Source organism: Schistocerca americana, chromosome 4, assembly GCF_021461395.2.
Source record: "Schistocerca americana isolate TAMUIC-IGC-003095 chromosome 4, iqSchAmer2.1, whole genome shotgun sequence".
NCBI lineage: Eukaryota > Metazoa > Arthropoda > Insecta > Orthoptera > Acrididae > Schistocerca > Schistocerca americana.
The window spans coordinates 200,335,547-200,407,635 of record NC_060122.1 but is presented as its reverse complement, the minus strand read 5'-3'; the positions used below and the strand labels follow the sequence as shown (position 1 = coordinate 200,407,635).

Here is a 72,089-nt window from a genome sequence, read left to right as displayed (position 1 = left end):
CATTTTAATGAAAGATTTCTTTACATACCATGATTCAGTTTTTTTGCAACAATTTTTTACTCTTTCTCTCATTCTTTTTTATTTTTATCTCTCTCTCTCTCTCTCTCTCTCTCTCTCTCTCTCCTCTCTCTCTCTCTCTCTCTCTCTCTCTCTCTCTCTCTCACACACACACACACACACACACACACACACACACACACATTCTTTTTTAATTTTTATTTGTTTGTTGTGCTCGACTATCGGCGAGGCACGAAAACGTTTGTCAATGAGTTTCTGAGTTTGGAGTACACTTACGAAAGAAATACAAAATCAACTATGAGAGTTACTGATTTATGAAGCTTAGATTGCAGTCAGTTCTGAGTATTATTAGTGACTTCGCTCCACACCCTAAACACAGTTACAAAAATTTGAATCAGACGGATTACGTATTCCAGGCCGTAGCAGCCGCGTCTTTGAGACGTCAGCTATGGTCACTTCCCAGCCCACTGTAGGATCACATCGGTTCGTCTTCTTCCTGCTGGTAATGTAACTGAGATTTGGCAACAAGGTAAGGTACGTTTGGCAACTCTGTGATCGACGAATTACTTCCTGGTGTGCACGGAATTAAGCCTCAAAGTTCACTTGATTTTTCCTGTCATTTCCATAGATTAATCTGACTTATTATCGCTTGAGCTGTAACAAAAGATTGTAAATTTACGATTTTCAGCCCAGGAAAGTCGCTGCAAGTGAAAATCGCATTTAATCTCGTCCTTTAAATACCTGTTTACAAGTTCTAGCCACCATTGATCTCGTAAGAGGAAACCTAGACGCATACCTCTTCCATAGCTCAGTGGAAACGTGCCAACTTGTAAGAAAGCGTCTGCTGTGGTTTTGCGGTTCCAGACTTGCTGACTGTAACGTTTTTATCCCTTCTGTGAAAGAGCTACAAGCAGTCAGATCACACATCGATAAGAAAATCGCAATAAAATACTTTCGGCTCATATTGCAATGGTGAAAAGCTTACAATGCTGCACAACAGTAACGCCTCTTTCCGCTACTGGCAAGCAAATTTTGGGTTTCTAGGAATACATAACTTTATTTATGAAATGCCACATCTGCATACCACTTGAGTATGACACAGCACACTAATCAAACAAAGATCCAATCGAAATCTAAGTGATTAGTATTTTACTAATTCATGCCGATAGAGGCACGCTTGTGAACAGTTTTATTGAAACAGACTTTCGCCGTAAGGTTATCGTGGGTACTTTTATTTCATTTCTTATAATACAGTGCACAATCTTCGAAAGGTTTCTTTTAGTGTTGTTAAAACATTAGTTAACATGAGAGAGAAATTAGTCATCAACGATGTAAGTGAATTTTCTGATGTTATAACAGTCTGACAATGCACATGCAGTTTATTGATTACATGCGTATAGAAAACTTGTTTTGCGTTAAAGCTGTCAAACAAGGTTTGATGAAGAATAAAATGCCACTGACACACGACAGCTAATGTAGAAAATACTTTTCTGACGTATTTTGGCACGATGCGCTCTCCTCATACATAATACAGGAGTTACGAGATGCGTCTGCAGCCTGGCCGTCTATTAAACCTGAAAAGAACAAAATGTCGCAGACGTTAGCCCTTTTCCCGCATGCGAAAATTTTGGGTTGAGAAGTGAAGGGAATTATGTTCAAAGTTCCATTAGATCGCTAACTTCAGCAGAGAGCAATATTGCGTTTCAAAAATGTAGCAGTGAATGCACCGAAACTCGTGATGTCTTATCAACAGCGCGATACGCTTACCCTTATGCTACTAGCTGACATGTAGCTAGAGCAACTCCAGAAGTCAACAACAATTCCTCCAGAACTTCAGCATTGAACAGTGCTGCGAGATAATGCATATGGCCGGATCTAGACTTCTGAGAGACAGACAGTTAGAGCTTTGCTTTCGCACTGCACAACGTTTTCAACAAACAGCTAGCACAATAGAGTATCTGAAGTCGAAAGGAACACTTACTATTTAGATTTCTCCATTCTACCCTGTTGGCATTTCTGTGTAGGTGTCAGTTGCGTGATTTTATTTCGGTGATTACAAAATAGGGTCGAATGTATGCACTGGGTATCCCAGACAGCTAGTTCATGGCGATTTGGTCAACCAAGTAAATGAATGTACCGAACATGCTGCAAACCACGACAGGGAGCCTGTGTGTCTGAATTCTCATCCAGCGTGGGGCAATTGTTATGATAGAAAAACGAGGGCTAGTGCAGACCATTTGGTGGTATCTTGTATTGATGCTAGGTTCATATACTTATGGTCAGGGCTCGATTCCAACTTCTGCTGGTGATTTTTGACAAGGAGAGACATTTTCTGTTCTCTTCTGGCAACGCCAAGTGAAAAAGGTATAATAGCATTGTGGTCTGACATTCAAGTTAAACATGATATTCCTTCTCTACCAAGTAGACGTTAGGACACGACATGTAGACACTCTATCAACACTAACCTATCTCATACTAGTTATTTATTTCTAGTGACGAAACAAACGCTATGTAGGGTCACAGGACACTTATTCCATCTTTTATTTGAGCTTCTGTATGTCAATAAAATTGGTTCTGAAATTGGAATGCAATTCAGACCGCCATTAATGCGAAATTTGATCCCTTCGTAACAATACAGCTCGACTGCAGTTTGTTGTATGTTCAAAACTGCAAATTCCTCAATATCTCCACATATTGCACGTGAATGGGTTCGAATCCTGGCCCGGCACTAAAGCTTTCATTAAGTACAATCAAGGATAGAAATAGAACACCTATCCTCTGATGGATAATAATTTTGATGTTTAATGTATTTTCATTCGTTGTCAACACTAACGGTATCTGACGTTTTTGAGTCCTAGTGAGACAGATCTGTTTGCGAGATCACTGTAAGTTCAAGCACGTTATTCCGAGCTGCTGGTGGAGAAAAATTCGGTAGCTGACGTCTCTTTGTGTGCAGTCAATAACGATATGTGTGGGGTTCGATTACCAGTCAGCACTGAACTCTTCGTCATATTATTTATAGTTCAAATATGCTCACATGTCGCTGCTGGTGTAACAAACCCATTTTTAACGTTCGTTTTCTCTAGAATATAACAGCGGTAGGTGCCAGGTTGGAGTTCTGGAAAAGAAAATATTAATGTTTCGTCTCGTCATTTCAGTTAAAACATCTAGCTACTGCCGAGAAAATCCAATATGTCACAGCTGATTGTGCTTCGATGACAATCTAATTAGGTTCTGGGTTCCAATCCCTGTCCAACTCAAAGCTATACCTCACGGCATTTCAAATGAGTTACTTGTTAAGAAGCAATATGTAACATCTCTCGTAGTTCGTTAACAAGGACAATAGATGCTGGGTAGGAATTCGCGTCCGTTAAAAATGTTTACGTTATGTAATTTAAAGTTGATATTTGCTAACTGATACTGTCTAAAATCGAGTTATATCATTCTCTGTATGCCTAGTCAGGAATGACTGTTAGTTTCCGTCAGTCACGAGGTCTTTGCTTAGTCTGCTTGACCTGGGTTTGAATCCATATGCAGAACGAGACTGTTCGACGTGTAATTTGAAGTTCATACATATTCTCAACTAGCTGCTCGTGAATAACTTAAATTTTTAATGTCATTTTGTGATAAATAATAAGTACGGTATGTTACTTTGAAGAGAAAATCATGAATACGACGAACTTACTAAGTGAATTACTTATCTGGCGTAATAGTGAGAGTGGTAACATTTCAAGTATGTTATTTATTGTAATAAATGTGAGCTTACAAGCCTTAAGGACCGTCTTATCTGTGATAAGATGTCCCCTGATATTTGTAGTACCTTGGTATTACTTTACATCTTTAGTTATTGCGATAGAGAGCAGTGTTTTCTTGTGGTGACTTGTTCGAACCCTTTTCTATAGTCAAACGACTGTACCGAGGGGCGATTAGAGGACCTGCTAGACAGCTGCGCTATGTGGGCTATAGATAGGTAGAAACGAGAAATGTTATGTGTTTTGGAATAACATGAGTGAAGACATTACATGTTCATTTTTGTATCGACGATGTTCTATTTTATAACTTACTTAACTTACTTGTCCGCAGTTAGTCATTTAATAAACTTAATAAACCACTGTTTCAGAATTCTCTCGCAAGTGCATGCACAACATGTTAGTAAGGTGACTTTGTGTAAACACCACTGTGTTTTCACAAAAGAAGCAAATTTTAACACGGTAAGAGAAATGTAGGTTTTACTCAAAATTTGCCACTTTTGATACCTCTCTGAAATATACAACAGGTCAAGTGAAAATAAATCGCAGATTTTGTTGCATCTGCAACCGCATTCTTTATAGATACTAATCAAAGCAGAGATGAGGCATATCTTTTTGGATGGTCACCATGCCAGTCAGTGTGGGCATGGAGGCATGGGAATTTAATTTTATAGTGTATACCCTTTCCATTGTCCATAATGGCTTGGTGTTCCTAATCTTATGGAGTGCGGTGTACATACACGCAACTGTAGACTGACTTAAAGCTTAATTTGGAATACGATCCATAGTACACACATCAAAAAATGTTTTGCATCACCCTGGCTCCCAGAACTCCTGAAAATATACGTAGATTGTGGATATTGTATCACAGACACATCCCTTCGACTGTTCAGAGATGTCACTAAACCCACCCAAAGATGTGAAGAACCATGCATGAGCAGCCCCTATTAGACGGAGGGGTCCGACAGCCGATCACTTCCAGTTATTCCACCAGGAATGTCTGTAGTTCAACCATGCCTAGTCGGTCAATACCCCGGTTCGATCGTGTCCGCATTGTTCCTTTGTGCCAGGAAGGACTCTCAACAAGGGAAGTGTCCAGGCGTCTTGGAGTGAACCAAAGCGATGTTTTCCGGACATGGAGGATCTCAGGCCGCCCAAGGGCTACTACTGCAGTGGATTATGGCTCGGAGGAACACTGACAGCAACGTCACCATGATGAATAATGCTTTTGATGCACCCACAGGACGTCGTGTTATGACTCAAACTGTGCGCAATAGGTTACATGATGCCCAACTCACTCCCGACGTCCACAGCGAGGTCCGTCTTTGAAACCACGACACCCTGCAGCACAGTACAGATGGGCCCAACAACATGCGGAATGGAAAGCTCAGGATTGGCATCACGTTCTCTTCACTGATGTGTGTCGCATATGCCGTGAACCAGATAATCATTGGAGACGTGTTTGGAGGCATCCCGGCAGGCTGAACGCCTTAGACACACAATCCAGCGAGTGCAGCAAGGTGGATGTTTAGGGGTGGCATTATGTGGGGCTGACGTACGCCATTGCTGGTCTTGGAAGGCGCCGTAATGGCTGTACAGTACGTGAATGCCATCCTCCGACCGATAGGACAACCATATTAGCAGCATATTGGTGAGGCATTTGTCTTCATGGACGACAATTCGCGCCCCCATCGTAAATATCTTGTGAAAGAATTCCTTCAGGATACCTACATCGCTCAACTAGTCGCCAGCATGTTCTTCGGACATGAATCCTATCTAACACGATTGGGATAGATTGAAAAGGGCTGTTTATAGACGACGTGACTCATCAACCACTCTGAGGGATCTACACCGAATCGACCTTGAGTAGTGGGACAATCTGGACCAACAGTGCCTTGATGAACTTGTGGATAGTATGCCATGACGAATACAGGCATGCATGCATAAATACAAGAGGACATTCTACTGGGTATTAGAGGTACCGGTGTGTACATCAATCTGGACCACCATCTCTGAAGGTCTCGCTGTATGGTGGTACAACATACATTGTGTGGTTTCCATGAGCAATAAAAAGGGTGGTAAATATGTTTATGTTGATCTCTGTTTCAATTTTCTGTACAGGTTCCGGAACTCTCGGAATTGAGGTGATGCAAACCTTTTTTCGATGTGTGTACATCTTACCATATCGTTTCATTTCTTATATTTTCTGATGTAGAGTAACGCGCTGTTATTCTTATAAATTTCATCTCGGTTCTCTATAGTACAAAAGGAGCGGAAAGGCCATATTCCGTATCATGTCATCGATAAATGAATGCCACATACGCTCCAATTTGACTGGTTTGGTTCCAAGACCATTATTAATATCTTTCAAACTTGGGAATACAAATTACAGAATGATGATATTTGCTCTAATATTATGATAAAATGACTTTCCTTCAGGTTGTCTCTTTCCTGTAGATACTCCAATGTTTCTGATTTAGCTTTAGAAATTAAGACACCAAAACTCCATATGAACAATATTTAATGATAGAGTGTAAGCCATAAAACCTTTGCTGTTGAAACTTTAGGGCATGATCAGCATACAGTAAAAAGACAAGTGTTTTCAAAATGATTGACAGGACTTCACTCGAGTATAAGTTCTTTAAGGAAGGAGATAAAAAGAAAAAACAAAATTTATTGAAAGAATAATCTGACATTGGAAGGGCACCTTCCTTACCTACATGCACACAGAATCTTTGCATTCTTTTTAGATCTGTTTTTAAGCTCAAAGCTTTCATTTATATTTCGAGGATGTTCAAATTGCCACCCACTGAACGTGCAACTAAAGCTACTCTCAGACGTTCAACACTTATTGCGCAATACTGAGTAAGTGCAATAATACTGACCGTCTGTGAGTAGTGCTGGCGGTTTGGGCAACTTATTGAAACAGACTGAACAGCTTTAAAAATCTTGACATACGTTATATATATTGCGCAGTATACGGTACCCTGTTTTTTGAGGGTGATGTTCTGCAATACACAGCTATTCCCGCCGAGACTTCATGATTTCGAGGTTTAAACAAATTATGTTGAGACGCTATATGAAGACGAATACATCAGGAAAGACAGATGAATGGAATCACCGGTACAAGTGCATATTTAACACTTAATCAGTAATAATCTGTGGAAACATTCGACAGAAGTGTTTAAGTGCACGGAAATAACACTGCAAGTGGTTATTTGTTCGTTCCAGAGATTCTGAAATGTCTTAGTGTTTACTTATTTTTATACACTGCTGGCCACCGTAAATGCAACACCAAGAAAGACAAGAGGTAGCACAACAAAATTTATTTTGTAGATAACATGTTGACCAAGTATCAAATGATTACGTTTACAGACGTCTGTGACATGTGGTTCCTGCCAGAGTAGCCGCCATTGTTGGAGATCACCGCTGCCACACGTCTCGGCATTGAGTCAAAGAGACGTTGGATGTGTTCCTGGGGTACAGCAGCCCAAGCAGCTTCCACACGTTGCCAAAGATCATCTGGTGTGGCAGCTGGGGATGTAATCTGGGTCACTCGTTGAGCAACCATGGACCACATGTTTTCTGTCGGCGAAAGATCCGGAGAGCGAGCCGGCCAGGGAAGCGCTTCAATCTGGTTATTGACGAAGAACCTTTGGACAATGCGTGCCACGTGTGGTCGCGCATTATCCTGTTGAAATATGGCTGTGGCCGAGCCCTGAAGGTAAGGAAGGGCAACTGGCTCCAGCACCTCGGATATGTAGCGCCGGCTATTTAAAGTACCGGCAATGCGTACTAGAGGCGTGCGAGAGTAATATCCAATACCGCCCCATACCATAATACCCGGTGCAAGACCAGTGTGGCGGTGCATAATGCAGCTGTCCAGCATCCTCTCTCCACGGTGTCTCCACACTCGAATGCGACCATCGTGGTGCTGCAGACAGAAGCGTGCCTCGTCAGTAAAGACAACGTCATTCCATTCTGCCGTCCACATCCGTCTGTCATCACACCATTGGCGACGGAGACGTCTGTGGTTCTGCGTCAATAGTAGACGAAGCAATGGACGTCTTGCGGACAGACCACTCTGCTGTAAACGGCGTCGAATGGTACGCGCAGACACTGGATGATGCGTTACAGACGCAATGTGCTGTGCTATGGTTCGGGATGTCACTGAGCGATCCGTCACTGCCATGCGCACAATTTGCCTATCAGCACGTGCAGTGGTGCACCGAGGTGAATGCGATCGACCACGTCGGTCCGTCGTACCCTCCTGCATTCAACGGTCACATATCCGCATTACAGTTGTTTGGTTTCGTCCAACACGACTAACGATTTCTCTGTATGATAATCCACAATCTCGGTAAGCCACTATCCTTCCTCTGTCTAACTCGGATACTTGATCAAACGATGTTCGCTGTTGTCTACGAGGCATAACTGATCGTCTTGTGAAACAACCACAAGGTAAATACACGTGCCGAACGTACACTCGTCGAAATCGCCAAGCCTTAAATGGCGCTATGAGGTGGCGCCACAGGCGCGCGTGATGTGCGTCTGCGCTGAAATTCTAATCAGTTGCATATCTCATCGCTGCAAACCCATGGTGTAAATTTCACTTGATTCGGATGCTTCCTTCAGGGTGTTGCATTTACGGTGGCCAGCAGTGTAGTTTCAAACAGTGATCTACAGAATTTTCCCTGACAAAGGCAACTCATACTTAACCTATTCATTTATTACCCACAATATACAAGCCCAACGCAATCTGACTGCTATATAATGACAACATTGCTTCAAATAATTAACACAAAAGAATGTCCCTGAATTGGAAGAAATCCTGACAATAACCCATATACTTTTCATAAGTCACTTACCTCACAGAAAATCTTCATAACACGAACTATAGGAATTACAGCAAGCAGCAGCTACAGCCAGCTAAATAAAAGTATTCTAACTGCTATAGGCTCCAACTACTAGGAGGTATATGATTAGCAAAAGAAAGATTTTGCTGACGAGCGAACAATGTATTTAGCGGATTTTACCTTATTCAGGTGACATCCAGTTACAAAAATGATATCGTTGTCAATAATTCCACTACCCAAACATTACCAACTACATCTATCCTCATTTTACAATGCGTGTCCTGTCAATACAGAGTCTGCATGAAGGACACATGTCCAAGCCGTCCGCTCACTAACTGCTAACCGCTAGTCAGTCCGACCACAGAATCTCTTACCGAGGGCGCAGAGCGCTGTCAGAGATGTTAATGAAGTCTATAGTGCTGCCAACATACAAACATATAAAGAAGCTACTTGCAGCTATAACTATGTACTGCAGAAATAGATACAAACACTACCTACCGATCCTCTACAATAATGTATCTTACTCTCTTCAGGTTTACAGATAGATTCTAGTATTGAGAAAAGCGAAATCCGGCGAATATATGAACAATGTCCTTTCCGTGCACATGTGGTGTAACGAAGTTCACCAGTTCGTTGACAGATTCCTCGTTCATCCTTAAAGTATTCCGATAGTCATCTGACTCGGCAGCAAGTTCTCTCAACGTGTTAGCATGGTGGAGTGTAGAACGGCTTCCAATTTTTCGCCCATCGCCACTTCTTCTTGCTTTTCTTTGTGCAGACGTTGTGACTGCGATCGTAATACTGTACATACGAATTCCACATGCTCGAGCGCCGACATCTGCCCTACGAAGGCAGAGTTCTGATTGACGTGGCCTGGGCACATAAAAGAAATGGACAAATTTAGAGAGAGGTTCTTTACATCAGAACAAGAAAAATGTCCAGTAAACGAGGGCTCTAGAGCACATACCTTAAGAGATATGAGCACTTGTTCATCTTCAATGCTATCTACATTACGTATGCATGCGTTCTACACAAGCCATCGTGAGGTGTATGGCGGATGGTACCCTCTACAACTACTAGTAATTTCGTTTCCTGTTCCACTTGCAAATACAGCGAGGGACAAACGACTGTTTGAACCCTAATTTCTCGAAACTTAACTTCGTGGGCCTTGCGTGCAATGTATGCTGGCGGTGGTAGAATCGTCCGGCAGTCAGCTTTAAATGCCAGTTCTCTAAATTTTCTCAACAGTGTTTCTCGAAAAAAATGTAACCTTCCCTGCAGGGATTCCCATTTGACTTCCTAAAGCATCTCCGTAAAACTTACGTGTTGCTCGAACCTACCAGTAACATATACTGCAGCCCACCTCTCGATTGCTTCAGTGTATTACTTCATTCTGACCTGGTATGGATCCCAAACACTTGAGCAGTGTGTAGGTCGCGCCAGCTTCGTACATGCAGTCTCCTTTACAGATGAAACACTCTTTCCTAAAATTCTCCCAATAAACTGAAGTCGTCCATTCACTTTCCTTGCCACAGTTCTCATATGCTCGTTCCACTTCATATAGCTTTGCAACGCTACGCCCTGATATTTAAACTTGACTGTGTCAAGTGGGAAATAGTAGTACTGTAACCGAACATTACTGGTTTGTTCTTCCTACTCAATCACATTAACTTACATTTTTCCACGTTTAGAGCAAACTACCATTCATCACATCAACTGAAATTTTGTCTAAGCCATCTTGTATCTCCCAATAGTTACTCATTTTCTACACATTACCGCAAACCGCAGTATCACCAGCAAACAACCGCAGATTGCTGCTCACCATGTCTGCCAAATCATTTATGTATGTGTAGAACAACAGCAATCCTACGACACTTATCTGGGGCGCTCCTGATGATACCCTTGTCTCCGATGAAGTTTCACCATCGAGGACATACTGGGGTCTATTACTTAAGCAGTCTTCGAGTCATTCACATATCTGTTGCGAAAGAACAAGTCACCCTCTCACTTATTTTTATATTCAAGCCTATTCTTTAATGTTGTTATCACACCCTAGACATCATTTTTGTTAGACAACAGGAATTTATGAAGGTGCGCAGGCACTGATGGGAGCATGTACATTGTTTTGCATGTGAGATCTTTATCGTAGCTCTCCTCCAAATAGTATTTTCTGGAGCTGAGAACAAGCATTTGGTTTGGTGATTTAACAGTCTAAATCTTGCAATGGACATTTGGGGCATGTAGGTCACGTGCAGCTGTTAGGGAGAGGAGCATCTGGAATTAATTTCCGAGGACAGAACGTTAGTCCCAAGAATATTCGCACTGGTGTGCAGATAATACTTTCGGCTGAAGAGGCGACAAATTGCCTACCTGGATCTACCTGTTAGAAGATTCTGGGCACAGCAGGGACAGGAGAGAAGTAGGTTCCCTGACCAAGGTGTTTCGACAGTGTCGCAATTCCCCTTTTTGTAAAGAGCTGGCATCCATAAAAATCCATGTTCAACCTGGACCAGGCGCTGTTGATGGGCCATCAGGTTGTATCAGCCCTCTGCCTGCTGAGATTTTTGGGAAGCCTCAGGCCTTCGGAAGAATTTTATGACGGAACGCAACATTTATAGCGGCTATGAAATGGTCTATGTTGGGACACACAAGCACTTCTCTTAGTTTGTCTGAGACCCCTGGTCAGACATGCTGCAGCGTTTGGCCTGTCAACAAAATGATCTTTGTGATAAGTATGTTGATTACTTCATGCCTAAACAAAAACTGAAAACACGCTACCTAAAGTGGCCATGGGAATAATAATTCGGGAAGGTAACATCTCCTCCTCGCTGTGAGGAAATACACGAGTCAGGGATTGCCTGTACAGCAAGGAAATTAATATTATCAACATTGGTTAGGATTGACCACAAGGTAGAGCAGAAGAGCTAGAGGGGAGACATGGCGCTCGCGGAGTCATGTGATTAGCAAAAGACCCTTGTGGGAATAGTTGCATGGATGCACTTTTCGAGTTTACTGAGGTTTGATTGAAACGGACAAGTGGAGAAATGAATCTGATTCAGACTCTGCTCTGGAGAGGAGATTCTGGTCTTGACTCTGGTTTTGACTGGGTTGCACTTGGGACATTCGTCCTCAGCATCACTTCGCACTGACACCGGTCTTGACTGGGGAAGCCTGTGGTGAAGTCTTAGCTGTACTGACAGTTTAGATTTCACTCATCCCTGAGTATTCGCTGTGCTAAGGACAATGTTATTCGAAGTTTAGGACTTTATCATGTAAGTCATATTAATGAAAAACCACTTATAGGCATCAGTAAATAATATCAAAGAAGCTGTCAAGTATGTTTCAGAGAGGACATGAGCAAGAGACAGAGAAATGAGAAGTATCGTAAATTTCTGTGTGTAGCAACTAACATGATATGTAGAGTTTACAAAGGTGAAACGCATAAATCATGATCTAATAACATGACATACTAACATGCCACTCCACAACACCACACGTAATGAATATAAAGAGTTCATTAACTTACAGTATCAGGAACAAACTGGAACCTGATAGAGAAACTGGATCTGTAACGCACAGATAGGATGCCAAATCATCTCAAGACTTTCTTAAGAGGTGTAATTTAGGGATTAGGCATAAGGTAGATTATAAGAAAGGATTTTTGTACTCAAACCTCCTGCAAGAAACAATCTTCAACTGCCCACTTCGATGCAATAGACGACTGAAAATATATATGGGACTTGACTCGAGGAGATCGACTATTTTCTATGATGCGGAGGCGCTGCAAGTGCACGAGAAGGATGGCTACTTGTAACCACGGCAACCCTTGTGCTTAATTGCAATAGCAACCTTTCCGTGATAAAGAAAGTATAAGGAGGGTGAATGAGCAGCAGAAGATCGACGTTGGGTACAGGCCTTGCGAAAATTCATTTTAGAAAAAACTCAAGACAAAAAGACTGTAGGGAACGAAGGGCCACAAAAAACCAAACAGCAGCCAGTGAGCGGCCTAAAAGCAAAATGCCTCCCGGAACCCCGGCTTGGCTGAGGCACAATTTGGCAAAAAATTACGTGTAGAATCACACTGTCGCCCCCAGACTGCGTTATTATATTGAACTACAGAGCTGAAGAAACATCAGTCAATCAGTGCTGAATAACACATCCTAATCAACGATTCAGACACTAACGAGTGTAAAACTTCAAAGCAATTGGTAGTCAATAATCTTCTATATCCTGCCCAGAGAAGAGATATGGTTCAAGTCTGAAGAAAGCAAGATGCTTGGAAGTATAGAAGATGAAGAGTCCCAATACTGACGTTGAAGAGAGAAGATGGGTAAGAATGTTTCAATATATGCCTTTCCAAATACCCATCCTACTGTAAACCGATTGTCTGCGAAGTGCTATAAAAATAAATACCTTCAGCAGTTGCTTAAGAAGAAATATACACGTTTTAAAGCCAATAATCCACGAGGATCCGCACTAAAAGGTGCAAATTATTATGAGAGCCACATCAAACTATGGCACCACCCTGTTGCAAAATTCTATGAAGAACGACGGTGCCTACCCAAAGGTTCGCCAATAAACATCTCGCACAGGTCCTTCAGCTTCGTGCAAAGACATTCGTCGCCTACCTCAGGCAAGAACATTCGTAGACATTGCATGAAAATATTGGTCAAAATAAGGTAAAGATCAGTGTCAGACAAAACAATTAACATAGGAATTTCGATGCATTGATGCAATTTACATCTTTCTATACAATATGTGTAAGTGTCTGAATAAGAACTGTATAACAGTCTTTTCGTAGTCTCTGTTTCATGAGTAATGCAGGAGATTTCTGTAAAGAAATGTTTCATGTACTTGTAATGTTAATTATAATAATATGTTAAAAAGAAAACCTGCCCATGTGTATTGTGTCTTAAAGATAACATGTTGGTAAAGTTAATTTACTGTCTATGAGTGTGATATTCTGAAATTATATTCATGCATAATTATCAACACAGCATTTCTTAAAAACCACATTGTCTGATAGAATAATATTTTTATGACTAATATGTGCATATGAACATTGTTTGCGACAAAATACTTTTGAATTTTGCATAAATCATTAATATAAATTTTTAAAATTTCGACATGAGAAGGATTTGCTAAATAATTATTTTGATTGTTATCTTATTCTTACAATGCTAATTTCTGTAAAACAAACAAAAACACTGTATTTTTGCATTATGTATAAAGTCATTTAACTTTTTGAACTGATTTAAATTGTAAGTGTTGAGAAAACAGCATTGAAAGATCAATGTGGGGGGCTCCTCATCTTCGATATAAAATCTAAAATACACACAACATATTTAAATAAATAAGAAAAAGAATTTGATAGTATTAATAAAAGAATTATATAGTCTACACTTAAGGGATAAAATTAAATTATTAACACAGTTAACCATGTTAAAATTATAGTATCCAAACCAAAAGAATTAAATAGAATAAGGACTAGACCAAGTGGCTGACCAATATTCAATGCTTGAGAAAAAAATAAAACTTTTGTCTGACTTAGACAACACCTCAACCTTTGCCTAGCTTCAGTACAAAAATTATCGTGGAAGGATGGTGATCTGTAAGGTGCAATCAAATAACACACCTTACATTGAATTCCTGAAACAATTCCGGATACATCGATATGTCACACGACATAGTTACGAGAAAATGTATGAATTATTGATAGACAAAGCGAATAAACAAGTCAGCATATCATAAATATAAGCAATTAACAGTCACCGTAGTAATTACATGCAAGTAATTTCCCAGACCCGAGCTACGAGACGCAGTTATGAGGGAAGGAGAATTTTACGACTGCAACGCCCGTCCCAATGTTAGGCTGAAACCCACACAGTGGGACATCTAGCGGACACAATGACACGCCGGAGCCACTGTGCAGTCCCTCGGCAAAAGGTGCCGCTGTCTTTGTTTAGAACGATGACACTTTAGAAAGCCTTCCTACAGGAACAAGGCTGGAGATGGCAAATAAACGCCTGGGCAAATCCAACTCAAAACACTGCTGTAGCCACCTGTGTTAAAACTCGCATGAGAGAAAAAACCTGTTTATCTCAGTATTACGAAGCAGAAGTTAAAATCTGTACTACAGAAGAAACAATGCCTGTGATAGGCTACAAAAACTCTAGTGGGTGGAGTTATAACAAGTACGAACACTCTGATTGGCCAGAAAGAAAATGCGTGGCTACCAGCTTTAATATAGGCAAATTGTGAACAGAAAAACTCGCTCTTTCTCTTGCAGCAATTCGTCGAGTGTTTGAGTAAGGCGACTCGCGCCACACTGAGACGATTGCGAGAGTCATTGTGTGAACACTTGTTCACAGGCTCGTCTTGTCTCATAAGGACTTAAACTGCAAAGTCTCCTAGTACCGAGAATCACACCGAGCACTGACAGTTAACACATGGAAGCGATTTGAGGGCAACGACGTACGCGCTATTCCAGGCAAATAGTGTGTACCATGCCAATTAGCTTAGCTACGGAACAACTAGGAGTGTCGGCTTCACTGAAGACATAGGAAATGTATTCGACTGGCGTTTAACAGTCAAGAGATATTTCGAATATATTCTCAGGCTCACAGCATCAGCCACCACTGCTGCCGCTGACGAAAGGTAAACACGCATGCTTGCGTTTCGGCAGCAAGTGTTTTTAAATTGACACTCAGAACCGCGGTCGTCTCAGTCTCTTCTATTTTTTCGTAGATTCAATCATGACCTTTAGTTAAACGTATTCTGACTGTCGGACTTAATTGAAACAGTAACGCTAGATATCTGATCTGATGAAAACAACTTATCAGCCGCTGTAGAGTGCTTTATACCCTGAAGTTATGGAATTGTTTTAATCGTATGCTTCTTTCTGATTGCTCTTTACTGACCTCCATCCATTATTTGGTTATTTTAATTGTGCGTTTTAGCTTAACTGATTTAACTGATATGTGTGGACCCAATTGTATTTAATTTGTTTGTATATAACCGACCCCGAGACGTGATCATCAACCATCTTACTATTAAAGAACCTTAGAACAGTTAAGAACTTTGCTTCACAGCTGTGAACACCCAATATCAATATTTTACCATTCCTGTATGTATCGAAATTATGATATTATGAAGTCATACTTAGTGTAAAAAATATAACCTTAATAACGAAAATCTAAGATTTTTCATTGTTTGCCAATATGTAATTACACATGAACCCGTATACTAATTTCTGTTAGCGATAACATTTCGTTTACATGGAGTGTAGTGGAACCGAAATTGAGATTATAGTCTGATTACGTCATTGTTCGTACTGCTGCACTCTACTGAACTCTGCATGGGTGAGATGGTATCTTACTACCTTACAGGCTATAGGTTCTACACGAAATTCCTAAAACATTCGCAAAGCATTCTTGTGCAACTGTGGAAGGAATATAGATCAGAACCAATCTCACACATGTTAGAATTAGTGTGCACCAACTTGGACCTATGGTCTCCTCCTAATCGTAGTTGTCCTTCCATTGCAAGGACAGACTCAATCCATTTTTTCACACAGGGGAAGAGGTGATGCGACAGAACTGACTGCTCCAACTCATTACTTTACCTCAAGGTAGTCTTGGTTCTGAATTATTAATGACAAATTCGTCATCTTCACATTTCTTTTCGGGTATCGAGAGCCTCTGGCGAGGGGCTGGACTCGATTTCTTTATTTATTCTATGATGCACATCTTTTCCCCATCCACATTATGTGGCTATCAGTTATAAAATGAGTGCTTTGATTGTGTGTTCATGAGTGAAGGAGCTATAATGCACAGACACATGTTTTACTTGAACTTGGGTAATAAGCTAATACTTGGGGTGAACAGTCAGAGATGAACCTGTGGTGGTAGATTCATTGGAGTCCGTAGGAACATCCTTCCATGCCCCTCAGAGATGTGCAAAGTGCCCGTTATCCAGCGCTCCGACAGTTTTTACCATTAGAATCCTGCTGGCTGAGAGGTTGGATGAACAGTACGCATGTCTCCATCAGGTTTATAGTAAATTCAGAGGATAAAGGATAGTGCAATTAAATCACCGTCTTAGGCAGCACTTTAAATGTTCGTTGACTTAAGTATCTTCATTTTCAGTAGCTATTTTTCAGAGTATTAAATGCTTTTTCTTTGTCATATGGGCTTTATCCACTGAGTATCAGGCAAACATGTGATTCTAACCATTGTAACAAAGGATAAGCATTTTCATACATTTATTTCAGCTTAGGTTTACATTCGTATAGTGTGCGTTACTGGAGTGATCTTACCTGTGGCGTTATTTGATTTTGTTTAGTTTTACTTTGTTGGCCTTTATATCCGTGCTCCCATGAGGGTATGACTGCATGGAGAAACGACCATCTTCTTCCGACGTTAGTTAAGGATAGAGTGTGCAATTTCTTTTCATCCAAGAACGATCCAACTTGGGGAATATATGTATAACTGTGCCATTGCCTTCGTTCTTAAGGAACTTTGTGAAAGGTTTTGCACGTGCTGCGTGCAGAATATTGCTAATAAACCATAACGACCCAACATGGGAAGTACGCAATTCTGCCATTGGCTTCAATTCACCCAAATGGTGTTGGCTGCATAGTCGTTGATCACTGATCGTTCTTGAGGAGTTCATGCCAGGCTATGGGTGTGTTCCGTGTTCCTTTGAAGAATAAGGTAGAATGTACTATCGATTTATATGTGTTTTATGTTGTATATTTTTGGTTGCTCCATCACTACTTCTCATCAAATGATATTTTGAGATTAGGTACTCACTGTTCCCATACTCAGTACCCCGTATCCATTTTGTGTGCATAATTATGACAAATAGTAGCCATTAACCTGTGTGTGTGTGTGTGTGTGTGTGTTTGTTGTTGTGTATTTGTGTGTGTGTGTGTGTGTGTGTGTGTGTGTGTGTGTGTAGCGTGAGTATGAAAGACAGTTACGAAAGGCATCATGATCACAGATTCTAGGCGCGCAGTCCGGAACCGCGCGACTGCTACGGTCGCAGGTTCGAATCCTGCCTCGGGCATGGATGTGTGTGATGTCCTTAGGTTAGTTAGGTTTAAGTAGTTCTAAGTTCTAGGGGACTGATGACCACAGCAGTTAAGTCCCATAGTGCTCAGAGCCAGCCATGATCACAGAAGTCTCAGTAGCAACGTACCCTCCTTCTAATCCCGTGCACAGTAGATTATGAGATCGATTAGTTGTAGTTGGTAAGCACTCTTAGAGCATAAAGTATATTGTGTATGGCTTGTTCGACTTTGAGATTTGGGCAAACTCGGTAAATGAATTACGTCTTTGAATAAGAATTACCCTCAGATCATTCACGTTAGTAATTTCAGTGAGCTTATACCACCTGATAATGCAATCCTGATCAGATTCATCTCCTGAAATAACACTGTTTGAGTCAGTAAATAAATCATGAGCCCATATGAATAACTATCGTGTCAGACTGTGCTGCAAGTGGTCGCATTCATTTATCTCTTTTTTGATTGCTTGCTTCCTCCCTTTTGCGTTATCCGTTGCGCAACATTGTTTGCTTCAACTACAGTAACTAATTAATTAAATAAATATTTGGGCCACCCCCAACAAGTATCAGCAAGCACCGAATCAAAGTAGGTAACGAGATCGTGAGTGAATATAGAAGCTGCAAAGTACACCGTCGGAAAACAACCACTAAGAACACCCATTTCAGTATAACACAAGCAAACGAGAGGAAGGCTTCCAATAGGAATAAAAAAGATAGATCTTACACAATCATTAAAAGTGTTTATTTAAATATCTACATTATGTTATGCAATATCACATGAAAGATATATAAGTCGTAATGAAGTCCACTACTTCGTTACTTCTTACAACTGGGAAAACTTGGAACTAGTAACACGTTTCCCTCAGCTCTGCCAACCTTAGGGAAAAAGTGAGGATTATGCCGCAGCGTCATCGTCAATCACTTGCCTTAACGTCATCCACCATAAGTGTCAGTCATGTTCCGTCTTTGATATGCAATTTTAGATTTGATTAGATATTTATGATGGGCTAAGACACTCTTCCAAAGATGGCAAAGAAAAAGTGTGCTGGTAGTGATTCGTTTAGATGCAAACACTTGCTAAAGGTGCACTGCAAGTAAAAAGTGTCACACACAGGTGGTAATTTGACCAGAACACTTACGCATACTGCCATTCTTTTCAACCATAGTATGGAACTTGGATCTTCTCGGAAGCCACTATTGATGGTCGCTGCGGTTCTACACCATACGATAGCGTAAGCTGCTGAGAGCCTGGCCAATGCTGCCACTGATTTCACCGACCCTGGTCGTAGTATCTGGGGCAATATGGACATGATGACGCTGCTTAGTAAGAACCATTTCTCAGAATGTGGTTCTCCTCCCTGTATGTTTCGCCCATGCCATATGCATCATTTCCAGGGACAGTGTTAGGTCACTCCACATGTTCCTATCTCTCTTCTGTTAGACTTCGCAGCGTAGCTGAGCTGGAGACTGATGTATGTTGGAGAACGTTTCTCGCCCCTCTGGGCCACTGGCGCTGGTGTCAACTCTTCAGTACCCCATTTCGGCTTTGAAGTGCCTTGAATCGTTCGATTATTGGCCACTGATAGATAAGATAGTTTCCAAAGAAATACGGACGGCTGCAGTCGAGGTGGAGAAGAACATTTATAACACTGGAGGTGCTTATGACATGGGAGGCAAATACATGATCCCCTTCAGTATTCTTACATTGAGGGGTAAGCACTGCCAGTATCGACATAAGAGTCAGGTTACCTATTATTATGGTAACATTTCAGGTTTAAGGACTCCTAGGAGTTGAGGTTGAATGGATGGAAAGAGTTGAGACTCCATTTGAGCAGCAGCTGGTGCGATGGATGGCAGTGGCGCTTCGCTGGTGGGGATCTTATTGACAGTGTTGTTCTTCGGTGCTGATTGCGGGGTCATGGATGTGTGGAGTTGATGCTTCTTAGAGTTACTCCCAGAGTGGGACCAAAGCATAGACTCTGCAGTTGGTGGCATGGGAGTCGTCGTGCTGGGAGTTTCAGTCGTTATGTTTGGACTTCTGGACGTTGTGGTCTTGTCCTCCAGCAGTTCCACCACCCAAGGCCGTGCTCCAGACACTTGAAAAAAAAAACAACTCATAGTGTTTTGCATATACGGAAGAGAAAAGGAAATATAGTAAACATACTTTAATTAAACTATCTAAATTAACAACTAGCTGAATACTAGAAGTTGAGGAAGACTTATAAATACACAACCACTAACGAGAAGAAGCGGCAGAGGAAGATATTTTCTGAAGAAACATGTTATATTCCTTGGTAGAAGGAGAACAGGTTGAAGCGGTCCGAGAGAAACTCACTGTACATATGAAATGAAACTAAAAGAAAAAAGAGAATATAAGGAGGATCTGAAACTGAACCATGTACATGATCGACGAAAAGATATCGAAAAATAAGTGTCATCAGTAGCCAATGTCAACGTTAGGTAATTCATGACATGACCCCGAAATGTCTTACCGCGACCATTTCTAGCGGTACAAACCGAGATGCTGCGCTGTCCAGCATTAACTCATGTGAGATGATTCCTAACGTCATTCGTTACTGTGCTGAATTTTACTAAGGTAGATAACTAACCTCAAAACAAAACACAAACAGCAAAATACGCACGAATCTACAGCTACTAAATTCCATCGGTTAAAAAAATGTGGGCAACTACAAATTTTTTGAGGTTTTTCAGAGGGTATGCAAACAACAATTAGTCGTATAGGCAATAAATAAATTAACACATTTTGAAGGACATGAACACTCTGAATGAGTAGCACCTTTAGTCAACTTACTGCAGTTTTTCTCAGAGTTCCGAACATCTTGCACCATTTACATCGTGGAACACATTTTACAGCTCGAAAAGCCCTATGAAGGTGTCTTGATTTTTCTTCCGTCTTGCTTCCATTATCAACCGCAACGTCAGAATTGCCTCTCTTGTGCCTTTGCCTTTTCTAAAGCCAAACTCATCGTCGTCTAACACATCCTCAATTTTCTTTTCCTTTTTTCTGTGTATTATTCTTGCCAGCAACTTGGATGCATGAGCTTTTAAGCTGATTGTGCGATATTTCTCGGCCTTACCTGTATCTGCAATCTTCGGAAATAAATGGATTATACAGTATTTTCCCATGACTATGATGACGTGTCGCTAGGCTTCTAAACTATATACACCAACTTGAACAGTCTTTCGTTTTCCACTTCTCCCAATGATTTCATAAATTCCGATTCAATATCATCCATCCATACTGCTTTATGTAATCTCAAGTTTTCGAAAACTAATTTAAATTGTGACTCTAATACTCGATCTCCTATCGCTTCCATGTAGCCTCAGTTTTTTTCTATGATGTCATCAAAGAATTCAGGCTTCCAATGTACTCTTCTACCACCCGCTCTCTCCTCTGCATTTTAGAGTGGAATTCCCATTCCACTCTCTTGACGACCTTGCTTTTAATTTCATCGAAGGTTGTTTCGATTGATTGTATGCTGTGTCAGTCCTTCCGACTGTCATTTCTTTTCCCATTTTTTCACATTTTTCTTGCAGCCAGTCCAACTTGGTTCCCCTGCACCTCCTGTTTATTTCATTCCTAACTCATTTCTATTGCTGTAATCGTTTCTTTCGCCGTACGTTTTTGAAATTCCTTCTTTCGTCGATCAGTTGAAGTATTTCGCCTGTTCCGCGTCGTTTCTTCGAAGTTACCTTCCTAGTGTTTACCGCAGTCTTTCCAACCTCTGAGATTGCTCTGTTTAGAGATCTCCGCTCCTCTGCAACTGAACTATCTACGGTGATAATCCTTATGAAAGTATCCACATCATTAGCGAACTTCAAAAGCATCTCATAGTTCCTTAGAGCTCTAGAATATCCACCTTGTGTACGATTCTCTTAATCCTAACCGTACATCACTATTAAATTTTGATCTGAGTCTATATCTGCTCCTGTGTGTGCCTTACAATCCACTATTTGATTTTTCGGATCTCTGTCTGACCAAGTTGTGGTCCAACTGGAATCTACATCTACATCTACATCTACATTGATACTCCGCAAGCCACCCAACGGTGTGTGGCGGAGGGCACCTTACGTGCCACTGTCATTACCTCCCTTTCCTGTTCCAGTCGCGTATGGTTCGCGGGAAGACGACTGTCTGAAAGCCTCCGTGCGCGCTCTAATCTCTCTGATTTTACATTCGTGATCTCCTCGGGAAGTATAAGTAGGGGGAAGCAATATATTCGATACCTCATCCAGAAACGCATCCTCTCGAAACCTGGCGAGCAAGCTACACCGCGATGCAGAGCGCCTCTCTTGCAGAGTCTGCCACTTGAGTTTATTAAACATCTCCGTAACGCTATCACGGTTACCAAATAACCCAGTGACGAAACGCGCCGCTCTTCTTTGGATCTTCTCTATCTCCTCCGTCAACCCGACCTGGTACGGATCCCACACTGATGAGCAATACTCAAGTATAGGTCGAACGAGTGTTTTGTAAGCCACCTCCTTTGTTGATGGACTACATTTTCTAAGCACTATCCCAATGAATCTCAACCTGGTACCCGCCTTACCAACAATTAGTTTTATATGATCATTCCACTTCAAATCTTTCCGTACGCATACTCCCAGATATTTTACAGAAGTAACTGCTACCAGTGTTTGTTCCGCTATCATATAATCATACAATAAAGGATCCTTCTTTCTATGTATTCGCAATACATTACATTTGTCTATGTTAAGGGTCAGTTGCCACTCCCTGCACCAAGTGCCTATCCGTTGCAGATCTTCCTGTATTTCGCTACAATTTTCTAATGCAGCAACTTCTCTGTATACTACAGCATCATCCGCGAAAAGCCGCATGGAACTTCCGACACTATCTACTAAGTCATTTATATATATTGTGAAAAGCAATGGTCCCATAACACTCCCCTGTGGCACGCCAGAGGTTACTTTAACGTCTGTAGACGTCTCTCCATTGATAACAACATGCTGTGTTCTGTTTGCCAAAAACTCCTCAATCCAGCCACACAGCTGGTCTGATATTCCGTAGGCTCTTACTTTGCTTATCAGGCGACAGTGCGGAACTGTATCGAACGCCTTCCGGAAGTCAAGAAAAATAGCATCTACCTGGGAGCCTGTATCTAATATTTTCTGGGTCTCATGAACAAATAAGGCGAGTTGGGTCTCACACGATCGCTGTTTCCGGAATCCATGTTGATTCCTACATAGTAGATTCTGGGTTTCCAGAAATGACATGATACGCGAGCAAAAAACATGTTCTAAAATTCTACAAGAGATCGACGTAAGAGATATAGGTCTATAGTTTTGCGCATCTGCTCGACGACCCTTCTTGAAGACTGGGACTATCTGTGCTCTTTTCCAATCATTTGGAACCCTCCGTTCCTCTAGAGACTTGCGGTACACGGCTGTTAGAAGGGGGGCAAGTTCTTTCGCGTACTCTGTGTAGAATCGAATTGGTATCCCGTCAGGTCCAGTGGACTTTCCTCTATTGAGTGATTCCAGTTGCTTTTCTATTCCTTGGACACTTATTTCGATGTCAGCCATTTTTTCGTTTGTGCGAGGATTTAGAGAAGGAACTGCAGTGCGGTCTTCCTCTGTGAAACAGCTTTGGAAAAAGGTGTTTAGTTTTTCAGCTTTACGCGTGTCATCCTATGTTTCAATGCCATCATCATCCCGTAGTGTCTGGATATGCTGTTTCGAGCCACTTACTGATTTAACGTAAGACCAGAACTTCCTAGGATTTTCTGTCAAGTCGGTACATAGAATTTTACTTTCGAATTCAATGAACGCTTCACGCATAGCCCTCCTTACGCTAACTTTGACATCGTTTAGCTTCTGTTTGTCTGAGAGGTTTTGGCTGCGTTTAAACTTGGAGTGGAGCTCTCTTTGCTTTCGCAGTAGTTTCCTAACTTTGTTGTTGTACCACGGTGGGTTTTTCCCGTCCCTCACAGTTTTACTCGGCACGTACCTGTCTAAAACGCATTTTACGATTGCCTTGAACTTTTTCCATAAACACTCAACATTGTCAGTGTCGGAACAGAAATTTTCGTTTTGATCTGTTAGGTAGTCTGAAATCTGCCTTCTATTACTCTTGCTAAACAGATAAACCTTCCTCCCTTTTTTTTATATTCCTATTAACTTCCATATTCAGGGATGCTGCAACGGCCTTATGATCACTGATTCCCTGTTCTGTACATACAGATTCGAAAAGTTCGGGTCTGTTTGTTATCAGTAGGTCCAATATGTTATCTCCACGAGTCGGTTCTCTGTTTAATTGCTCGAGGTAATTTTCGGATAGTGCACCCAGTATAATGTCACTCGATGCTCTGTCCCTACCACCCGTCCTAAACATCTGAGTGTCCCAGTCTATATCTGGTAAATTGAAATCTCCACCTAAGACTATAACATGCTGAGAAAATTTATGTGAAATGTATTCCAAATTTTCTCTCAGTTGTTCTGCCACTAATGCTGCTGAGTCGGGAGGTCGGTAAAAGGAGCCAATTATTAACCTAGTTCGGTTGTTTAGTGTAACCTCCACCCATAATAATTCACAGGAACTATCCACTTCTACTTCACTACAGGATAAACTACTACTAACAGCGATGAACACTCCACCACCGGTTGCATGCAATCTATCCTTTCTAAACACCGTCTGTACCTTTGTAAAAATTTCGGCAGAATCTATCTCTGGCTTAAGCCAGCTTTCTGTACCTATAACGATTTCAGCTTCGGTGCCTTCTATCAGCGCTTGAAGTTCCGGTACTTTACCAACGCAGCTTCGACAGTTGACAATTACGATACCGATTGCTGCTCGGTCCCCGCATCTCCAGCCTTTTTCCAAATATATCTCCTCCTCCTGTAATTTTTCAACTTTATTTGCTATTAATAACTCAGTTAACCTTTCTCCTCTCTCATTCACACTGCCGATCACATATTCTCCCGTAACTGTTTCTTCTATTCCTTCCCCTACTATCGCAGTGCAAACCTCCATCATTATTAGATTTTCATTCCCATTACATATTGAATTACGAGGTCAATATCCTCATTTACTTTCTTTTGATTTTCTTCTTGTGGCACCGGCATGTTCACCTGAAGTATTGGCGTCGACGCTGGTATGCTTTCCAATCTGGTGAGAGCACCCCTATCACTGAAATGTTCACAGCAGCTTACCTTCTTATTTATAAGGAATCCTAATCCCATTACGCCATTTTCTGTTGCTTTTGATGTTACCCTATTTTCTCTTGACCAGAAATCCTTACCTTTTTCTCAATTCACTTCGCTAACTCCTGCTCTATCGACATATAGGCCTTGAAAATTCGATTTTCAGACTTCTGTCACACCACGTTGCGATTCTTTCACCCTATTACCCTTTTTCTGGTTAATCCATGTTTTTCTCATGGTCACCTCCCTCTTTTCAGGTAGAAAATTGCTGAAGCACTCGAAGGACTAACACGGGATATGTATAAGACGATCAATTCATAAGATACTTGCATGAGAAGCGAACGGAGTGAATAAGCACAGCTTTTGATCTGAAACTTCCGGGCAGATTAAAACAGTGTGCTGGACCGGCACTCCAACACTGGACCTTTGCCTTTTGCCGGCAAATGCTCTACCAATCTCTTTTCTTTGCTATTCCTCTTTTTATTTTTTTTATTATCTGAGAGGTTTCCTCAAATGACAAACTGATTACAATTTCACAATTCTCTGAAACAAATAAAGCACATTTTTTTGAGGTCACAGTCAGCTACAGGCTGGAGAAGACAAAATGGGCAGGGATCGAATGAAACTTCGTATCAGCGCGCACTCCGTAGCAGACTGAAAATTCTTTTTGGGAGCTTTGAATTCTTTTGTATTAAAAAGAGAAATTATAATAAATTTCCTTGAAAGGAAACAAGTTAGAATTTGTGACTATTACGATGATTATAATTAAAATATAATAAATGCTTGATCATTCTCCCTGCTTACGTTAATATTAGCGGTATTGAATGGTCAGAGTATCATTGTTATATATGAGATTTTTGATAATAAATAATAGTTGTTTACCTGCGATCAAGGTAACTTCCTGCTTTTCAACTAAATAGAAGTTTTTATCATGTAGCCTGTGTGATAGGTCGTATGTCTATTTCACACCTCATTACTCATATTTCAGTAACACTATCTTCCTTAAATGTAATTTAATAAAACTCCTATAAGGGATTCGCTGCTATAGGCAACAGAAACTATCCGAGATACCGCAGCTGTTGAAATGCGACGTAAATGTTTCCAGTTGCTAGCAAACAGAGTATAAATGCTAGCCTTTCTTCAGCTTATGTGGTCGTTGCCAGTTAGAGTTCTGTTTTCAAAGTTCCTCCTTAGCTGTAATGAGAAACAAGCGAAAAGCGTCAACTGGCATACATACGTGATTTTGGAATAGTGCTGAAAAGAGCTGAAGCGACAATTCAGTGTTACGTGCTTACGTAATAACCCATACAACTGAATTGTTCTTCTTTTCCTTTGACATTTTGTCTTTTTCCTCAAAAACAGTGCACACTCTATGCAAAAATAATCATCACTGAAAATCAGAGTTACGCGGCGTGACTCTGGCTATGTGGTGTTGTACGTATCCCACCCGCTGATTGTAAGCGCCAGGTAACAATAACACAGCGTTTATACGGGTAGGCTGTCCTCGTTAACTATTGTTTTCCTTCGTTCTCTCTACACCTCCATCACAAGACTTAACCTGATTTAAACAAACGCAACGATTAGTCAACAGCCGTAGCACACAGACACTGGTGTTGTTACGCTCTTGGAAGTAGGTCCTACTTATGTATTAGATACGTTATTGCTATGTTACAGTAAATGAAACTTTAAGATATTCTAATGTATTAACTACCATCAAAGTGTTTCTAAATCATACTTTAGGCATGTAGTTTTACTTCAATAATCGTGCAAATCTCAGTCTCCGTACTGATGTGCTCTGATTGTCGCGCTGTTAATACGTACACTACTTTGAAAATGGCTGGCGCTGCTTTCTGCTCCGTAGTGAAACACGCGTGTGGAACACAGTTAAAAAGTGGCGAGAAACAGATTACTCTTAATGTTTTTTACAGATTTACAGAAAGCCTTTAAGTTTTCTGGATAAGTGTATTTACTCAAGTTAAGGGGGATTTGCAATCCATATGTGTGTCTAATCGGTAGTTTTTTAGAATGAAAATTCGGTACAATTCATGGATCGTCTGCACAAATCTCGCTCTGGTGTTCTTTGTTTTCATTCACCTGGAATACCTACATCTATTAAATGTAAAATTCATCAAATAAACGCTAATTAACACATATCTAACCATCTTCTTGTTTCTAATAACGTACTGCTCGCAAAATTACCGTACTATTTCAGAATCATCCCAACAGAACACAGCTGATCTGGAGCTAAGTTAAGGGATCTGTCGTGAGGAATGAGAATGTATTTATGCTGCCAGACGTACTGGAACCAATGCACGAAGCTTCTACCACACGTCACTGCCGAACGCTGCCCGGATAGAGAACGGCACGTCATAAAAGAGGAGGAGAAAATGTGGCACCTGGATGGCTTCGAGGATTCTGTTACTGATCTACTCGTTATCAGTGTAGTAGCGTAATGTATTTCTCGTATTTGGATCTAAAAGGATTTAAGAGATTTCCAGACGACTCACTATAAATAATACGTTCAGTGGTTTCAATATTTAACTACACGGTGCAATCTCTGCATTCTGCTTTTACGTCAAACATATCATGCACAGAAAATTGCCCTGAATTTAAGATAGGAATTGTCATCACTCTTGTTTTTAGTTATCAGTACTATGTTAGCTACGAACGAGTACATGTTAAGCTTTCCGTCTGGTCCCCTAAGAAGGTTGCGGTATTAGACTTTTTCGGAATATTAATTCATTCCCTTTCAAAATTAAATGACATTCGAAGCTATATTGTTTCTCTACTCGTGTTTTTTTTTTTTTTTTTTACGTCGTAACTGCAACTGCTCACATCATTGCGGATTGGACGAGCGGGCTGGCCAATGCTGTCCAAGTTAAGTGCGGCGGTAAGGCTGTATTGCTCAGTCGATATGCACGATAACGCACAGCATAAAATCAAAACTTAACCTTATTTTGCACTTGACTGTACTCGAGACAGCTTAGCTTCTGCTCCACGCAAAATGAAATCCAATAAGATTCCAGCAAACGTGGAAGAACACAGGATGTAACGTTTACATCAGGTTTATTCTTATGGTGGAGGACAGTGTAGTGTAAACGATTCTCCACATATACGAGGGTTGTTCGGAAAGTAAGGGACGATCGATCGTGAGATGAAAACCACAGTGAAAATTCGATGACGTTTTGCACAGGTGTGTTGGGCAGTGTCTCTAGTATGCCCGTCGATAGCATTACGTCGTTCTTTTTAGTTCTGAGCACACAGGGAGCGCATAAAGATACCTAGAATAATACTGTCTCCCGCCAAGTACGAGGGCCTGGTGAGAAATTTCACCTGAAGCTATGCAGCCAACATTACATCACTGTCATGCGGTTTCTTCTTCAAGACAAATCTCAGGCGTATTCTGCAGGAGCAATGGAGATGCTCCTGCATCGTTTTCAATTTGAAATGTTTAATTACCCACAATACAGTCCGTAATTGTCTCCCTTTGAGTTTCGTCTGCTCACATGAACCGCTGGCTATGAAGACAACATTTTGGCACAGACAGCGAGCTGTAGGTCAGCGTAGAGAATTGGTGGAAAGCACTGGCGGCTGTCTTCTATTACAAGGATATTGGAAAGTTGGTAAAACGCTACCACAAACGTTTAAGTCGGAACGGCGGCTATGGAGATAAGTAGCTGGAAGTTGTAGCTCACTGTTACAAATAATTTTTTTTTTTATTTTCTCTGTGGTTTCCATTTCGTGACTGATCGTTCCTTACTTTCCGAATAGCCCTCGTACAAGTGAATGCTTAGGGTTGCCACCTGTGCCTTATAATAAAGTGCTGTCCGTTATTTCGGGCAACTGTTCTTTACACTTTACGAGAGCAGTAAAATACGTCAAAGTACTTTATTTCACATTGCCTTTTGTAGACTCGTTTTACGTAAATCACTAAAAGACCACAAAAGTTGGTAGTAATTATAGATGTAACGAGTCAGATGAATAGCTGAAGCATGAAACGAGTACGCATTTTTGGACATAGTCTATCTTCAAATATCAATATCGGCGACGTCAAAGTTTCAGTTGAGCAAGAGTGACAACCTGTCAGTTCCACATTCTTAGCAACTAGTGAGTACCGCATGTGAGGCTGCTATACTGTGTAAGTAAAAATCTCTCTGTAGGTTGTTTACTAGTTATTTATTTCACGAAAAGTTGGCCGACTGCCTCCAAAATACTGTTTGTTAGGTATCGGTACCTGTCGCAACATTTCCTATCCTTACGACGCGGCTTCTGCCACCCTCAGCGCTCTAACAGCTGCGGGATGCCTAGCCTATGTGTCGAGAGTTTCTGTAATTTTAATTGTTGTTGTTGTTCCTGCTGTTTTTGTTGTGGCCTTCAGCCCGAACACTGGTTTGGTGCAACTCTCCATTGTATTTTATCCTGTGTTAGACTCTTCATCTCTGCTTAACTTCTGCAACCTGTAACAGTTTGAACTTGCGTACCGTATTCACGTCTTGGCTTCCTTCTAAAAATCTTATCCTCCACATTTCCATCCATAAGGTAGTTGACAAGTTCTTAATGTCTCAGGATGTGTTCCACCAATAGACTTCCTTCCTTTAATTATACGGTTGATTTGTATTTACCCCATTTTGATTCAGTACCTCATCTTTAGTTACACGATCTAGCATCCTTCTACAGCTCCACATTCCAAAATCTGATACTCGTTTCTTGTCTGAATTGGTTACCACAAAAATTTCACTACTGTACAAGGATCCAGTCTACACAAATACTTGCATAAAAGATTTCCTAATACTTAACGCGTTTCCTAACACTCAACACGTTTTCTTCAGCTCTGCCAAGCTTAAGGATAACGTGGTGCGTTGCAAGATTTCGTCAGAGACGGTTTAGTCTCGCGATTTTCAGAGCTGTGTTCAGTCCAAAAATTTGTATTCCACAGTGATCTGTTTACCAAGCCCAGAAAATATTCCAAGTGACAAAGTCGATAACAGAATTTCGTAGAGTGGTACAAGCGAATTTTCACAAAACACACATCGAGACTGTTTGATTCTTGCAGAGTTACACACTTTGGAGACTTTATCGTGTGCTCTCTCTGGAGTAGTACGATATCAGTACACAGAGGTAGCAATCTGATGAATTACTTGTGATTGGACAGAACATTCTCGAATTTTTGACGAGCACTGAATTTGCGCCTACTGGTGGCCGTCCACTGCCAACTGGGTCTTGTATAAAGTTATAATTTGAACACATTCAAAGACTTTTGGAATAAATCGTACAGTTACTTAAAAGTAAATCCAAATAAGTAGGTGGACATATCAAACATTCCTAGACTGTGTTTTACAAACTTTCAAAGGTTTTGCTGATCGGTCAGTTTAATTAGGATACACTGCTACACTTTGTGGCCTTCCCTATAATTGCATGAGAGACAAGCAACTTCAGTGGCGACATATTGTAACATCTGGAATAGTGGAGCATTGTGACTGCAGACATTTCTTGGAGCTATTGTTATGACCACTCGTTTGTGTCACGTGGATAGCTCCCCTGCTATCTGTTTATTTTTATGTGCAGATCCCGTCATTTAGGGATAGCGTCTCTTACTAGTGATCAAAAAGTTTTGGGTCCCGGATTCGAACGTCACCACTGCTTAAATTTTGAAAAACTATTATCAGCAATGGCGGCCGAAGACTTCCGGCGTAAGGAGGCATCCTCGTTCTGCCTACGACCTTGTAAAAGAAGGCAGGGGATCGGATAGAGGCTCAGGGGACACTCTTGCCCTTGGGCTGGGAAACTGCCCCTAACAGTGATCACCGGCAAGAGGATGCAGAAGGCAATGTAAAACAATGCATTAAAGATACATAATGTGTATCCACAGATCATGTGCCCTGTAATTGACAATGTTGCGTGATGAGCTCTTCTTTGACGAAACATTCCAGACCAGGTCTCAATTACTACGTGTGGGAGGAGACTGCCAATGGGGAGGTGACCATCAGGAAAAGTCAGAATAGCCAATGAAAGGGTAGCGTTATACTAAACGAGGCGTGGACGTCAGACGTCTGACCATAGTAGGAAAGCTAGTATATCTCAAAAGGGAAATGCTAACGCTGCAGTATCAATAGCAGCAGAAAATAGTATAACGGGAGTAGTGTTCGTTATGAATACGATGGAAGGACAGAGACTGAGTTCCTGTGAACAATTCACTGACGGTTTTTCTCATGATAATCGACAGCAAATAAACACCGACAACAATAGTTCAGGTACGCATGCCGACGTGGCAAGCAGAGGATGAACAGAGAAAATACTTGAGGATGTTGAAAGGGTAGACTAGTACGTAAAGGGAGATGAAAATCTGATAGTCATGGGGGATTGGAATGCGGCTGTAGGGGAACGAGTGGAAAAAAGTGTTACAGGATAAACCAAGAGCTTGATAGTAGGAACGAGAAAGGAGAAAAGACTAATTCAATTCTGCCGTAAATGTCTCCTACACTACAGTCAATACTCTGATCGAGAATCACAAGAGGGGAGCATACTTAGTAAAGGCCAGCAGATACTGGAAGATTCCAGTTAGATTACATCAAGGTCAGAGATTCCAAAATCAGATACTGAATTGTAAGGCGTACCCAGGAGCAGATATGCGCTCAGATCATAATTTAGTAATGTTGAAGAGTATGCTGAAGTTTAACAGACAAGTCAGTAAGGATCAATGGGCAGAGAAATGGGATAGGGCAGTACTAAGGAATGAACAGATATGCTTCAAGTTCTCTGAGGCTATAGGCACTGCGATAACCAATAGCTCAGTAGGCAGTTAAGTTGAGCAGGAATCGACATCTCTGAAAAGACCAATCGCAGAAGTTGGAAAGATAAACGTAGGTACAAGGCAGGTAACTGTGAAGAAACCACGGATAACAGAAGAAATATTTCAGTTCATCAACGAAAGAGGGGAATACAAATATGCTCAGGGAAATTCATGAAAACAGAAGTACAAGTCATTTAGGAAGTGCGGGGAAACTAAGACGACGAGGTATGAGTCTGGCGATGTACCCTCAGTCTTAAAACGTAATCCATACAGTTCCGAAAATTGCAGGATATGCCAAGTGCGAGACTTATTGCACATTCAGCTTAACGACTCATGTATCTGAGTTGCTGACAAGAATAACAAAAGAAAATTAAGGCTCTGTTACGGGACGATCAGTTTGACTTCAAGAACGGTAAAGGCACAAGAGAGACGGTTCCGGTTTTGTCATTGACAATGGATCTAAGATGAAAAAAAATGAAGACACGTTCATAGGATTTGTCGACATGTAAAAATTGTTCGATACTGTAAAACTGCGCTAGATGTACGAAATTCTGAGAAAAATAGGGGTGAGGTGTAGGGAAAAACAGATGATATACAATGTGTCTAAGAATCAAGAGGGAGCAATAAGTGCGGAAGACCAAGAACGGAAGGCTCTGATTAAAAAGGGTGTAAGACAGGGACGCAGTCTTTCGACCCTACTGTTCAATTCCAACATCGAGAAAGTAATGACAAAAGTACAAGAGAGGTTTAAGAGTAGGATTAAAATTCAAGGTGAAAGGACATCAACGATAAGATTACCTGATGACATTGCTATCCTTGTAAAGAAGAGTGACAGGATGTTTTGAATGGAATGAACAGTCCAGTGAGAACAGGATATGAACTGAGAGTAAATCGAAGAAAGACGAAAGTAATGTGAAGTTTCAGTAATGAGAACAGTGAGAAACTTAACATGACAATTGGGGATCACGAAGTAGACGAAACTAAGGAATTATGCTAGCTTGGAAGCAAAATAACCCATGATGGCCAGGGAAAGGAGGACACCAAAAGCACACTAGCACGTGCAGAAGCGAGATTCCTCATCAAGAGAAGTCTAATAGTGTCAAACACAGACTATAATTTGAGGAAAACATTTCTGAGAATGTACGTTTGAAGCAGGACACTGTATAGTAGTGAAACTCGGACTGTGGAAAAACCAGAACAGGACATAATCGAAGCATTTCATGTATGGTGCTACGGAATAATTTTAAAAATTAGGTGGGCTTATAAGGTAAGGAATGAAGAGGTTTGCAGCATCGGCGAGGAAAGAAATACATGGAAAACATTGACGAGAAGAAGGTACAGGATGACAGGACATCTGTTAAGACATCAGAAAATTACTGCCACAGCACTAGAGTGAGTTCTAGATGACAAAAACTGTGGAGGAAGACAGAGCCTGGAATACATCCAGCAAATAACTGAGGATGAGATGAAAAGTTGGTGCGGAAGAGGAATTCGTGGTGGGCTGAATCAAGCCTGTCAGAAACAGATGATACAAGGAAAGAGGAGAAGAGTGAAATAACAGTGACAGTCGCTGTTATCAAAGAACAGAAAACAAATACAGAACTCTGACGAAAATGGGTAGGGAAGAGTTGTGGGGGAGGGAGACTGACGAGAGTGTGCTGTACAGAATTTGGGAGCGCTGGGTATTGTGATAGGTAGACCATCAGTTGTCTTTCGAGGTTCGGAAGGAATTTAATTTCTCTGATATTTTGAGGAAGATATTTCCAAAGTCCGGTTTCTGACGCAGAAAATAATTCACAGAACACGGCAGTGATATGTGATGGTTCAGAGAGAACTTTATTTTGTTGAGAAAGAGTATTTCCCCTGCGTTGTCAAGACAGTAGTGTAAGAGCGGAAGACAAACAACAAGGAGTGGATTGATTGAGACGACGATAGAGCAAACACAGGGTATGACTGTCTATCCTTATCACCATGTAGCCACGACAGCTGTTCGTAGGCAGGAGTGATATGGTCGAAAACGTGTCACAAATGTATCGTGCACAAACATTCATCACGAGTTCAAGCGTGTGTGAGCTTTCGTGCGAAATTCCTTGTATAATAGGATCACCAGTCAATATGAGAATTAGTCTCTCAACGAGCTTCCATTTTTTCTGTAATGAGAGCAGTGACGCTGACGCCTTGTTCCAGAGTGCAATTGTGTGTTGAGTCCAGTCAAATGATGCTCCAGAATTATCACCAAGAGCTTCGCAAAAGGAGACAATGTTATTTCTGTCCCTTTCAGAATCACTGGAAAACAAAAAGGTGACCACGAAACATGTTGTAGAAAATTTTTTTTTTCTAGGAGGTTTAGCGACGCATGGGAAACTATTTTGTACGCTCAATTAAATCTTCGAGGATGGATCCACTTCCATATTTGTGACGATTGGGCCCACGAGAATTGTGACGTGTAAACTTAGCACTAGGCTGTGTCACTCGGATTTACTTGATGTTTATAACCACACGCGGTCCACTTGCTGTGGGGAGGGGTTGAGATCTCACTATCCTTTAAACAATCAGTCCCCTTACCTGGATAGGTTTCAGGTTGTCTGCCCCTTCGCTCCGCGATGGTAGATACTGGTTTAGCCAAGAAAGGCAGCGTTGACGATAATTCGAGTAAATACCTAACACTCAAGGCGACATAGCTCCAGTCCATGGGAAATAGCTAAAAGCTAGTTAAACTATCGTGCATTCGGGATTCTTGCATGACTCGTTTGAAAAAATGTCTGAAATTACCTTTAAGTCGGTTTATTGTCTGTAAAACACGGAATATGGCTATCTAGTCCGTATTTAATGTCCCAGCATCAATTGTGAAATGTTACTGACTGCCTCTGTTTGAAATTCACATCCGAAAGCAGCTAGAAGATATTTAGTCCGAGCCGATATTCTGAACGTCCTAGACAGTCACTTACCCACAACTATTTGCGAGTTAACAGATTCAGTCGTTCAGTAGGATTCGTATAAAGAAGAGCTCACCATAATGTTTCGTAAGCTGCACGAAACACGCCACGCAGAGTTTATGTACGACGTGAAACGTTCACACGCGAATATCTCCTAAAATCAACCACTCACAAAGCTAAAATTTTCACGAAACACTCAATACTGTAGTCGCTTTTCGTCAACATCACTAGATCCCGATCAAATGCGTGAATTTTTTCATTTTGGTACAAATTTGTTCAGCGCGGTTTAGGGTACGTGTTTATCAGAAGACAGCTTAAGCGACAATTCCTATAGGCTAGTATGTTAAGCAGCCAATCAAATCATCTAGAGCACTTACATACTAGCGGAATTTCTAATGTCTTCCAATTAGTTTACCACAAGTAATTTAAATTAGAAATTTCGTAATTCCGAATCTAAATAAAATTCAGTGAAAAACCATTCCTTTATACAAAAGTAAATAACTAATAAATTTAATACTCCCTCTCCTTTCCGGCTGCCTTTTACAAAATCAACCTCACTCAGACATACATCACAAATTCCATTATCGCACAACAACTTTCTCACGCACACAATTACACAGATTTAATAAAATATCACATTCTTAATGTACATATGTCCTCTATTCACTCTCACAGTCTCTCCAAAACACATTATCAAAACGCGATAAACAATAAATTTTTAAAGTACTTGTAAAATGGTGCTCTGAGCACTATGGAACTTAACTTCTGAGGTCATCAGTCCCCTAGAACTTAGAACTACTTAAACCTAACTAACCTAAGGACATCACACACACCCACGCCCGAGGCTGGATTCGAACCTGCGACCGTAGCAGTCCCGCGGTTCCTGACTGCAGCACCTAGAACCGCTCGGCCACCACGCCCCGCCGGCCGCGGCGGCCGTGCGGTTCTGGCGCTGCAGTCAGGAACCGCGAGACTGCTACGGTCGCAGGTTCGAATCCTGCCTCGGGCGTGGGTGTGTGTGATGTCCTTAGGTTAGTTAGGTTTAAGTAGTTCTAAGTTCTAGGGGACTTTGACCTAAGATGTTGCGTCCCATAGTGCTCAGAGCCATTTGAACCATTTGAACCACCACGCCCCACAAAGTACTTTCAATTACGTCAGAAGTCTATGGTACTGAAACTAAAGACAATTCCAGAAAATTACATTGTATGAACCTATCCCATTGGCTGTAGTTTCCACTGATACTATTGATGAATACATTACAGTTCCCAAGTCAGTTTCACAATGGCATCACATTTATTTCTCCGAAAGTACTCAAGTTATTATAATGTAATTTTAACAGTATGGTTTTGTTACCCATAGCATTTGGTAAACTAAGTATGAAAAAGATCAATTAATATTTAATTGTACTTCTTCAGATTCAGAGACAGTATGTGTAACGTACTGCACGCAGTGTTAAAGCAAGTACACGGCTCGCAGCAGTGCTAACGCGAAAACCAAAATTTGCTCTCCTGCCGGCTCCATGGCAAGCTACACTTTCACTGCAAGATGATGACTCGTAATTATTTGCTACCACAACAATTTTTTTTTTTTTTTTTTTTTTTTTTGTAGAAACGACTTCTTTAGAAGTTACAATATCATGTTCAGTACAACCAGCCAAAACTGTAAACGACCTATATGAAAACGATGGATGAAACGACGGAATTGAAAGGATGGAAATATATATATATACATATATAAACTTTAACTTACATATATTCTTTGGAAACAGATTTTTATAAATCTGTTAACTTACGTGTCCGATATTATTTAGAGTGAAGAGTGGTTCAATACAACTTACGAAAAGAATTGAAATTTCGAAAAATCTTTCTCGACCATACTCAGTATTTCCTTAAGAACAGAAAAAGTATCGAACTGCATTAATACTAATCTGGTACCTACGGAAACGTCCCACGACTGAGAAACTGATGTCACGGTGTCCATAATATTTAGCGCAACCCATCAGTAATGTAAACGTATCGTAACCACGTATTTACGTCTACTAAGAAGACTATGTCAAGAACGGTGAAAGTTGAAAGACGTGCCTTAGAGTGAATCCGAGTTTTGACTGGACAGAAAGTAGCAATAGGCTCACCTGCTGGGATGCTGAAGCTGAAAAGGGCGGCGCACATGTAGCAGGCGAGGGCAGTGCGCGTCACGACACCGAAGGCCATGGCGGCGTCTTGCGAACTGAGGCACTCATTTGATAAAAGATCGCAGCAGGCTGCTCTTTGTGGCCGCCGACTGCTCTGGATATCTCGCCACTGATATGAAGCGGCCACATAAATTACACCAGTGAAAGTTTCCTTTTAGCAATTCGTAGAACTGCAGTCGTTTTCTTCCGAGTACAGCATTTGAAACGGTTCCATCAAACATGCGTCGGTTCAGGCTAACGAGACGTGCTCGCTTCGTCAGTATATACTTCTCCTTCTTCTCAGCGATCACAGGCCCTGTAGACCACGCGCTGCGTCAACGAGCTGCTTCCACCGCCTTCTATCCCTTGCAGCCTCTCTCCACCCTCTGCAAATTCCTAATGCTGCGATTTCCTTCTCTATGTCGTCTTGTTGCCGGCAGAGTTCCTTCAAATGCTTTCTTGGTGATTCTGTTGTTTTCCATTCCAGCCCATTGAAGTCTCCTACTTTTTAATTTCTGGATGATAGTGGGTTGCTTCATTAACTCATAAATTTCATTGTTCTTTCGAATTCTCCATACACCATTCTCCAACACAGGTCCCCAGATTTTTCTCATTCCTATTCTTTTGAAAACATTCAGTTTTTTCTCTTTCATTCTTTGTAAGTGTCCAGCTTTCTGAACCGTACAGTACTACGGGGCAGATCATAGTGTTGCATATCCTCATCTTTGTGGTGATTGACAAAGTTTTACTTTTTAGTGGATTGCTTAGTGAGTACAGACATCTTGACCCTGAGGCTATTCTTTCATTTATATCCATTGTTATGATATTTTTACTGTTGAAACGTGATCCAAGGTATTTAAACTGGAGAACTTTTCTGAACTTAGAACGCTGATCAATTTCAAAGTAAGGGTTTGGGTTTATGACTCGACCTATTTCCATATATTCGGTTTTCTCTTGGTTAATCAAAACTCCCATTTTGCTGGCACTGTGCCTGAGAGATCTGTACATGTCTTTTAGTTCTTCTTCATTTTCACTCAGCAACACTATATCATCTGCATAAGCCAGGAGTTTTACTTCACAGCATATACCGCACATTGAAATTAGAACGATACGTAGGAGATTAGCATTGCTCCTGCTCAAGGATAACAAGCAAAATCGTGAAGCTTCCTATGTTATCGAAACGGGCTTATAAACATAGCGTTTGCTGAAACTTTTGAAATGCAAATTCGACTAATACAGGCAGACGTAGATACCCTAGAAAGAGAGAACGGAATAATAACCAACCAAACACACACAACTGATAGCCATGCAAGAGATCAGGAATTAACCCCTTCTAACAACACCTAGCGAAATGAGGGCCAAGTTTAAAAATCTAAAGAACGATACAGCATCTGGGGCGTATGCAGTAATAAATGAACAACTCTGGACAGTACCTAGAAAACCACTTGTCCTGCTGACTATAATCTACGCTAGCTGCTTGCTCAGTTCATATTTTCCAGAAAAATGGCAGTGAGCACACTTCATTTTCATTCAGAAACTAAGGAAAGACTTAACCTGCTAGCCACATTCCGATCAGTTATCTGAGCAGATCTGGAGAAGCGTTCGAAAGAATCGTTAAGGACAGGCTACACGACATTTTAACTCAAAAAACGAAACGATTCGGCCAGAGTAGTATAGGTTCCAAAGGAAGATTTCGGCAGAGCTACAACTGTCGAGAATTACCGAATACTAACGAAGAACTTCCGTACAGGAATCTGGACCGCTGCTGTTTTTGTAGACGTGGAACACGCCTATGATAATGCCTGGCGTGAGAAATTGTTACAGAAGATGATACACTAAACAGCGATCCCAGACTGTCGTATTAAATTTATAGCGAGCTCTCCCTCCAACAGAAAAATACGAGCGCAAACTGAACGCATCAGATCGGACATAAAACTCGTTGTATTTCCCCAAGGATTAGGCTTGTCGTCACTCATATTTACATTCTACTTCAACGACAGACTGGTGATGGCAAACGTTCAACTGGCGCAGTTCGCAGACAACACTGCGAACTTCACGAGTGGACACCTACGTAAGGAGACTGCAGACGCAGTTAGACCTCAGCACAGAGTGGTGCAGTCATGACAAGCATAAAATTAACCTGGCCAAAACAACGGAAATATCCTTTAGTAAAAACCTTCCACAACAGAGACGCGAGAGGTACACTATGTGATCAAAAATATCCGGGCACTTGGCTGAAAATGACTTACAAGTTCGTGGCGCCCTCCATCGGTAATGCTGGAATTCAGTATGGTGCTGGCCCACCCTTAGCCTTGATGACAGCTTCCAGTCTCGCAGGCATACGTTCAGTAAGGTGCTGGAAGGCTTCTTGGTGAATGGGAGCCCATTCTTCACGGAGTGTTGCACTGAGGAGAGGCATCGATGTCGGTCGGTGAGGCCTGGCACGAAGTCGGCGTTCCAAACCATCCCAAAGGAGTCTATAGAATTCAGGTTAGGACTCTGTGCAGCCCAGTCCATTACAGGTATGTTATTGTAGTGTAACCATTCCGTCACAGGCGGTGCATTATGAACAGGTGCTCGATCGTGTTGAAAGATGCAATCGCTATCCCCGAATTGCTCTTCAACAGTGGGAGCAAGATGGTGCTTAAAATATCATTGTAAGCCTATGCTGTGTTAGTGCCACGCAAAGCTATAAGGGGTGTAAGCCCCCTCCATAAAAAAGAACACGACCACACCCTAACACCACCGCCTCCGAATTTTACTGTTGCTAATACACACACTGGTAGATGACGTTGACTGGGCGTTCGCCATATCCACAACCTGCCATCGGATGGCCACATTATGTACCGTGATTCGTCACTCCGCACATTTTTCCACTGTTCAATCGCCCAATGTTTACGCTCCTTACACCAAGAGAGGTGTCGTTTAGCATTTACCGGCATGATGTGTGGCTTATGAGCAGCCGCTCGACCATGAACTCCAAGTTTTCTCACCTCCCACCTAACTGTCATAGTACTTGCAGTGGATACTGATGCAGTTTGGAATCCCTGTGTGATGGTCTCGATAGATGTCTCCCCATTACACATTACGACCCACTTCAACTGTCGGCGGTCTCTGTCAGTCAAAAGACGCGGTCGGCCTGTACGCTTTTGTGCTTTACGTGTCCCTTCACGTTTTCACTTTACTATCACATCGGAAACAGTGGACCTTTGGATGTTTAGGCGTGTGGAAATCTCGGGTACTGACATATGACACAAGTGACACCCCATGACCTGACCACCTTCGAAGTCCGTGAGTTCAGCGGAGCGCCCCATTCTGCCCTCTCACGATGTCTAATGACGACTGAGGTCGCCGATATGGGGTAACTGGCAGCAGGTGGCAGCACAATGCACCTAATATGAAAGACGTATGTTTTTGGGGATGTCCAGATACTTTTGATCACATAGTGTATCTTGGAGCGCAGCTGTTAAGTACTTCGGAGTCACAATGGATCAGAACTTCTTTTTCCACAGACATGTGTTACATTTAAGAACGAATGTCTCTGACAAGGCGAAGGAACTAATGCCGCTATTCTGCAATATGGAGCTCAACATCTCAACACAGTTAGGCTCTACAAGGCAACGGTATTAGCAAAAATCCTTATGGGAGCTCCTCATATAGTCTCGCTAGAAAGACCCAAACAAGATCACGTCCAGGTACTAAAAAATAAAGTCCTTCAGTTGATACCCATGAATCCAGACATTGCAAGAGGAGCACTATTTGGAACCTATTGTGGAAATGATCATACTTAGGTCCACAAAAATTAATGACAAATTAGGCCAACTATGACGTGTTATACGCTACATACGAAAAATGGGTACCATGAGAGCAGAACCCTAGGATTTGTACAGAGTCACCAAGGCATTAGTTGAATAGGGATTTATATATGACACACTACAAATAAATAAACAAACCGTCGAAGTAAAGACATGCCCATGTACTTTGAACAGGGAGTTCATAAAAGTTTATGTCCCTGATTTCTACGCCCCGAAATGTTACCTCTTTATTTTAAATGTGACCCATATGCGATAAAGAGCAATCTGATTGAAATTATTTAAGTTTAGAAGTCGGGAGGACATTCGCAAAACTCTGCCCAATAATGAAAGGGAGGGTTAATCCCACTCAACTCAGACAAAACTGAAATTATAATTCTCGCTGTAGATCTCAGGCTGTTACTAGCTATGCACGTCAAGGGAATGTATCTTATAGATATAATTCGTGCAGTGCAATTGTTTTTGCAGTCTGTGGCCTTTATCACCTTATGTTAGTCTGAAAACCCTGAGCTAGAGTGGTGGCAGTAGTTACCTCAATGTCTCCGTCTCCACCCCAGCCACAGATTTACATTACTAGACTGGTAACATCACATACGGTGCCATTGGTGCAATTGAAGCCAGCACTTCGCGCTCGCCGCTATATTACGATTCCAAAGGACGTGTCAACTATTGTTTGTGTACTGATGAAACAGTCTTAAGAAACAGGGATGAACTGGTATAATTACGTTACCTTTAGAGTTTTGACGCAAAGGTAAATACAAGCGTACTGTTTGGCTGCAATTTTTCGTACAGCAAATGAAAAACACAAGTAAAGTAATATTTCTAATTGCATCCGTAAGTAGAAATATCCTACGGATATTTGTTTTTGTACTGTACGTAATCCTAAACAATTACAATACAGTTTGTCTTACCATAAGTACCACCAGTCTTTAAATAGTGTATTTATATTTTAAGGATTTTGACTAATTTCGTATTTAGAATGAAATTTTCCCTCTGCAGTGGAGTGCGCGCTGATATGAATCTAGCAGATTAAAATTGTGTGCCGGACCCAGACTCGAACTCGGGACCTCTGACTTTGCGGACAAGTGCTCTGCCATCTTACCTACCCAAGCAGTACTCACGAGCAGTCCTCACACCTTTAATTCCATTAGTACCTTGTCTCCTACCTTCCAGACTTAGCAGAATCTCTCCTGTGTACCATGCAGACGCCTTTCAATTCTATTGGAACATTCTTTACACTAAACGATACTACGATACGTTATGTAGCAGAATTATAAAACTCAGGGTCATAATAATATAAAGTAGTTGAGCTTCTTTTAATAATTATTGCATCTGCTGCATTTCAGTTGCTTAATTTTTTGGAGGACGGTACCAGTCATTTTTGTTTCTAAAGGCTTTAATTCGATCGTAACTGGTTACAAACTTGAGCTATCCACCAACTCATCTAATCTGTCAAAGAATCTGTTAACTTCTTCCTCGCCGATAACTGCTGCTCGCCGCGTACTCATGGATTCCGCCGTCGTCGGCATCATGTTTTCATGTCATTTCATAAAATGGTAGCAACAGTATTTTTTCGTTTCCTTTCTCTGCTAGTAAATCAATATTTTATTTTCAGTTGCTTTTTATATATATACACCAGTTTTAAAAAAACACTTTTAGTCAAAGGCATAAGCTGGGCACCTAAATTTTTAATTCGATAGCAGAATCCTGTTTCCTGTTGAAAGCAATGGGCGCTGATAACCTCGCTGTTGTGCGCCCTAAAACACTAATCATCATCATCATCATCATCATTGAAAGCAATCTGTTGAAGAAACATCTTTCACCTTAACTATCACTAAGCTCTAGTTGTAATCCACTAACATGGTGCCAAAACTCTCACTGTTCTCATCTGCTAGGGAAGTCGCGTAATTGGCTGCTCAGTAGAGGAATATCTGCACGGAGTACTTTGAAGGAAAACCCTGTCGACCAATCAGGCGAATGGAAGGTCGAAGTTTGAATTCGCTTGGCCAGGTGGATGAACACAAAGATAAAATCTTCTGCTGAGACAAACTTTATGCTGCAACACGAGCTAACCTGGTTCTATTTGTTAAGTTCACGTGGTTTTTTATTGTAGTTTGCCGAGATGGCCATTTCATAAGTTTGTATTACATTCATACTTTTTCAACTCTGCAGGTATGTCACTTTGTGGCCAATGCTAGACTTGTTGTTCCGGTGTAGGCTTTGTTAACTGTACAAGAGTCAATATGAGTCTTTCATTAAGTCATCTGTGGGTATAGGTAGTGCTTTACACTATCTTACCGCTCACTGGATAATATCACGTGGATTTAAGAATATATGGGATTATTTTGTTCTGTTTTTGATAATACCGGTTTCTGTAACCCATGTGGTTCCTTGGAAGATATGTGCAACTTTCTTACTCAATTTCGATTCTTATTTATTGAATAAAAACGGTCGTACATTTTAAAGTGCGTCTTAATTTATTATCTCCTAAAGTCATTTATAAAATTTTCCGATCTTCGTGGTCAGCACCCATGTGCTCACTTATCCGTTGGTTCATTTCGTAGTTGTTGAGAGCACAATTCTTTGAATACGTTCAGCCTTCAGTGGAACTGCTATCACATTAAACTGCCATTGGCGGACAATACTCTTCTTTGTTTGGGTGCGTATTACAGCCAATATAAAATAGATTTCAGCTGCTGAGATCCTCGAGATACGTGCTGTGGTTCTGAGAATATCGAGATTAGTTACTGTGATTCATGCCGACTACTATCAGCTGTTAGCCAATACAGGCTGCAGTTTACATCCGAATATCACGCGATTTCCCTATACGATAAGACGCACCCACACTTACAATTGTACTGGCATAAGTGAACATCTTGTTTATAGCCTTGCACTTTTTAGCACACGTCATAGGTCCCTTAGTACAGTTTGTAGCATTATGAAAGACTCGTCGCTGCCTATTAGTACATGAGACGAAATCGGTTCGCTTTGATGTTTTTTCAACTGTCAATTTTTTTTTTATTAAGGGGAATATTTCATGGTATTAATACTGAGGACATACTAGTGAGGTACTTCAGTTAAGCTCAAAGAAATGGTAGGCTGAATTTTATCTTTAGTGGATGCTGTTGAACTCTGTGAGTATTCCTTTATATGGCGTAGAAAAATTTCCGCCACCAGTCACAACAAAAGTTATTTATTCGTCACACGACCGGTTTCAAGTTTGTTCCCGTCTTCAGGCGTTTATACATTGATGTACATGTTTATATTGCTGGAGATTGCTGTTTCAATACAAAGAAAATTATTTGTTCGTGACTAAACACATACAAGTGAAACAATTGTAAGTGGCAAGGCAACATTTGTCGAAAATATATATGTATTTACATAAAGATGAAATATCGTTATTATTATTATTATTATTATGCTGTGGTGACAGTTTTTCCACTGAGGTGGACATTTGTTACCATTTTCACGTCCATGTTTCAGTTTTTTTAAATATAGCTGCATATTTCACTACTGTGTCGTGAACTCGTGATATACACTGTATTTACGTTCAAACATATAGATTATGGTCAAAGAACTTAGACATAGGAGGTTCAACGATGTTTCTCATACAGAAACATGTATATGGTCAAAGAACTTAGAATAGGAAGCGCAAAGATGTTGCACACATAGAAACTTAAAAAGCTACTATAAATTGCGACATTTTTGATTCAGATTATGAAATTTTGGATCCACATTATGAACTTTTTGACCCACATTTTTATCAGAGAACTTAGATCTAGGAAATTCAATGACGTTATACATATGAAATTACTGAGAGCTATTACATATACGACAGTTAGAACTATTGTGTGCCACACTGTGGTCAGAGAACTTAGATCTAGGATGTACAATGATGTGATAAACATGAAATTTTGAAAGCTACTACAAATTACGAAAACAATAGTTAAAACCAGTGTTTGCAGTGTGACTGTTACAAATTACGATAATGACATTTTAACTGTTATATGTTTGCTATGACGAATTTCCTAGCATATTACATTGTTGTTAGATATCAGAGTATAATGAGTTTCGGTTTTTGAATGTATCATGAAATATGTGGAGATAAGACTTGTTTGCAATCTCCACTTGTTCCTTGAGAGTAAGGTGTGGTGAGTTAGAACTGTGGATGTAAATTTCTACCTCTTCGAGCAGATTGAATTTCTTTCCTTTGTTGACAGTGTGACGTATTTCAATTTTGTCCTTATTGGATGTGACTGAGTGACCATAGCCTTTTAGATGAATTGCAATGATGAATTTGACAAAGGTATTTAGCCGGAATGCATCCACATGCTCACGGTATCTTGTAATGAAATTCCTTCCAGTTTGGCCTACGTAGAACTGTGGACAACTGCCACATAAAAGTTTGTAAATACCTGTTTTGCGGTGGCAGTGGTTATTTGTCTTACTGTCGTGGATCATGTGCTGTTGTAGATTGTTGATAGTGCTGAAAGAACTTTGAATAGCAGTTTTCTCGCAGAGGTTGGCAATTTGGTATGAAATTTTACCTATAAATAGTATGTGGGCCAGTGTGCTCTTTCTTTCTTGTGAATCTGATTTAGGAGGGGTGGATTGTTTCTGCTTGATTTTTTTTTTTAGAGTTTATCAATTACATCTGGGTTGTATCCACTTCTGCGTGCAATTTCTTTGACAATGTTAATTCCTTCTCGTTCATCGTGGGAGCTGAGTGGGATTTTATGTATATGATAAAGTGCAGATCTGAAGAATACCACTTTGTGTTTTACTGCATGACAGGAGGAGTTGTTAATGACAACATCACTAGCGGTGGGTTTTCTGTAAATCTGAAAGGCATGTTTGTTGTTTACATTATATATTGTAAGGTGAAGAAAATTGATTCCTTTATCTACTTGATGTTCTACAGAGAAGTTGCTGTTGTTGTGAATGTAGCTAAACTTTTAAAAACTGAAACAGAAACGTGGTAATGGTAACAAATGTGCATCTATGTGGAACAACTGTCACCACAGCATAATTATAATATGAATACTTCATCTTTATGTAAGTACAGATGCATTTTCGACAAATGCTGCCTTGCTATTTACAGTTGTTCCATTGGTATCTGATTAGTCATTAGCAAACAATTTTATTTGTATTCAAACAGTGATCTGCAGCAATATAAACATATATCTGGATGTATAAACACCAGAGGATGGGCAGAACCCGTAAACCGCTTGTGTGACGAATAAATAATCTTTTATTGTGGCTGGTATCGGAAATTTTTCTGTACCATATAATAGTAGGCTGCTTTGTCTGTTCATCAATGAATGTTCTTGGGAAGAAACTTAATGCACATAAATCATGTTTCATGGCCACGTTTTTGTTTTCATGTAAAGCCTTAAGTCTACCATCTGATGCACTTCCTGCAAATGAATATTTCTCACTCGCTTTTATGGTGGTCATTTCAGGAGGTATTATTATTTATAGGAATTCTTCATAATATTTTCATCCCATTTTTGACTTCTCCGTCTTTTTCAGTGGCAGAAAAAACATCAAAAATTTAAGTTTCTATGCTATTTGTTTTGTGCAGTACAACCCGAAATTTTGTTGTTTCACCCAGAACACAGTGGGGTGCTACTTTCACGTTGACATTGCTACCACTTGAGCGAGGCTATGTCACGGCCCACAATATAAAGAATAACATCGGTTGTATCTAAAGGTAATATTACTTATTTCCAAACAAAACACAAAATTCCGAAGTGAGTTCGTGCTCCTTTACCTCCGATTAGTTCTTTGCTAGTGATACTAAGTAGAGTCCGATTATCCGACCTAAACAGGTCGCTGCGAGGTCGGACAAGCGAGAAGGTCGGATAACGCGGAAAATAATACAAAAAAAACACAAAAATTAAACTAAAGTAGGCCAAATGAGTTAAACATTTAATACAATACAAATCAAATTAGGCTGAATAGATATTTACTGTGTGAAGAAATTAGTGATTGTCTTTTGTTTGCCTGCTGTTTGCCGTTTTTTTGCCACTAAATCACATAGTCTCTTAAGAAGTAAAACGTCGGTAGACGATGTTTCCTCCAGTTGCTCTACATATTTTAAAGCAGTTTCTAAGGCCTTGTGTCCTTCGTTGTGAGACATCTTGGGCGCACATTCCTCCACTACATCCGCTTCTTCGTCTTCTTCTTTATCGTTTACCGTGTTAACTATTTCTTCATCTGTCACTTCAAATTCTTCATCTTGGACAATCCATTCATTTATGTCATCTTCTGTGGCGTCAGCACATCCCGGAACTATCCGTAACAATGAAAGCAGGGTAGTATTTTCTGGTTCGGTCTACTGCTGTAGATTTCCATCATCTGGAGAATTATCTTGAGTTTCCTGTAGCAAAATTTTCTAGGATTTTGCAATTGTATTTGCTCCATGAAGATTTTGCAATTGTATTTTGCACTAACGATCGTTCTTTTAGAGCCGCCCCGGTTACTCGAACGTGCGTTTTGCGTGGCTCCTCGCGATTAACTCGCCCTGTCTTCCCGAAGGACAAGAGAGACCCCCCCCCCCTTCCTCCCTCATCCAATAAGGACTCTTCTCTCGTTTCTTACGCTATTAAAATTGCTGTATCAAGAAGAAATGCAGATGATAAACGGGTATTATTGGTCAGATATATTATACTAGAACTGACATGTGATTACATTTTCACGCAATTTGGGTGCATAGATCCCGAGAAATCAGTACCCAGAACGACCACCTCTGTCCGTAATAACGGCCTTGATACGCCTGGGCATTGAGTCAAACAGAGGCGTGTACAGGTACAGCTGCCCATGCAGCTTCAACACGATACCACAGCTCATCAAGAGTATGTTGTTGTTGTTGTGGTCTTCAGTCCTGAGACTGGTTTGATGCATCTCTCCATGCTACCCTATCCTGTGCAAGCTTCTTCATCTCCCAGTACTTACTGCAACCTACATCCTTCTGAATCTGCTTAGTGTATTCATCTCTTGGTCTCCCTCTACGATTTTTACCCTCCACGCTGCCCTCCATTACTAAATTGGTGATCCCTTGATGCCTCAGAACATGTCCTACCAACCGATCCCTTCTTCTAGTCAAGTTGTGCCACAAACTCCTCTTCAACACAATTCTATTCAGTACTTCATCATTAGTTATGTGATCTATCCATCTAATCTTCAGCATTCTTCTGTAGCACCACATTTCGAAAGCTTCTATTCTCTTCTTGTCCAAACTATTTATCGTTCACGTTTCACTTCCATACATGGCTACACTCCATACAAATACTTTCAGAAACGACTTCCTGACACTCAAATCTACACTCGATGTTAACAAATTTCTCTTCTTCAGAAACGCTTTCCTTGCCATTGCCAGTCTACATTTTATATCTTCTCCACTTCGACCATCATCAGTTATTTTGCTCCCCAAATAGCAAAACTCCTTTACTACTTTAAGTGTCTCATTTCCTAATCTAATTCCCTCAGCATCACCCGACTTAATTCGACTACATTCCATTATCCTCATTTTGCTTTTGTTGATGTTTATCTTATATCCTCCTTTCAAGACACTGTCCATTCCGTTCAACTGCTCTTCCAAGTCCTTTGCTGTCTCTGATAGAATTACAATGTCATCGGCGAACCTCAAAGTTTTTATTTCTTCTCCATGGATTTTAATACCTACTCCGAATTTTTCTTTCGTTTCCTTTACTGCTTGCTCAATATACAGATTGAATAACATCGGGGAGAGACTACAACCCTGTCTCACTCCCTTCCCAACCACTGCTTCCCTTTCATGCCCCTTGACTCTTATAACTGCCATCTGGTTTCCGTACAAATTGTAAATAGCCTTGCGCTCCCTGTATTTTACCCCTGCCACCTTTAGAATTTGAAACAGAATATTCCAGTCAACATTGTCAAAAGCTTTCTCTAAGCCTACAAATGCTAGAAACGTAGGTTTGCCTTTTCTTAATCTTTCTTCTAAGATAAGTCGTAAGGTCAGTATTGCCTCACGTGTTCGAACATTTCTACGGAATCCAAACTGATCTTCCCCGAGGTCGGCTTCTATCAGTTTTTCCATTCGTCTGTAAAGAATTTGTGTTAGTATTTTGCAGCTGTGAGTTATTAAACTGATAGTTCGGTGATTTTCACATCTGTCAACACCTGCTTTCTTTGGAATTGGAATTATTGTACTCTTCTTGAAGTCTGAGGGTATTTCGCCTGTGTCATACATCTTGCTCAGCAGATGGTAGAGTTTTGTCAGGACTGGCTCTCCCAAGGCCATCAGTAGTTCTAATGGAATGTTGTCTACTCTCGGGGCCTTGTTTCGACTCAGGTCATTCAGTGCTCTGTCAAACTCTTCACGCAGTATCGTATCTCCCATTTCATCCTCATCTACATCCTCTTCCATTTCCATAATATTGTCCTCAAGTACATCGCTCTTGTATAGACCCTCTATATACTCCTTCCACCTTTCTGCTTTCCCTTCTTTGCTTAGAACTGAGTTTCCATCTGAGCTCTTGATATTCATACAAGTGGTTCTCTTTTCTCCAAAGGTCTCTTTAATTTTCCTGTAGGCATTATCTATCTTACCCCTAGTGAGATAAGCCTCTACATCCTTACATTTGTCCTCTAGCCATCCCTGCTTAGCCATTTTGCACTTCCTGTCGATCTCATTTTTGAGACGTCTGTATTCCTTTTTGCCTGCTTCATTTACTGCATTTTTATATTTTCTCCTTTCATCAATTAAGTTCAATATTTCTTCTGTTACCCAAGCAGTTTTACTAGCCCTCGTCTTTTTACCTACTTGTTCCTCTGCTGCCTTCACTACTTCACCCCTCAGAGCTACCCATTCTTCTTCTACTGTACTTCTTTCTCCCATTCCTGTCAATTGTTCCCTTATGCTCTCCCTGAAACTCTGTACAACCTCTGGTTCTTTCAGTTTATCCAGGTCCCATCTCCTGAAAGTCCCACCTTTTTGCAGTTTCTTCAGATTTAATCTACAGTTCATAACCAATAGATTGTGGTCAGAGTCCACATCTGCCCCTGGAAATGTCTTACAATTTAAAACCTGGTTCCTTAATCTCTGTCTTACCATTATATAATCTATCTGATACCTTCTAGTATCTCCAGGATTCTTCCATGTATTCAACCTTCTTTCATGATTCTTGAAACAAGTGTTAGCTATGATTAAGTTATGCTCTGTGCAAAACTCTACCAGGTGGTCTCCTCTTTCATTTCTTAGCCCCAATCCATATTCACCTACTATGTTTCCTTCTCTCCCTTTTCCTACTCTCGAATTCCAGTCACCCATGACTATTAAATTTTCGTCTCCCTTCACTACCTGAATAATTTCTTTTATCTCATCATACATTTCTTCAAATTCTTCATCATCTGCAGAGCTAGTTGGCATATAAACTTGTACTACTGTAGTAGGTGTGGGCTTCGTGTCTATCTTGGCCACAATAATGCGTTCACTATGCTGTTTGTAGTAGCTTACCCGCGCTCCTATTTTTTTCTTCATTATTAAACCTACTCCTCCATTACCCCTATTTTATTTTGTGTTTATAACCCTGTATTCACCTGACCAAAAGTCTTGTTCCTCCTGCCACCGAACTTCACTAATTCCCACTATATCTAACTTTAACCTATCTATTTCCCTTTTTAAATTTTCTAATCTACCTACCGGGTTAAGGGATTTGACATTCCACGCTCCGATTGGTAGAACGCCAGTTTTCTTTCTCCTGATAACGACGTCCTCCTGAGTAGTCCCCGCCCGGAGATCCGAATGGGGGACTATTTTACCTCCGTAATATTTTACCCAAGAGGACGCCATCATCATTATCCATACAGTAAAGCTGCATGCCCTCGGGAAAAATTACGGCCGTAGTTTCCCCTTGCTTTCAGCCGTTCGCAGTACCAGCACAGCAAGAGTAGTGACTGGCGTATTGTGACGAGCCAGTTGTTCGACCACCATTGACCAGACGTTTTCAATTGGTGAGAGATCTGGAGAATGTGCTGGCCAGGGCAGCAGTCGAACATTTTCTGTATCCAGAAGAGCCCGTAAAGGACCTGCAACATGCTGTCGTCCATTATCCTGCTGAAATGTGGGTTTGGCAGGGATCGAATGAAGGGTAGAGCCACGGGTCGTAACACATCTGAAATGTAACGTCCACTGTTCAAAGTGCCGTCAGTGTGAACAAGAGGTGACCGAGACGTGTAACCAATGGCACCCCATACCATCACGCCGGGTGATACGCCAGTATGGCGATGACGAATACACGCTTCCGATATGCGTTCACCGCGATGTCGCCAAACACGGTTGAGACCATCGTGATACTGTAAACAGAACCTGGATTCATCTGAAAAAATAACGTTTTGCCATTCGTGCACCCAGGTCCGTCGTTGAGTACACCATCGTAGGCGCTCCTGTCTGTGATGCAGCCTCAAGGGTAACCGAAGCCATAGTCTCCGAGCTGATAGTCCATGCTGCTGCAAACGTCGTCGAACTGTTCGTGCAGATGGTTGTTGTCTTGCAAACGTCCCCATCTGTTGACTCAGGGATCGAGACGTAGCTGCACGATCCGTTACAGCCAAGCGGATAAGATGCCTGTCATCTCGATTGCTAGTGATACGAGGCCGTTGGGATCCAGCAGGGCGTCCATGTTACCCTCCTGAACCCACCGATTCCCTTTTCTGCTAACAGTCATTGGATCTCGACCAACGCGAGCAGCAATGTCGCGATACGATAAACCAAAATCGCGATAGGCTACAATCCGACCTATATCAAAGTCGGAAACGTGATAGTACGCATTTCTCCTCCTTATACGTGGCGTCACAACGTTTCACCAGGCAACGCCCGTCAACTGCTGTTTGTGTATGAGAAATCGGTTGGAAACATTCCTCATGTCAGCACGCTGTAGGTGTCGCCAGCGGCGCCATCCTTGTGTGAATGCTCTGAAAAGCTAATCATTTTCATATCACAGCATCTTCTTCCTGCTGATTAAATTTCGCGTCTGTGGCACGTCGTTTTCGTGGTGTAGCAATTTTAATGGCCAGTAGTGTATATATCCAAACCTTCAGCCAATGGGCGTTCAGATCGCTGTTGCTAGGCGAATCTGACGTCACGTTTGCGGAGATTGTGACGGAAGTTTGTCTCGGAACACTGTCTCAGATTGTAGGACCCTACTCCCGAATAGTCGGATCGTGTCCCTACTAACGTTGCCCAACATTGCCCCCTACAATTTCATCAGTAATGCTCCTTGCTGATGCTTAATTGTTAAATGCCCATGTAGCCTGGCTGCTACTGAGCATTCCCAATCGCATAAATATGCCTAATACTTGGCTTAAACACGTGAAGGGAATGCAAATGTGCATTACAATGTCCTTGGGTTTGCACTGCTGCTCGATGGGCCAAGTGCGGAAGTTTTGTCTTCTTGAAGCCTAAGTGCGACGTACTCTCTCTGTTGCACGTTAGGTATCAAGATATGTGACAGGCAAACACATCTAACTCACAAGTACACACACCGCACGTCACAGACGAGCTTAATTGCAAAATAACGTAAAATACAAGATTTCCTTGTTTCTCTTGAGCCACACACTGTGTGCAGCGTGACTGGAAAATAACGGTTCTGCTTTCCTAGCTACGTGTCAGCCTCAAATGTTTCGTAACAATAAAAGCATTGCGTCTCTACTTTACTTTTCACCTGAGAATTAAGTGAAAGAATACAGTAGGTTGCCGGCCGGTGTGGCCGAGCGGTTCTAGGCGCTTCAGTCTGCAACCGCGCGACCGCTACGGTCGCAGGTTCGAATCCTGCCTCCGGCATGGATGTGTGTGATGTCCTTAGGTTAGTTAGGTTTAAGTAGTTCTAAGTTCTAGGGGACTGATGACCACAGATGTTAAGTCCCATAGTGCTCAGAGCCATTTGAAACATATAGTAGGTTCTATTAGTCAAGAAAGAGATTTTCTATATATTTCATTTAAATGAAGCTTTCTGACTGTATTTAAAGAAAATAAATCATGACTTGAGAATTAAATATTTTGACTGCCTTCATTTATTTCATTCTCAACTGAAGCGTTGAAGATATGGGTAAGAGAAGATTTCTGGTATGTGCGCTGTGTTTTTGGAGACAGGGAAATGGAATATTGTTAAATCTTTGAATAAGGGCTTTATATGTGCTGGCATACTCAGAAGTATGGTGTGCCGAAGGTTTCTTCGAACCCCGGTCAGGAAAAAGGATCCGTACCTTTATGGCCACTTGTATTTCCTGACGCCACAGATTCAGCATCACTATCAAAGATCGTAGCCCACGCACATTTTTAAATAGTGTACCCTCTGTCCTGTGTATTTCAACTGCTTGTACATTTCTGTTCGATACGTCAATGTATGATCTAACGTTAGAGGAAGAAAGCGAATGTTTTGCTATAAGTGAATTATCATTAAGTATCCCTCAATGTAGATATGATAGAGTCAGTAAAGTGAAATGAAAGAAAAACTAAGAATTTCTAGTGATACAAATACAGGATATTTCAACAGCAGCAGACAATGGTTTAAGGTATGTAGGATTTGTTATCAGTATGAAAGAAGGACAAAGAGTGAGCTACTGTGAGCAGGTGAGTGATAGGGTTGTTCTCGTAAGATAAGGGAAACATGCCAACGTCGCAAGTAGAAGATGAACAAATAGAGGAAGTAGATAAGAATATTGAACTGGTAGTTCCATATGTAAAGGGAGATGAATGGAGAACTGAATGCAGTTTTACGGGAACGAATAGATAAAAGGGATACTGGAGACTACGGGTTAGACATTACGAATGAAAAAAGAGAAAGACCAGTTGAGCTCTGCATTAAATTTCGGATGTTAATAGCAAATACTTTGTTCAATTCACGAAGGGAGGAAGCATACCTGGAAAAAAACACAGAGTCACGGTCAGACAGAGATTCCAGAATCAGATACTGAATTGTAAGGCTTGTCCAGGGGCAGATATAGACTCAGATCACAATTTAGTAAAGATGAAGTGTGGACTCAAGTTTACAAGAATCGTCCGGATCAATCAGTGCGGGAGAAAGTGGCCTACTGAAATACTGACAGCCGTTTGAAGTCTGGTAAGCATGTGGACGTTTCGATGAGGAATATCAGTGTAGGCAGCTCATTTGAGGAGAAGTGGTCATTTCTGAAAGGGCAATTACAGTTGCTGGACGGAGAAACATAGGTAAAAGGAAGACAACTGCGAAGGAACAATGGCTAATAGAAGAAATACTTCAACTGATCGACGAAAGAAGGAAGCAGAAAAATGATCAGGGAAATATACGACTACACCAAGAGAAATCAGTAATGAAATAAATTGGACGTGTGGGGCGGCAAAGGCGAAATGGCTCCATCAAAAATGCGAAGAAATGAAAAAGGAAATTACCGCTAGAAGGACTGAAGTCAAAGCGACCTTCAGTGAAATTAAAAGGGTGGAAACATAAAGAGTGCAACGGGAATATTGTGTCGAGCACAAAATCAAAACAGGACATCAACTAAGCTGTGAACATAAGTAGTGCACGGTGTACTATAGCAAAACTGAAATTGCACACTAGATTACCGCAAATATGCTTAAGTGAAGTAATAGCTCCCATCATTCCGACCGTTTACATAAAGTTTTATTATAGCCAGAAAAGTTGCTGTGCATTATGTAGACATAAACGGAAGAAGAAACTGTGTTAGGACTACAGTGCAAGGTTCAATGCAGTAAAGCGTCGATATCCCGTAAGAAATTTTTTGAAGGGAAGAATAAAACAAATAAAAGTACCCAAGGCCCAAAACTTGGCGACTTGTGAATACATCCAGTCATAAACTGTCCTGGAGAACGATACCTTAGATCAGTCTTTAGTTTTACGCGCGTTTAATATAGAGATGCAACAGTCAACAGAAAAGTAGCATGTTATGATGCTGTCACTGCTTCGGTCTGCACTAACGGGCATTTACTTTTTGTTGTGCGCACTGTTTCAGCACGCACTACTGAAATATCTTGTGAAGGGTGCAATAGCCCAGGAATGCTACCCGATGTACCCCTGTACCCCAGAGGGGGAATAAAATTCCACCATTTCTCACTAGGTTGCGCCACAGGTTTAGTCCAACGCACTAGTTTCCTATGACTGATAGCCTGTCTTGATTCTTTCTTACTTGGTTTTGTGTGCATATGTTTCACGTGCAAACTGTTTGGGATACATCTGTCCCATAGTGTAGCCAAATCGCTTGGTTATTTCCACTATTTTCTATCACATGGTAATTGTATTCTACATGAAAGGGAACTTAATTTCTCTTGTATTTACAAGTTTCGTTTCTCGATAACTTTGCGTTTTGCTTAACGCTAACTTTTCATGTTTATTTTTGTTCTCGTTTCAGTCGGAAACATGAGTTCCAAACCGATTTTCGATTTGACAAATGAAGCTGACATGGCAGAGACTCGTACGATACTTTTCAGTGCAGATTCTGTAGAATTGGATGTTGAGTCTGAGATGCAGTTATCACCGATTTTAGAGAGGATACAGAGAACGCACACGAACCACAGAATAATTCGTGAACTTCATTTGACCTTCATACTACATCATCTCAAACTTTCGAGTCTGGCGAGGAACAGAGCCTCTGTTTAGATGCGGATGAACCTCACTTCTCAAACGAGGATGAGCCACATGTTTCAAATGAAAAACTAGTAACTATGAATCCAACGGTCACATCAAATGAAGTGGCAAGAAAAGGGAACTTCATAAACACTCCAAGAAATATTTGATCTGTCATTCGCTAGGCAATAGGAAAGAGGCAAAGGTGTAAAATCGGGTTTAGAAGCATGGAAATTATGTACATCTGAAGAAAATTAAAACTTAATTACACAATCTACACCCGAAGGCATAGCTGTACAGCGGCTGGAATATAAAAATGTTCGACACGTGTTGAAATTGCAAGCTTCGGGCCATCGTTTGCCCGGACTTCTAATGATGCAGAAATTTTAGCCTTCGTGGTGTCATATTATGCAGGTGTTTTGAGCATGTATGGAGTGTTATTTATGAATTATTTGATAAGGACTCGGCGATAACAATATTTCAGTCAACAATATCTGAAGCTGACTTTCTATTTTTACTAAATTGTCTCAGAGTTGATGATAAAGACACTAGAAATGAGAGAAAACAAAACGGTAAATTGGCGGTCATTCGAGAAGTGTTTGATAGATTTTTTTTTAATGAACTAATTATGTATTACATCAGAATACACAATAATCGATGAGCAGCTGGTAGGATTCACGGGCAGCTTCACAGTCAAAAGGCATATTCCCTCAAAGCCTGATAAGTACGGTGTCAAGATCTTGATCATATTACTATCTAGATGCCGAAATATAAACAGGTAAATGATCAACACCAGAAGTAAAAACTAGTCAGAACAATTCTGCTATGTTCGCATATAGTGATCAGGTCACTCTTCTGCCTTACTGTCCGCAAAAGAAGAGAAAAAAGATAGTGCTTATGTTTTGCTCTATACACCAGAAAGGATATGACCAAACGCTGCCAGATATTATAGAATTTTACAGCCACGTCATAGGGGTTGGAGACACTTTGGGCCAGCTGTGCCATTCATACTCTGTATACAGAAAAACTAGACATTGGTCACCATGTTTGTTCTACAACTTGCTGGATATCACTGGAGTCAACAGTATGATCCTTTTGAGAGGTTCAAGTGCAGCGTAGAAGGAAACGATCAAGAATAGGCGTTCATATTTTAAAAACCTAGCCATGGCCTTAGTAAGACCGCCAGCTTGCCGAGACTACATATGTAATGTGTCGAAAATAAACAATGAGATTCAAACGTCTAACAGACCACAACCATCAACAGGAAGATGTGCCTTCTGTGCTAGGTTCCAAGATAGGGAATCCAGGGTTAAGTGCACCACATGTAACAAGTTCATCTGTTTGACTTGCCGTGCGGTTCTAGGCGCTACAGTCAGGAGCCGAGCGAGCGCTACGGTCGCAGGTTCGAATCCTGCCTCGGGCATGCATGTGTGTGATGTCCTTAGCTTAGTTAGGTTTAATTAGTTCTAAGTTCTAGGCGACTGATGACCTCAGAGGTTAAGTCGCATAGTGCTCAGAGCCATTTGAACCATCTGTTTGACGCATCAAAACAAAATATATCCTGCCTCTGGGTGAATCAATTTCCTTTTTGTAAAGACTGTCGCTCTTCACATGAAAGGCAACGTGCTTTCAGTTGTATGTGTTAATTTAAAATATATACTTATCAAAAACCAAAAAATATGTCTTATTCTTTTAAGGTACATCTGTACCCCAGAGTACTACACTCCTGGAAATGGAAAAAAGAACACATTGACACCGGTGTGTCAGACCCACCATACTTGCTCCGGACACTGTGAGAGGGCTGTACAAGCAATGATCACACGCACGGCACAGCGGACACACCAGGAACCGCGGTGTTGGCCGTCGAATGGCGCTAGCTGCGCAGCATTTGTGCACCGCCGCCGTCAGTGTCAGCCAGTTTGCCGTGGCATACGGAGCTCCATCGCAGTCTTTAACACTGGTAGCATGCCGCGACAGCGTGGACGTGAACCGTATGTGCAGTTGACGGACTTTGAGCGAGGGCGTATAGTGGGCATGCGGGAGGCCGGGTGGACGTACCGCCGAATTGCTCAACACGTGGGGCGTGAGGTCTCCACAGTACATCGATGTTGTCGCCAGTGGTCGGCGGAAGGTGCACGTGCCCGTCGACCTGGGACCGGACCGCAGCGACGCACGGATGCACGCCAAGACCGTAGGACCCTACGCAGTGCCGTAGGGGACCGCACCGCCACTTCCCAGCAAATTAGGGACACTGTTGCTCCTGGGGTATCGGCGAGGACCATTCGCAACCGTCTCCATGAAGCTGGGCTACGGTCCCGCACACCGTTAGGCCATCTTCCGCTCACGCCCCAACATCATGCAGCCCGCCTCCAGTGGTGTCGCGACAGGCGTGAATGGAGGGACGAATGAAGACGTGTCGTCTTCAGCGATGAGAGTCGCTTCTGCCTTGGTGCCAATGATGGTCGTATGCGTGTTTGGCGCCGTGCAGGTGAGCGCCACAATCAGGACTGCATACGACCGAGGCACACAGGGCCAACAGCCGGCATCATGGTGTGGGGAGCGATCTCCTACACTGGCCGTACACCACTGGTGATCGTCGAGGGGACACTGAATAGTGCACGGTACATCCAAACCGTCATCGAACCCATCGTTCCACCATTCCTAGACCGGCAAGGGAACTTGCTGTTCCAACAGGACAATGCACGTCCGCATGTATCCCGTGCCACCCAACGTGCTCTAGAAGGTGTAAGTCAACTACCCTGGCCAGCAAGATCTCCGGATCTGTCCCCCATTGAGCATGTTTGGGACTGGATGAAGCGTCGTCTTACGCGGTCTGCACGTCCAGCACGAACGCTGGTCCAACTGAGGCGCCAGGTGGAAATGGCATGGCAAGCCGTTCCACAGGACTACATCCAGCATCTCTACGATCGTCTCCATGGGAGAATAGCAGCTTGCATTGCTGCGAAAGGTGGATATACACTGTACTAGTGCCGACATTGTGCATGCTCTATTGCCTGTGTCTATGTGCCTGTGGTTCTGTCAGTGTGATCATGTGATGTATCTGACCCCAGGAATGTGTCAATAAAGTTTCCCCTTCCTGGGACAATGAATTCACGGTGTTCTTATTTCAATTTCCAGGAGTGTATTTTTGGACTATAAAATGTGGGTAGCATTCCAGCGCTAGCAGTGTAGCTACTGATGACAGTAGTCACGGTATGGCTTGATTTTACAGGTAGCAAAAGTAGTTCACAGAAATCAAGAATTTTTGTACATGTTGCTGCTGTGCAGCAATATCCGCTAAAGTCTGTCAGTCATAGACCTCAAATTGCATCCTAGAACATATTAAACCACGGTGATTTCACATATTGCATCAAGGAATGTGGTCAGTATTTAGAAGTCACAGAATCAGAAGTATCAGAATAGAATGACGCGCCCAATTTTACACTTGTTTAACATATGGATACAGTAGTCAGAAGTCCGAGAGCAGACTTCTGTATTCAACAATCACACAGTCAGACAATGATTAGTAATTCAACCCAATACAGAACTCAGAACGTCTGTGAATATAATATACAAAATGGCTCTGAGCACTATGGGACTTAATATCTGAGGTCATCAGTCCCCTAGACTTAGAACTACTTAAATTTAACTAACCTATGGACATCACACCCATCCATGCCCGAGGCAGGATTCGAACCTGCTACCGTAACAGTCGCGCGGTTCCGGACTGAAGCGCCTAGAACCGCTCGGCCACCGCGGTGGGCTATAGTATACAAGATAAAAAAAGTAACAGATACTGTTATGCAACAAATCACAACCATTTTTTACTGTTATGATTTGACATATGTGGATCGGTATTGCAAGAATCTTTTCCGCAATCTCTCAGAAGTGGTGTGATTGAGTAGCCTTTACTTGTGTGTATGTGTTATCGAACATACAAATCTAGGAACGTGAACGGACAACCTAAAAGTGCTACTGAGCTCAGAGCCACATCACTTACATGAAATTGAAAATAATCCTGAGTGTGTGAAAACCGACCACATTCATAAGCAAATAAATAAGCAAACCAATAATTTCACGCTCAGTACACTCGGTTAGTGCGAACTGTTTGAAAAAAAAGTAACTGTATGAAAAAAACCGTAATGTCGACGTATAGAAGAATGTAACCTGTCACACACGAAAATTTCTGCACTGACGTATGACCCTGGTAAAATAAAGAAACAGACAGAACCTAAACTGGTCAAAGAAAACGGAACAGTCACGTATTACGAATCTCACCTGTAAAATTAATTACTGGCAGAGACAGTAACACAGTAACAACAGCTAAAAAAATAAATAAATAAAAATAAAGAGAGAGAGAGAGATAGAAAGAAAAAAATTCTGCTAAAATCTAACTACTACAGTTGGTCCAGGGAAATCGTGTTCATAATCTTGACACAAGCTTTAAGTACTGTAACTTGCATTTAATCTAATAACTTCCAAGTTACAGTAAATTAACTCAGAAGATCAATCAATAGAATAATTATCAAAATCTCGACTGTGACGAGGGTGAAGGGGACCAACAATACAAGCTTACAAAAATAAAAATAGACTTTTTACCTCCTCAAATAATACCATGTTCTTCATTTCTAAAGTTTTTTATGTCTGTATGCTATCCAACCAATGTTCTGAGTCCTCGTAATAAATCTGCAACTCACATAGCTCCGAAGGCGCGTCCATGCATTACACTCGACACTCAACGAACATTGCCTGCTGCACACCGCAACTATCCGCTACTGATTGTCAAAGATTCCACGATTCCACAGTGCTGCCATCGCAGGCACACATACTGTTGCGTAACAACTGTTTCTCTGACCACAGTTCTCCGTCTATGATTTTCCTTTACAAACATTGACACGTCCAATAACATCATCAAAAAATAGCTATCTTACCATAGTAACCAGAAAATAGAATTATCAACTGGAATACGAATGACTTTCGTACGCAACTTGCGATCCGCCCCGGGTTCGCACAAGTAGCATCAAGTGTCTACGGCCGAACGATTTGTCTAGCTTACTGTTAATGAATTATCTACACAAACCTGCCTTGTGAGTCAGTTTACCGTAGTGAAACCCGTACCAAACTCCATGCAGTTTTTCTTGAGGTTAGCCTTCACATACAGATAGAAAAACACAGCGGGGCACTTTGTTGAAAACTATGTTTGCTTCATACAAGACTACACAGCTAATGGCACAAAGCAGAAACGAATTATTAGCTGGTGCTTCTGTCAGTTTTAGCTACTAATTCTGATATTTACTGTATCAGTTGGACGCTCCTGCCTCGCCCTTCGCTTGTTACAACAAAAGACCGCTGCTGCTAATTGTAATACGTCTTCCATAGATATCTAGGGTGCGTTTATGCTGCCTGGTGCCACCTCGCTACTCGCTGCATGGCATGGCGATGATGAATCATCTTTTTTTATGAGCACGTGGAGTCTCTCTACGACCGCGTTAGTGTGGTTAACATCCCACAAAGCTCTACTGTCAGCTATGCAGTTTGTTGATAATTACGTCCAGGAGTTCACAGGATGTGGGTCTGTGACCAGGTCCGTACTTTTGGGTAGCATTATCCCTCACCGAGCGAGGTGGGCCAGTGGTTCGACACTGGACTTCGGGAGGACGACGGTTCAATCCCGCGTCCGGCCATCCTGATTTAGGTTTTCCGTGATTTCCCTAAATCACTCCAGGCAAATGCCGGGATGGTTCCTCTGAAAGGGCACGGCCGACTTCCTTCCCCATCCTTCCCTAATCCGATGAGACCGATGACCACGCTGTCTGGTCTCCTTCCCCAAAACCAACCAACCAACCATTATCCATCAATATGGTACTGGGCACAAACGTGTGGAGAAATAACGGGTTAGGACAGATGGAAAATCGCTCCATGCCAAGTGCCATGAGAAAAAAAAACCTCTGAACAGGTGGTAAGGGCAGTAGCGGACTTGTTTCTGTGTGCGACAGTTCAGGCAAGAGTAGGTTAGCAGCGGGTCTCGTGAAGCTCCATATCGTTTTCATAGCCATCTGTTTGTCGTAAATGCCCTGCTGTGAAGGAGACCAGCCAGCCCATCTTGGTGTCAGAAGCGTTTGGAATGGTTCTTCACATGCAGGGGCGCTGTCGGACAGCCTGTCTCAGTCGAGTCTCTGCCGCCAGTGCGATGAGCTCATGGTATGATTCTTCAGGCAGCTGTATTTTGCTCGGCTCATCTAGGTCATCCTCCCTGCGCCGTCACCGCGGCTGTTCCTTTGGAGCGCCTTTCAATCGATCAAGACGCCATTTAAATCAACCCTGTTGACTTGCGGTCCTTCCGCCCCGGTAATCTGCGGTGTCGCCGGAATCTCTTCGTTTGACGTGGCAGCGGATTTAGGTGTCGTCGTCTCGAGAGTCCTCCCAAGCGGTCTCTCGCATTTCTGAGGGTATCAAGGAAGAGGTCGTCCGCTCAGAGGCTTCTTCCTGTATCATCAGCCCCTTGGTTGGGACAGTGGCAGCGGTGGGATCCTCCTGTTCCTCTGCTGGTGGTCTGCTCGCCAGAACCGCGTGCAGTTCCCGAGGTTGGCGGCGTGTCTCCCGTCTCCGCTTCCATGGCGGCCGTGAAAGCAGCCCTTTTCACCGCTATGGCGGCGCTGAAGGTCGCAGTTGCCTCCTCGGTCGCAGCAGTCAGCAAGGTGAGCATGTTTGGGGCATTATGAAACAACTCACTACCGTCCTCGCCAGGCGATGATACGTATCAAGCTGGTCTGTGTTTCGCGCTGTGACCATCATCGTATGTCCTGAAACTAGAGCCGAGATAAGCTGCTTCACTATCAGCCCAGCAATTCCGCGTTCGACTCTACTAGCTTTCTTCTGTGTGCGACAGTTCAGGCAAGAGTAGGTTAGCAACGGGTCTCGTGAAGCTCCATACCGTTTTCATAGCAATCTGTTTGTCGTAAATGCCCTGCTGTGAAGGAGACCAGCCAGCCCATCTTGGTGTCAGAAGCGTTTGGAACGGTTCTTCAGATGCAGGGGCGCTGTCGGGCGAGGTGTGGGCACCGCGAAGAAATTTCAGCCCTCGACCTTAGCAGCGGGACCAGCGGAACGGAACCATCCAGGAGACAGCTTGTAGAATTTTAGAACATGTTTTTTGCTCGCGTATCATGTCATTTCTGGAAACCCAGAATTTACTATGTAGGAATCAACATGGATTCCGGAAACAGCGATCGTGTGAGACCCAACTCGCCTTATTTGTTCATGAGACCCAGAAAATATTAGATACAGGCTCCCAGGTAGATGCTATTTTTCTTGACTTCCGGAAGGCGTTCGATACAGTTCCGCACTGTCGCCTGATAAACAAAGTAAGAGCCTACGGAATATCAGACCAGCTGTGTGGCTGGATTGAAGAGTTTTTAGCAAACAGAACACAGCATGTTGTTATCAATGGAGAGACGTCTACAGACGTTAAAGTAACCTCTGGCGTGCCACAGGGGAGTGTTATGGGACCATTGCTTTTCACAATATATATAAATGACCTAGTAGATAGTGTCGGAAGTTCCATGCGGCTTTTCGCGGCTGATGCTGTAGTATACAGAGAAGTTGCAGCATTAGAAAATTGTAGCGAAATGCAGGAAGATCTGCAGTGGATAGGCACTTGGTGCAGGGAGTGGCAACTGACCCTTAACATAGACAAATGTAATGTATTGCGAATACATAGAAAGAAGGATCCTTTATTGTATGATTATATGATAGCGGAACAAACACTGGTAGCAGTTACTTCAGTAAAATATCTGGGAGTATGCGTGCGGAACGATTTGAAGTGGAATGATCATATAAAATTAATTGTTGGTAAGGCGGGTACCAGGTTGAGTTTCATTGGGAGAGTGCTTAGAAAATGTAGTCCATCAACAAAGGAGGTGGCTTACAAAACACTCGTTCGACCTATACTTGAGTATTGCTCATCAGTGTGGGATCCGTACCAGATCGGTCTGACGGAGGAGATAGAGAAGATCCAAAGAAGAGCGGCGCGTTTCGTCACAGGGTTATTTGGTAACCGTGATAGCGTTACGGAGATGTTTAATAAACTCAAGTGACAGACTCTGCAAGAGAGGCGCTCTGCATCGCGGTGTAGCTTGCTGTACATGTTTCGAGAGGGTGCGTTTCTGGATGAGGTATCGAATATATTGCTTCCCCCTACTTATACCTCCCGAGGAGATCACGAATGTAAAATTAGAGAGATTAGAGCGCGCACGGAGGCTTTCAGACAGTCGTTCTTCCCGCGAACCATACGCGACTGGAACAGGAAAGGGAGGTAATGACAGTGGCACGTAAAGTGCCCTCCGCCACACACCGTTGGGTGGCTTGCGGAGTATCAATGTAGATGTAGATGTAGATGTAGATATGGGAACAGCTGCGCCTTAATATTGCTCCTGGTGAGCAGCGAGGTGACACCGTAAACGCAACAACGATACCGGTTAGGAGCGAGGTGTGGGCACCGCGAAGAAATTTCAGCCCTCGACCTTAGCAGCGGGACCAGCGGAACGGAACCATCCAGGAGACAGTTTCACAACTTACACTTCATAAAATCCGATAAAACGCAGGTTGCAAAACGCGTGAACTCATGGCTGACGAGCTGTACTTCGGATCGATTATCTGACGTCAGAGCTCTGAAAGACAAAGGATTAGCTACAAGGTGCACGTAGGTGACTCTGGTGACGCAACGTGTAATATCGACGTCAGTACGACATGCCTACTCTCAACAGATAACGGGAAAATAGAAGATAATTACCAGTGCAGTAAACGCGAAAAATATACCACCGCATTTCCTTCAATACCACTATTCAGTGAAATACAGATATGATAGTTGCTTTAACTATCTTCGACAATTTCTGAGGTGTTATACTCATCCTCTTTCAATGTCACGTCGGTTTCGTTATCTTCCCATTTTAATGTGTCTTGAGTTTAATTTCTTGAGTTTCCAACCGCATCTAATTTATTGTGAGTTACAAAGAAATACTCGATGGTACTCGTTACAGCGTACAATTGTAAGATGATCCAGAAATAAAGCTCCGAATTTTAGTTTTAAGATATTTTACTGGCATGAATTTGGCGCACGCGGCTGGGAGAACTGGTGGCGTACAGTTCGTGATTACGAAACAGTACCCAGATTAAGCGTTGCGTTACGGCAATTATTAGTACGGACCCGCGACACCATTGTTGTAAAACTTATCCCTACTACTGAAATTGTATTATATGATATGTTATTTTGACTATGGATTTGTGTTCAGAATCTGTAAATACCTCAGTAGTCGGAGTTTCGTGGTCTTGTAAGCAATATTTCGCTAATTATTAGAATTTTGCCAATGTTTTATCGATATTAAGATTAGCTACAGATTAAAAGATCGAATATCGCACTTGTTCTGACGATTTAGTGGTACAATATACAAGGGTCGTTCAATAAGTAATGCCCCACATTTTTTCTCAGAACATATTTATTTTCAAGAGTCAGAATTTGATGGCAATATACAACATGTACTGTCCATGTCCTACACGCCAGGATACCCGAGAGCGCTAATGCGCTGCTTCCTGGACTCGGGTAGGCGCACCGGCCCCGGATCGAGTCCGCCCGGCGGATTACCGACGTCGGTCGGTGTGTTGGCCAGCCTGGATGCGGTTTTTAGGCGGTTTTCCACATCCCGATAGGTGAATACCGGGCTGGTCCCCACGTTCCGCCTCAGTTACACGAGTCGCAGACATCTGAACACGTTCGCACAGTTCCATGAATTACACTAGACTCAGACAGCTGGGGTACCCTAATCCCGTCCCAGGGTGTACAGGGTGGCGGCAAGAAGGGCATCCGGCCACCCTTTAACACTAACATTGCCAAATCCGTTCCTAACAATGCCGACCCTGCGTCAGTACGGGACATGGCACCAGCGAAAGAAGCAGAAGACTGTCCATGTCCTATTTCTCTACGTAGTCTCCATCACGTTCTATGGCCGTACGCCAACGTTTTGGAAGAGCATGTATTCACTGCTGGTTAAAGCTCTTGTCCTATAGGCATAGCCAGGTTTTCACTGCATGACTGTCACTCTCGTCATCTTCAGAGTGTGTTCCCAGTAGAGAATCTTTAAGCGGACCAATGAGATGGATGTCCGAGGGTGCCAGGTCTGGACTGTAGTGTGGATGAGGCAATGATGCGTTCCCGGGTTCTCACACTTGTGTGTGGGCGTGTGTTATAGTATTGGAGCAAGATTTCTGCTGTATTCTTGTCCGACTCAACACGTCGGAAACGGTTCTTTAGTTTATTCAGAGTCCTCACGTATGCTTCTGATTTGGTGGTTGACCCTCTTGGAATCACATCCACAAGAATGATGCCATCACAATCCCAAAAGACTGTCACCATGACTTTTCCAGCAGAAGGAGTTGTCTTGAATTTCGTCTTTTGTGGTGAATGAGGATGATGCCACTCCATGGAATGCCTTTTTGTTTCCGGGTGCAAAGTGGTGCACCTAGCTCTCGTCCCTCATAACGATTCGTGACAGAAAGGCTCCTCCGTCGGTCCCAAAACGCTCCAACAATTCAGATGAAATGGCCTTCTTTGAATCTTGCGGTCCGCTGTGAGCATTCCTGGAATCCATCGTGAGCACCTCTTTGAATATCAGAGAGTCTCGATCATTGCAGACACACTTCCAGTGCTGACCGACATCTGTAGCGCCAATTGTAGAGTTCTAATGCGACGGTCGACACGAATAATGGCATCCGCACGATTCAGCCTATCTGGAGCAGTGGCTGTGACAGGGCGTCCACGCGTGGCTGATCATGGAGCTCTGTTTCTCCATTTTATGAGGCTCTAACTTTCTTTACCCATGTCCCAATTGTACTCATTAACTGCAGCATCGCCATACAGTGCACATAAACTTTTATGGATGTTCACCACGGTTTCTTTGTCTGCACACAAGAATTCAATAACAAGACGCTGCTTGCAACGTGAGTCGGATGCTGACACCATTTTGACGCTGTACTACGGCTTTTCCATCTTCCAGAACGTCTCGAAACTGCACCAGCGCACAGAACTAACATCAGATGCGAAGCGCCGGCCGCGGTGGGCTAGTGATTCTAGGCGCTCAGTCCGGAACCGCGCGACTGCTACGGTCGCAGGTTCGAATCCTGCCTCGGGCGTGGATGTGTGTGATGTTCTTAGGTTAGTTAGGTTTAAGTAGTTCTAAGTTCTCGGGGACTGATGACCACAGCAGTTAAGTCCCATAGTGCTCAGAGCCATTTGAACCATTTGAAGATGCAAAGCCCCAACAAGAACGTTTGTCTCTGTATATTAATGACTTTTTAAAAATGAGGGGCATTACTTACTGAACGAACATCTTATTCATGAAGTTAGTGCCATGTTGTGCTCGGAATAGAAGATTTCAGTTAACTCGTGTTTGTTTCCGTTTATGTCCATACTACTGTAGGTATGACTTTTGGTTGGCAGGTCAAAATTATTAGAGGGATTATGTCAGTTCAAATGAGAAAGCTGTGATCATTATGCGCTGCTTCAATTGATAATATTGGGCGTAGGAATGTTTAAAAGATCTCGTATAAATCCTTAAAAACAAAATTTTGGTAGCAATAATCTTACGTGTCCAATTTTTTACATGGGGCGCACTTTGCACTGAGGAGAAAGCACTTCACCTTTAAACAAAAATTTGAAGAGTCTTTAGCTGAGCGAACTGGCTAGCGGGAAGGGATTTAATACTAGTGGTGGGGGTCTTTAATTTAAACTGCCCGACAAAAAAAGTGAAACTCCCAGAAGGGGAGGGCGAAACTAAATGAACTTTCACGGATTCAGAAGTTATGTGATTACAATTACGTGATCACATCTCTGAATCAAATTTACAGTGAACTTTGGCAGTTTGAGCCTGTTATCAGTATGATGTGTGCACTAATTAGCCTGGGAAGGGTGTCAAAGCCGTTATATTCCATTCTGAGGCAAGCTTGTCCACAGCTATTGTAAGTGGTTCGTGATACCTTGCGTAACAGCACTGGGACAAGAAGTGACTTCCGAGCTGGTCCCGCACATCTTCTATATGGGACAGATCTTGCTGGCCGTGGGAGTACCACAGCACCACTCAGACAGAGACGTACCACGTGTGAACGAGCATTTTTCTGTTGCGTGAGATATAACATGCGGGGAAAAAGGATGTCCGCGTCTTACTACTGTGGGGTCAGAATACTCTCAATCACTGAAGTGACACCCGATAGCTCTCCACACAATAACGTTATAAGTAATAACGCTGTGGCTTACAAGGGACCCAATATTTTCAAACCACATTTTATTTCCTTATTTTCCAGGTTTGTGTTTTATATCGAGTCTGCAGGTATCAGTAACATTCAGTGATTTCAAACAGTGCTGCAGAAAGAATTGCTGGGAGTAATATTTCAGTTCCCATGCTGTCTGAAGTAGACGCAGGACCATCTGGCTTTGCCAGTGGATGGTGATGTGATGCACAGTGGCTAGCTATGAGAAAAAGTTTCATCAACCCGCGATGCGTAGTGAAACCAAAGCCCTTATCGCGCTAACCAAGTAATCCTTTAAATAAATGTTGACTAATAAAAGACGCCTTTTCTACTACAGATATCAGGAGAAATCTACTGGTCACGAATACTTTCTTACAACAATATTACAATGCAAGAAAGGAGTCGTTTCAATAAACAAACGAGTACTGTTTAAAATGACGCAAACATACGAACGACTGCAATGTTCCATGATTGTAAATAAGTGGTCTAGACTGCACGCCATAGTCGCCAATCGCCGATAGGATGCTTTCAGAAACATATACATCTGTCGTAAGACCGTGCTCTCGAGAAACTGCTAGTTTTGAGGTATCAAGCGATACATTGCTTTTCTCGTGAGCTACAGCTGTTTTTGTAAACAAATTCATCATAATGGCGTCCACGAACATTATTTCAAGTAATGTATACGGGAAGCTAGATTACTTGAAATAATCTTCATGGACCACTTAGGATTATAGGGTATAGAATTTCACTTTCCAGAGAATCCGATGGCCCTGCTGTTGCTTCTGCGAGGGCAGCAACTATGGTAGGAATGGTAGGAGATGGTAGGAAGAAATCCTGTGCGACGACTCACAAAGATAATCCAAGGAAGGGTTGTCTTAATCTCTGCAAATCTCGGATGGAAAAGCAAGGGCAGTTAGACTGTACACCTCTTACGCCATCTTCTGCAGACTCACCAACTGAAATGAGTCACATCAGGGCGTTTAGTAAAGAGGGAGGACCTTACACTTCGCATCCATTGCGTGGGAAAATCCGATCACATTTGGATAAGTGGCAGCGGATGCATCTGACATTGTTTATATGGGAAAATCCGATAGCATGTGGATAGCTTGCGGCAGAAGGTACTTCGTATTGCAGTTCGACAGCAAGTACAACGGAAACGCAAGCGGGAAGTGAACACTAAATCTAAAAAGTGACTGAAATTTGAGATTTGCGGGTAGCAACATTAAATCTGTGCGCGTAGCGGAGTGCGAAAAGTGTGTCGCGAACCGTAATAAGTCCACATCGTAGAAAATACAAATCGCGTCCAAGTATTAAGAACATTTCACGAGTGCAACTTCAAGAATGATCGTCAGGAAAACATCGAGGTGGAGAAAAAAGAAGATCATGGGATCAAGCGTGGCAAAGACTGCCTTGTAACCACAGGAAGTTTGGCGGCGCACCGGGATCGAGCGGGAAGCATCTTGTTAGCTCAGTGCAGCGGCAGAGAAGGGGTGCGCTGGAGGTGCAAGCGCAGAGGTCTGGAATTAGAAGCACACGAGACGTCGGAGCGTTACGTTGACCATAGAGTATAGATACCTACCTAAATCAAGTTAAAATTCATTTCGAGTTTATAAATATTTTAGTAATGGCAATGTAATGTTACTTAGAAGAGGCAGAGTAAGTCAAACAATTAGAATAATTAACCTAAGTGAAAATGCAAAGTGAAATCCGGCTCAAGAAATCATAGATTTAACAAAGGATACTGACATGTTTCCGCTTGCATAATCTAAGGATGGACCACCAGTTGGAACGGGTAATATAGTAGGGAACGAGGGGTAGGAAATGCCGTTAGGAACTATAGAAGCAGGGAAAACATGCCTGAATCAAACGCCCAGGCAGTTGTTACTGAGTGCATGAGCAAAGCAGATGAAGCTAACAAGACTAATGGCATAGAATGTAATAGTCAGTAAACGTTTTTAGCTCTGATGAATAAACTAGATGAAACCAACAAGAAAACAGAAGTAACTGTTGGAAATACGAACCAACAACTAATGACTGTCATTCAAGAAATCATCAAAAATCCAACGATAAATTAGAGGAATATATCAGCGAGAGTAAATGTATTAATAAACTCCAACAGGATATTAAAACTGTAATATATTGAGACATGAAATCTCGTAGGAGGAAGGTGGGCATGGTCATATTAAACGCAGTTCTGTAATGGCGCTGAATAGGTCGCTTAAAGAGCGTCACACATGCTGTGAAACACGACTTTATTATTCAAATCGCTCACTTGACACCTTTCGGATTTATTTCCTTCATCAAGTATCTAAAAAGTAAGGTGAGAAAAAAACTGTACATAGAATATGAGAAAATGCAATAGACCTTAACAAAGTAAAAAATATAATACACGAAAACCTAGTCAAGTGCACAGAGTCACAGGATACGGGCGTTACGTAAGCGGACAGACCATCAGCTATTGTAGGGAGTCGGAGGGAGAAGGAAGGCAGCTTAGCCACAAGAGTGCAAGGGTTACATTGTGGTGCCATGTGCGTAATATCCGACGATTCATATACAAAAATTTCAGACAAATTTACTAAGGCTACAGGCAGTGTAGTAACAAAAGGTACGAAATGTACCGACATCAATTAAAAATATTTTGACTGATAAAGTATTCTGTTGCTGTTTATCCCTCACTTCTAAACCAAGACCGTTTAAATATGTGTCACAGCTTTATGGAACAAGCTGAAATGTTTTCGTTGTTGAATCTGTATCTGCTTTGGACGGGTAACATAGGCACTTTGTGGTTAGTCTTTCATTTGCTCTACGTTTTTTTTTTCTCTGATGAACTTTATGTTTTATTCTGTGTACTGTTCACCTGTTATTCTAACTGTATTCACTTATGTGTTCTGTCAGGTGGTTCTATGCATGTAGTGTAGCTTATCACTATGTACTACGCACTTGACGCTATTTTGTCCTCCACGTTCTTTTAAACTTCACCCCCCCAACCAGTCCCCCTTGTCTACCCCCACCACCTGTCACCTGTCTCCTATTGTCCACACGTTCTTCCCCTCCACCACCACCCTCCTCTCTCTCCGTTACTTTGGGCCAAGGCCATTTCACTTTATTGTAAACAGGAAAAAAATTCACGCTGGTTAAATAGAAAAACTCATATAATTATGTACACTTTTTGTTTTATAGACTTATGGATCGGAATTAATACATCCAGTATAAAACTTGAATCCTTTCCGGATGGATACATTTGACTTACTTTCTACCTCGATTGCAAGATCGTTTTTTGATTGACAAAAAAGTTATTTGGTTTATGTACTGGCCGTACACTTGATTTACTTTACAGAACGTAGTAATACATATATTTATTGTATATTTTAGTGCAACTCTTTGCACCCTTCATACCACGCTTGTCTTCAACCCTTACTGAACCACCGTCTTCCCTTTCCCTCCTCCTCCCCTTCGACCACCCCCCAACCCCCTCCTCAATCTCATATCTCCCTATTTTTGTATATATACATCACGATCCCCTATTACTTCAGCTCTCACAAAAAATTTTAGTTGAACCAGTCCATTTTAGTGGATTACATTCGGCTTTGTTGTCTTACACCAGACATGTTGACCACATAAACTTAATTTAATTATTGTTACTAAAATTATGTGACATACTCTTGCAGCACCTTGACCTATGTGCCCATAAAGTTTTTTTGATTCTTACTTCTGTAAACCAGCTACCTCGTAATGATTATAGATATCAGTTAGTAATGAAGCACATTGATCTTTGCAATATTTGGAGCCAGCAATTTTTTTGTATACGATATGTTTGTATGGCGCCTGCATCATTGTTGCATGGAACCTATCTTTTTTTTTCATGGCTGTGTACATGTTATCAGTTTCGTTATTTTCGCTTCATATTTGTACCTTTCGTATTTAGTGTTACTATACAGTATGTAATTTCTGTAAAAATTGTTTGACATTGTTGTGTACGAAATGTCAGATATTACTCCCATGGCGCCACCATGTAATCCCTGTCCTCTGGTGGCCACCCTGCCTTCCTTCCCCCTCCATCTCCCTACGATAGCTGGTAATCAGTCAGCTTATGTTACACCGACATCCAGCATTACTCACATCCTGTGACATTCTGTGTACTTGGGTAGGTTTTCAAGTATTGCATTTTGTACTTTGTTAATACGTGTCATACTGTTTCTATTCTACATACAAATTTGTTCTCATCTTACTTTCTATTTGGTGATGGAAATAAATCCGAAACGTGTCGAGTGAGCAATTTCAGTGACAAAGTCATTTTTCACCGGCTGTATGACCATTCTGTTCATCTCCAAACACCACTACATTATAATTAAAAGTTTAGATGAAATTTTCAGGGAAGAGATTTAAAAACGTGATGTGCCAGTCTCCAGTTTAAACAAAAAATTCGATCAAACCGGGTCAGTGTTGTATAGTAGAAAAGATTCAGCACAGAATTTTGTAAACACTTATACTAAAGAGATATTTGTCAGTGTAGCTGGCATTCGCCAGGAGGTTAGTGACATTTCCGTCAGGGGCGCTGATATCTGTGCTGAGAGAGTAGAAAAAAGTTAGCTTCAAAATTAAGA

At 41.9% G+C, this 72,089-nt stretch overlaps 1 protein-coding gene and 1 pseudogene across 1 annotated transcript; one reads left to right on the top strand and one right to left on the bottom strand.

The window, feature by feature from the left end:
• Positions 1-18,477: 18,477 nt before the first annotated feature.
• Positions 18,478-36,816, bottom strand: LOC124613069. The gene is made up of 2 exons (XM_047141652.1): positions 36,732-36,816; positions 18,478-19,788 (listed from the first exon to the last, which is right to left on the bottom strand). The coding sequence occupies exons 1-2, from the start codon at positions 36,808-36,810 to the stop codon at positions 19,448-19,450; spliced, it is 420 nt and encodes a 139-aa protein (XP_046997608.1). The 5' UTR covers positions 36,811-36,816; the 3' UTR covers positions 18,478-19,447.
• Positions 36,817-37,834: 1,018 nt separating this feature from the next.
• Positions 37,835-37,947, top strand: LOC124614519 (annotated as a pseudogene).
• The last annotated feature ends 34,142 nt before the right edge of the window (positions 37,948-72,089 follow it).

Bases quoted from the DNA above. Each gene is read 5' to 3' on its own strand.
- LOC124613069 (XM_047141652.1), bottom strand. From the start codon at position 36,810: ATGGCCTTCGGTGTCGTGACGCGCACTGCCCTCGCCTGCTACATGTGC. The intron at 19,789-36,731 runs GTGAGCCTATTG...TTTTTTTTCAAG, and splicing joins CAGCTTCAGCATCCCAGCAG to TGTCTGGAGCACGGCCTTGG.